General features: G+C 43.8%; 5 protein-coding genes across 11 annotated transcripts; 4 read left to right on the forward strand and 1 right to left on the reverse strand.

The window, feature by feature from the left end:
- Nucleotides 1–6,126: 6,126 nt before the first annotated feature.
- Nucleotides 6,127–8,996, forward strand: LOC133886740 (uncharacterized). Of its 2 annotated transcripts, XM_062326547.1 has the most exons (5): nucleotides 6,127–6,630; nucleotides 6,924–7,041; nucleotides 7,671–7,789; nucleotides 8,114–8,198; nucleotides 8,303–8,996. In XM_062326547.1, the coding sequence occupies exons 2-5, from the start codon at nucleotides 6,946–6,948 to the stop codon at nucleotides 8,309–8,311; spliced, it is 309 nt and encodes a 102-aa protein (XP_062182531.1). In that variant the 5' UTR covers nucleotides 6,127–6,630; nucleotides 6,924–6,945; the 3' UTR covers nucleotides 8,312–8,996. The 2 variants fall into 2 exon arrangements, with proteins under 2 accessions (XP_062182531.1, XP_062182532.1); XM_062326548.1 differs by lacking the exon at nucleotides 6,924–7,041.
- Nucleotides 8,997–20,556: 11,560 nt separating this feature from the next.
- On the forward strand, nucleotides 20,557–21,531 carry LOC133887219 (dof zinc finger protein PBF-like). Its single transcript, XM_062327168.1, has one exon. The coding sequence runs from the start codon at nucleotides 20,557–20,559 to the stop codon at nucleotides 21,529–21,531; it is 975 nt and encodes a 324-aa protein (XP_062183152.1).
- Nucleotides 21,532–25,640: 4,109 nt separating this feature from the next.
- On the forward strand, nucleotides 25,641–28,904 carry LOC133886739 (dof zinc finger protein PBF-like). Of its 2 annotated transcripts, XM_062326545.1 has the most exons (3): nucleotides 25,641–25,931; nucleotides 26,097–26,178; nucleotides 27,778–28,904. In XM_062326545.1, exons 2-3 carry the CDS (start codon nucleotides 26,113–26,115, stop codon nucleotides 28,618–28,620), a joined length of 909 nt encoding a protein of 302 aa, XP_062182529.1. In that variant the 5' UTR covers nucleotides 25,641–25,931; nucleotides 26,097–26,112; the 3' UTR covers nucleotides 28,621–28,904. The 2 variants fall into 2 exon arrangements, with proteins under 2 accessions (XP_062182529.1, XP_062182530.1); XM_062326546.1 differs by having other exon boundaries at nucleotides 25,641–26,178.
- A 2,974-nt stretch (nucleotides 28,905–31,878) lies between these two features.
- Nucleotides 31,879–32,346, reverse strand: LOC133887221 (protein LIFEGUARD 2-like). The gene is made up of 2 exons (XM_062327169.1): nucleotides 32,163–32,346; nucleotides 31,879–32,066 (listed from the first exon to the last, which is right to left on the reverse strand). Exons 1-2 carry the CDS (start codon nucleotides 32,344–32,346, stop codon nucleotides 31,879–31,881), a joined length of 372 nt encoding a protein of 123 aa, XP_062183153.1.
- Nucleotides 32,347–52,391: 20,045 nt separating this feature from the next.
- Nucleotides 52,392–59,539, forward strand: LOC133886738 (dof zinc finger protein PBF-like). 5 transcript variants are annotated; one of them, XM_062326541.1, is made up of 7 exons: nucleotides 52,392–52,510; nucleotides 52,898–53,022; nucleotides 53,671–53,789; nucleotides 54,340–54,429; nucleotides 55,515–55,644; nucleotides 57,688–57,777; nucleotides 58,348–59,539. In XM_062326541.1, the coding sequence occupies exons 5-7, from the start codon at nucleotides 55,600–55,602 to the stop codon at nucleotides 59,287–59,289; spliced, it is 1,077 nt and encodes a 358-aa protein (XP_062182525.1). In that variant the 5' UTR covers nucleotides 52,392–52,510; nucleotides 52,898–53,022; nucleotides 53,671–53,789; nucleotides 54,340–54,429; nucleotides 55,515–55,599; the 3' UTR covers nucleotides 59,290–59,539. The 5 variants fall into 5 exon arrangements, with proteins under 5 accessions (XP_062182525.1, XP_062182523.1, XP_062182524.1 ...); XM_062326540.1 differs by lacking the exon at nucleotides 52,392–52,510 and adding an exon at nucleotides 52,725–52,746; XM_062326539.1 differs by lacking the exons at nucleotides 52,392–52,510; nucleotides 53,671–53,789 and adding an exon at nucleotides 52,724–52,746.
- The last annotated feature ends 1,827 nt before the right edge of the window (nucleotides 59,540–61,366 follow it).

A 61,366-nucleotide genomic window follows, 5' to 3' on the forward strand; every position in this document is an offset into this window, starting at 1 on the left:
CGCGGGCGAGGCTGGGCTGGCAGCATGCGCGAGCAAGCTGAGCGCGGGGGAAGGGGGAAACGGCCGGCTGGGCCGCGCAATGGAGTGAGCGGGAGGAGCCGGGCTGGCTGTGCTAAGGAAGAGAGAAGAGAGGGGGAGATTGAGCCTGGGGAAAAAATGGAAGAAAAAGGAAAAAGGAAAGGAGAATGGTTTTGGGTTTAAAATCAAATGAGAGATTTGAATTTGGATTTGACTTTGGATTAGGTTCAAATCAAATAGACACATTTTGACTTTGATTTGGACTTGGATCTAGATCTTCGGGAGAGGATTTGAATTCAAGGGATTTGAATCCAATTTGATTTGAGCTGAGGGGAACGTACTAAGAGTAGATTTGAAATTGAGAGACATTCAATTTCAAATCTCCATACAAAGAACCATAAAAACTATAAACCAATACACATGAACTAATTTAATGTAGAGATTATTTTGGAAACAATTCTAGTACATTTTGGAATATTTATTCAACTTAATATATGAATGTATACATACTGATATATATACATTTATATACATGCTTCATTGATTTTAGTTAGCCTAATTAATGATAAAAAGTTTTAATTTAGAGTGAATTTTGTAATTGACTAATATACTAAACTCGGGATGTTACAAAGATGGAGTTTCCCTTGTTTTTTTTTTTACAAAATCTCCCCATTATGATCGTTGCTTTAGACCTCCCTCTGTGTCTCCCAACTTTTCCTCTAGTTGGACATCAAAAGTTGGCCTAAAGAAAAGAAATGAAAAGAAAAAGGAGACGCATCATGGTCTCTACTGCATCATGCAGCGTGTGTGTCTGTAGATCTATCTGTGCGTGCGTCAAAAAGTGAAGTGAGCGATCAATTGGAAAATTAGAAAGGAAAGCAAAGAGCAAGCGTGCTGCATGCATGCATGCGTTGCTGGATGAGGACGACGTATCAGATTCAGGAGAAGCACTACTCCATGGAGTCTTGAGGTCTAAGCATTACGTACTACTTCTTTGGCCGATCGATCGAGCAGTGAGATGGGTCCATTGCACGGCTTTGCAATTATAAATCAATGGCAATCTGGCATTGGTTGGTTCTACTAGTCCAACAGCCCTGATCGAGTAGTCCCTGATGTTTTTCTTGTGTGTGTCATGAATCAATCAATGGCAAAAAGGTAGAGTAGAGTAGGACCTAATTTGTTTGTCCGAATCGATCATCCCTGGTACCTTTGCTTGTTGGTAATCGAGTGTTCTTGCAAGCTAACCTACAAGACTGACTTTGCCACAAACAAGAATTAACGTAACCACCACTCCACTCCAGATGTCCTCCTCTATCTTTTTGACTGTTCACGCTATATAAAAGGACATTGCAAAGTTGATATAGACACATAGTATGTCACAAAATCCACAACCTGTATGATCTTTATATTAACTCAACTCAATCGATTTCCATCCATTTTCTTAGCAGATTTATGAGGTTTACTCTCCTCTAAATAACGGTTTGTGAAGGTGTATATCATACTTCAGCTTTTCAGTAAAATGTTCTTGCCTCAAAAGAATTAAAATGGTTCGAACATCCCTCAGCACTCATGCCCCGTGCCTTGCTTTGTTTTTTTTGGAAAAAAAACAACCAGCCTCCCTGCGTGCCGCCGCGGCAGCCCAGCGTGTTGCTGTCAGTGCTCGGCCTCCCCCGCCACCGCCACTACGATTTGCCTCACCGCACACTGCTGCAGCCACCCAGTGCTCCGCCGCCACGCTCCGGCCACCTCAGTCATCCGCCCTTGGTCAGGCCATGACTGAGAGAGGAAGAGGAAGGAGAAGGCGGATCGAGGAGCAGGAGATGGACACTGCTGCTATGCCCTTGGTCAGGCCATGGTTTTCTTGAGGAAGAATAAAAATTGTTGCTTTTTCGTTGTAATGTGATGTGGTAGTAAGGTGCATTGAGTTGGTACTAAAATAACAATGCTCTAATAGCAACTTTAGCGAATGTTTGGTAGCTACTCCAATGAATGATGATAAGTGTCAGAATTTGTTGGTAACAAATTCAGTTAATGTCTAGTAGCAACTTAATCGAATGTCTGGTAGCCAACTTAATTGAATGTCCGGTAACAACTTATATAGAGTGTGTAGTAATTTTATGTTGTATGTTTGGTAGTAACTAATATATAGACCGTGCAACAACTTATGTTATATATAAAAAATATATTCAAAACATATGCAATATTATGTCTCATTTTATTGTGTCAGTTGTCACGCCCCAAAATTTCAATTTTGGGATGTGAATAGTTTAAAACAATATAATAGCATTTTATTATTTATTTAAAAGTCTTTTCTAACTTTTGGCATTTTAAAAAGATTTATTTCCGGTGATAAAATATTTCATTTGGGTTCAAAGCTTTTCAAAATGCATCTCTAAAATTTTTGTGGATTTATTTGAGTGTAATTGCTATTTGTTTGGATTTTAGTTTCGCTTTTATTGTTTTCTCTGAAAATGATTTAATTCCCAAAACCTTAAAATCCTCTTGGACTGAATCTAAACCAAACTCAAGCCCAAATCCTAAGTTAAGCCTAGCCCACAACCTATCTAACCCAACCCAACACTCACTCCTCACCCCCTCTTTTTCTTTCGCATGGACCAAAGCCCATTCCTTTGTTATTGGGCTAAGCTGGTTGAAGCCCAGCCCACTCTCCCTCTCTCCTCTCTCTGTCGTGTTGGGCCCACGCATCTGCTTTTTTCTCCTCCTCCCACTCTCTCTCCCCTATCGCCACCGCTGCACGTTCTCCACCCCGTGCCCCTCTTCGCAACGTTCCTCTCCCGCCTATAAAACCCCCACTTGGCTCCCTTGTTCGGTTCCACACCCCATCCGCCGCCTTTTGCCCTCACTCCCGCATCTAGTTGTCGTCGTCTTCTTCTTCACCTCTAGTAGCCAAGCGCCATCACAGTCGTTTGTCTTCATCGAGCCGCCTCCATCTGCCCCTACCCCCTCCTCTGCACCGCAAGCCATCGAACAACATCCCTGATGGCTCCTCGTCGATGATCCGCGCCGGGAGCACCCCCTTCGACGAGCATCTTCGCCGGCGACCACATCTCATCCTCGTCCCGCCTCTCCGCACCACATATGCCCAAGTTGAGCCTGTCTACGGCTTCCTTAAGTTTGTACAGTGCCAAGGCGCTTCTTCCCCGCCAACCTCGACCACCGCAACCCCGCTATTGTCAGCCACAGTGCGTCGTAGCCCACCATCCTCGTCGGCACGACCATCTCCGAGCACCACTGCATCGATCTCCCCCTCAGTGAGCTCTCAATCTTCTCCTCTCTGTTTTGCGCCATTCCTCATCATGGTTGGTGCCCTGTAGCGCTTGCGTGCGTTACTCTGGCGAGACACAAGGCGGTGGCACCGTTTCTGTTACTGCTGGCCGCCAACACCCCCAAATCACTCCAGCCTTTAGATCTCGTACGGACGGCCCTGATTAGATTGGGGTGTACCCCTTCTTTTGATCCTAGTCAGCACTTCATAATCCGACGTGGCACGCCCAGTTAGCACCATGTGTCTGCCACCTCAGTGGTCCAATCAGCCCTTTTGCATGGTTAGCATTACCTTTTATTCTAATTCCTTTCTCTTTATTGCGTCAACCTGACCTCATCATTGCGCAATAAATCATTTTTCCAGTAGAGAAATAATTTAAATAATTCCTGAACTTAGCTCTTTTTATAGTTTAGCCCCTATATTCTACTATTTTAACAAAATACCCTTCTCAGTACTGTTGTTTACAAATAGCCCTAACTTTTTACAGAAAGACCCCTATAACTTCAAACATTTATAACTTTTTCATGTGAGCTCCATTTTAAACGATTCTTGCACTCTCACGATCGTAGTAATGTGTATTTTCTGTTAGTAGACTTTTTATAGTGCTTTGCTACTGTTTGGTATGCTATTTTTAGTGTTTATTTTTTGTTGTTTGTCAGTAGTCCCCACAATTAGTCGATAACGTTCTGGAATAGTACGAGAGACTTCAAGATCAAGATTTCAAAGATCATTGAGCAACATCCAGGCAAGTGTCCTTGATCACATTGATCCTATTATAGTAAAGTGCATATTTTACTTTCTAGATGCATACTTGTCAATATGAATCCCATGTTTAGGGTTTATTAGTACTTCTATGCGTCAGGGATAGCAATGCTTAGTCATGCTATCGAGTTGGGTGGGTTAGTGTTAATCTGATTAATGGTCTACACAACATGAACCGGGTTGGGTACTCGTACATTCCCAATGCGCACATAGCAGCCATACCAACCAAACCAACCTACCTAGATCCCTTAATCCATGTTGGGTACCGTTTGATATGTTGTTCTTAGTGTTGGGTACTGTTTTGGTATGGCTGCTGTGCGTCAGGGGTAGAAACATGGATAATAGAGATCTAGGTATGTTGGTTTGGTTGGTATGACTGTTGTGTGCCCATTGGGAATGTACGAGTACTTATTTTAGATCTTAAGGATAGGTTCTTAAAGCCTATAATCCGGCTGAACAACGCAACCACAAGGCTTATATGGTACGATCTGACCAGTTAATTAGATATTCTTCTTATTCTGTACGCACTAGTAGACGGTTGAGTGGTACAAGACAGGGCATCTACAGTGGATGGAATCTCTGTTAGCGGTGAAACTTTAGTAGGTGCATATGGATTTGGATGCGTTTTATAGAGGCCTTGTAGTGACACCTCGGCTTTATACCCTAGAAGTGTGAAGCAAAATAAGAATCACGATTCGTAGGTAAAAGTGTCTAACCTCTACAGAATATAAAACAGATCGATCAGCCGTGCTCACGGCCAAGAGCGGGCTTGAACTTCTTCATAATTAGTTGGGATCTGGGATGTTTGATTATGGTAGTTGGGTGGTGGTAACCCGATGAGTTGTTAGTCAGATATGAAATATCTGGTGAGTCTATTAGTCAAATAGAATCTGATAAGCTACTTCTCTTAATATTGGTGTCGTCACACATAGTAAATATGACTGCTACGTCTTTTAAGTCATAAATTAGGATGATATAGATGTAGTAAATCCGATTCAAACCTTTCTTGTTTTAAATTTTCATGTCATGCTTTTTCATACTTACGGATTACGATATGTACTCATACTTGCTATTTTCAATAATAAATATTGCTCAGTTGAAGAAAACTACGAGGAGATCAAGGAAGCTAAACACTACAATGAAGATAAACGTTCTAGGTCGCGTTACCCCCAATCGATTTCATGTAGTGTGTCTTGAAGCTTTCGTTGGAGTTTTCTCTTGTTCTTTCGCTGCTGTTTAAAATTTCGGTATTTGTTTCAATAAAACTGTTTTTATTATATAGATTGTTTATCACTAATAACGTCACTATATATATGATGAAACTGATCCTAATATATATGTAGTTTACATCCGATTTAATAAATAAAGCCGGTATGACATCCCCTGTTAATAATATGATTATGCAAATGAAATTAAAAAGGATACTGGATGTGGAAGTTGTGGTAATTAAAAATAAGAAAATAGACTAGTACAACAAAACCAACTCAAAGAGCTTGCTCACATTTGCATGCTTGATCTAAGTTTTGGCGCCTGTGCCACCCTCAGCCAGAGCCCTTGAGTCACCGCATAAACTTATCACGATATAAATGGTCGCAGAATTGCTCCGGTTTAGTATGGTCTGTTGGCAAAAAATCCCATCATTATTGAGACCAGCAAATTAAAAGTCTATATTTATATATTTATTTCGCCGATTCCAGACGGACGTGGTGTTTATAAGCCTAAAATAACATGTATTAATTTCACGGCAAATCCACATGTAATTGCAGCTGCCATTTTCACGGGATAAGATCACGTCCAATCGTTTTCTTCAGGACGGAAATCTTATTGTGAAAGAATTTTCGTTCATTTCAGTGTTTCAACGGTTCTTCTTCACGGCTTCTGTCACGAACAGATTTTTAAGATTATTCTCTTAAAGATAAGATTCTCTCTTTTTCTTTCATGATTTTACTCGAAAAGAAGTTATTAGAGATGAAAAAAAATAATGAGAATGAGAATGAAAAGAGAATCGGAAAAAAAATAAAATGGAGGAAATATAGCTAATAATAATTCACGCTTCCCTCGCTCGCCGTCGCCGCTGCCGCCGCATGACTTTCACTCGCGACTGCAGCGACGAGTCTCTTCCTCTTCCTCCTCATGCAGGATGGGGAATGGGACAAATAGTGCACCCATCAGATCAATCGAGCAACAAGCTCTAGCTTGCCTCTTCTGAATTTCTTTCTGAAACTCCTTGCTTCTTCTGAATTTCTTCATTGTTTCGTTTTTTTTTTTAATTTCGACTCTGACAGTGACCACCACACCAGCGAGGGCGGGGCCAACTTACTCCGGCCACGTCGCCGCCGCCTGCCGTCCTGGTCAGCAACGGCGCCATCTCGCCACACGCTCCCCTTTCTGCCGCGTCCTTCCTCGAGTCCACCCCGGGCGCCTACACCACTGCCCGCGGCCTCCTCTGGTGGCCCCGCCACCTCCTCCGCCTTTCCGACTCCGCTCGCCTCCTCTGGTGGCCCTGGTGCTCGTGCAAAGCTTCAATTTTTATGGCACTTTTGGTAGTCTGCAGGTTTCAAAAGGTGAGATTCTTCTGTGTGTAGTTCTTGTGCCCTGTATGGCTGTATCAATGTCATTACATACACAGATACAGCCTTTGTCCCTTCAATTCATTTTGATGTATCATGTATGAGTCCGTATCCATATCATGTAAGAGTCTAGGATCGAACACTGGGAGGTGATTAACAAGCTTATGTTTTTTGCCAACAAAATCCTCTGTAAAGAAAAAAAAGCTCTTGTTACCTCAGCTGGGATGTGACTACAAGTTTCCTTTTGGGTTTGTATGGCGAATTGTTTCACGTTTTGCGTGATACAGGATGAGGAAGAGCATGTAAAAGATGAGGCCTCCTGGGGTAACAGAGCTCTTGTTGACTAATGATGGGGATCGTATTCTTGAAGTCAGTGTCACAAACTTCTTTGTTGTCTGCCAAAAGGTCAGTCCGCTTAGATGACAAACAAACACATTGTCTATGACTCAGGGCTCATGAAAGCTTGTAATTTTTACAAATTGGGTAAGAAGAATTGCTGCACACTTACACTGAATGTAAATGATATCGAGTTCTTGGCACTCATACAGATCAATAGTCTCATGTTGTTGTTCATCATAACAGAGAAATGAAGAATATTAATAACCATCTATGTAATTGCAATGCTCAAGTGAAAGTCGTATGCATTTCACAAATTTTCTTTTCATTGACTGCTTGGTCGAGCTGGACTTTTGACATCTGCTGGTAGCAAGTTATCTGTTGTAGTATCAATGAACTTAAATAAATACAATGATTAGAGTTTAGGGTGAAAGGATGAACCTTGGTGTCTTTCTTTGCATGACCAAAGGCAAGGATCTTCAAACTTCTCAGAGTTTGTTATTCTGTTAGTATCTATATTGTCGCACTTGGATTTGCACTATTCATTGCTACACTACTCTTTGAACCCAAACAAGTGTACTATTGGATTGTTGTTTTTTTATTGTCTAAATTCCTATTGATAAAAATCCAAAGGACGAGTATTATTATGGAATTTAGATTGTTGTTTTTTTTGGTATAATAACTTCTACTTTCTACAGGAGGAACTTCAGAGGAACGGAGGATTCTCTAATCAATTATTGGCTATTAAGTTTGAAGTGCAAACAGCTCCACTGAGTGATGGAATCCTCCCTGGAATTATACATCAGATAGTGATAGAGTAAATATTCTTTGACTGCTTTAAATTCTATGCACTTTGGTTTTAACTTCTTAAATGAATGAGCGGATAGTGAAGCAAATTTCAGGGTACTATTAAAAATTTCTAGAACTTTAACTCATGTTTATTTTTGAGATTAACTCCATTCATCTCACAATTTTGCATGCTGTACTTACGGCACTAGGTCCAGTGGACATACACTAGTGCATACTAAAAGGACTGCATAAGTGGGGACACTTGACGCTGCGATCTTGACTGAGCTACTATGAGTTAGAGATAACCAAATTCTGAAGTTTTGTAACAGAAAATTTATTTTGTTTGGAACAGGGTATGCCATGATCTTGGAATCCCAGTAGTACGAGAGGTTTCTCCATCTCCAAGCATGAACTTTGGCAAGAGGCCTTTGTTACAAGTAAGAATATTCTCTCTCAAATAAGAAGCTCCTACTGGTACATCATGACCTTGTTTTGAGCATGACCTATTGCTACTTGATATATGATATGCTGCATATAACAGGTAGCTTAAGGCTCATCCAGCATGTGGAGTCAATTCAAGTGCCTTTGTTGTGGGAGGACATACAATCAAAAACCTGGAGTGATGTATCTTTGGGGGAGGTGAGGGGGGGGGGGGGGTGAAACAATTTCAGATATGCAATACTTATTTCTTAGTTCTTTTCGGTTATATTATAGTCTATTTGTAACCTTGTCAAAATTCAAACTAGGGTGCTTGATGCATTACCACACAGATGCAGGTTAGTTGTCTTACAAGACCATAAAATTTCTGAAACTATGGCCTGCTGATTTATTCTCCTTAGCCTTTGTGAGGTGTCTAACAATTTTATATCCAAATTATATCGAACAATACTATCTATTTTTCACAGCTATGCGTAAATTAATAATTCAGAAGCTGTTCTTTATCGCACACTTGTGACTAACTCACTCACCTTGTAGAGAGAAATATTGAAGAGAGCAAAAACAGAGGAATAAGACATAAAAAATCACCTATGAGTTCTGAATGTTATTATTAGTTCAGTAAATGGTGTTGGCTTTGTTTCTTCCCATCATTTATTATTCACAAAAGTTAAGCACAATCGTTATAGTCATTTTACTTTCGATCAGGCTTTTTAAGGTAGCATTCCTTTGTAAGGAGAACTCAGACAATTTAGTTTTAGTGATTTGTCAAAATAATTCATTGCTTTGTGCTTTCATATGTTCTCCTGCGTTACCCGGACACGCGTGTCCGAAAAAAAATCCGCGCGTCGATTCGCGTCGGACACGGCGCGACACGCATCGGACACCTGTGACCGCGTCCAAGAATGGGGAGAGAGGAGGAGGCGGCGGGGGGGGGGGGGAGGAGGCGGCTGCAGGGGTGACGGGGAGGAGGTGGCGGTGGGGGAGAGGAGGACAGCTGCGGGGGCAACGGGGAGGAGGCGGCAGCGGCGATCGAGGAGAGGGAGGAAAGGGCGGCGGAGGGGGGGGGGGGAGAGCGGAGGTGTCGGCGGCGGGGGAGGCGAGGAGGCGGTAGCTGCGGGGGGAGGCGAGGAGGAGGCCGCGGCCGGAAGAGGCGAGGTGGAGGCGGCTCGGGAGACGGGGAGAGTGACTCGGGAGAGGAAGTGAGGACTCGGCTGGTGGGCTACTGGGCTGCATTAGTGGGCTCTCTTTCTTTTTTTTTTCTTTTTTTTTCTATTTTTCTGCAGCTTTTGTGTAGTTTTTATATACATTCTTTATACTACAAAGTTACAATCAGATGTTTTGATATTTGTTAATCACAAAATAATATGTTATTTTAGAAATACTGATATTATTTAGTAATAAAAATATAAAATGATGTATTTTTAATATAATATTAATATAAATTAGCCGAATCTCCGAATACTATTTTCTAGAGTTTGCCGAATCGGACACCCGCATCCGAGTCGGACTCCGACACCTGTGTCTGTGTCCGTGTAACACAGATGTTCTCTAATCAAAACAGGGCTCACCTCTAGGAGGCAGGATTTGAAAGGCAACCATATATCTTTGAAGTCTAGATATAAACTTATAAAGACCTTTTCATCTGATCAGAGTATTAATAGTCTAAGTTGAGTGCATTAAGGAGCTAGAGTCTAGATTAGAGAGTACCGAGAGTTCTAAGGATGTGTTGGCAAACTGTTCCACCTGCATCGTCCTTAAAGACATACTCAACTGGGTTAGAGGGTAAGTTTAGAAGCTCATGGCTGAGAATAAGTATCTTCTTTCTCTTGTGGAGAAGTACTTAGAAGGCAAGGGCAAAATATATTTGATCTTTGCCAAGATCAAGATGTGTGTGGATAAAGCAAGATTAGCTCTAGGGTTAGGTTTTGAGAGAGTTGCCTACAATAGGTCAAGTAAGACTGTGTTCACCACACTCACCACCCTAGAGTTTGAAAAATCCATAAGAAATGTCACATCCCCTGTGCCAGAAAAGAAAAATCTCACACCACAAATCAAGAAGAGAGAACTTCCAAAGACACAACACAAGAGAACTTTTCACTCTAAGATGAAAACTCATATGCTAGAACCTAGAGTGATCAACATGCCAGTCCTTGAGAGATGCTATGTGTGCACCTACTGCCAGAGAGAGGGTCACCTATTTGGTTCTGTTTTCGCCATAGGATAGATGAGAGGTGTGAGTGAGAGTGGAGTTCTCGGGACATGTACCATCCATCTTGATGTACATTAGCCTTTTCCTCACTCTCTCTCATAAGTTTTTGAGACTTCTCAGCTCCCTTCTAGAGGCAGTGCCTGACGTAGACCATACCATGATACATATAGTTTTGGTCCGTGTATAAGAGGCTTTGAGTCACAACGCTTTGGTGGATCATATTTTTCTCATCGTGCTGTTCACCCTCAGCGTGCTAGGATTGATTTACATATACATGTTTTCACCCCTTCTCCTCGAGCGACTCGATGCTGGATTCCCAAGAAGTTTCTTACTTACCCTAGCATTGAGTATTTGAACTCTTCTTACATGATGTAGGTGATAGATGGAGGCCTAGAAAATAAGTGGCTTATTGACTCTGGTTATTCGCGCCATATGAACAAGTGGCTATTTTAACATATGTTACAGAAAATTACAACTTCTGATGTCCATTTAAAAAACCTACAACTATTTTAACATATGTTGCAAAAAACTACAACTTTCACCGTAGGCCCACCTGTCATCCTCTATGACATGTAAGAGGAGGATTAACCGTGGGCTATATGTTGCCAAAGGATAACAGGTAGACCCGCGGTGAGAAAGTTGTAGTTTTTTACAATATGTGTCAAAATAGTTGTAAGTTTTTTAAATAAGCACTAAAAATTATATTTTTTACAACATGTGTCAAAATAGTTATATGTTTTTAAAATTTACTCTCTTTTTTATCTTTTCATGTGCAATGCTTAATTGTTTCATCAGCTACTTTGTAGGGATTTTAGACCTACCATGGATCCTTAACTGTCATCTCTATTCAGTACACTGAATGATCCTAATTGCAGTCAGTAGTGCACCAATGCAGCCCCATGGTTGAGGATGGATTGTAGCTGGAAATCCTTTTCTGTTCTAACTGAGGTCCTATTTGAAACACTGGGATTTTCTCAGATCTTTGTAGTGATTGAACTATTTTCTACGATTTTTGCTAAATTGTCATGAATGCATATGGGACCTAAGCTAGGTTTGGCCAGTGGTTAGTGTTCTGAACAAGGAAATATATATTTTCTTGTGAGATATTCTTGAAGGAATATAATATATGGGATAGAACAATCGACCGCCAGGGTTGATGGTCAAAACTGGAGAGCTGATTATAAAACTATCAAGTTGTTCGATTATTGCTACAATCGAAAATGGAAAACAAAGTCAGAGGTGAACAGTACCATGATTTTGTTCCGCTGTGATCCGTTGGATTGGAATGGACCGTCCAGATTGGAGCTTCAGTATAACTACAGTAAAATCACCAAAATATTCTCGTAAACAACAGTAATGCTATAGTATTCTACTTTGGAGAATTGTTCACCCTATCACAAAATTACTGTTTACAATACTGTAAACAAAATCAGAGGAGCCGGTTCCATCGAAACCCCCTACCCATGCTGCGGTGTTGCTTTCATGACGATCGAGCTAGCTAGCTACCTAGCACTACTGGTTTATACTGTATATATTCATGTAGACCTTACTGATGATATGATCCATCCACACACGTTCTTCGTGCCCTTGTTATATGGTACTAGCGAGTGAAATTAATTGAGATGAACAAAAGAAAAGTTGTAATATATTGCTGTTTGGATTATAAAAGGAGAGCAGAACGTAGTCTCTTGATAGGTAAATCATAGACAAAAGGAAAACTACACATATTTTCCATACATGTAACTGGGACACACAGATTATTAAGTTGCAAAAACAAGGGCCTGTTTGAATATGCAGTTTTTTAAAACCATGGTATTGAGAAAGTATAGTTTTAGAAAACCAGAGTCATGTAATATCGTGGTTTAGAATAAAGAGGTCACAGCTGGAGTTTCCAAAGTATTAAAAAGATTATAGATTTAGCAATACTATGGTTTTTAAACTACGATATTTTTTACATCCAAACACCTCCTAGTTTTTTAAAACAAAAGTATTTTTTAAAACCATAGTATTTTTCTAAAACTCCACAAAAAAACTTTGTATCCAAACATGACTAAAAAAGGACTTGGTTTGTTCGTAACTTAAAATTTACAGCTTGTTTCATTTTTGGAGCTATTTTTTCACACAAGACATCAAATTTGACCAAGAAAAGATGGAGAGAACATAAGCAGCAAAGAACTGCTGATTGCACTGGGTAAAATGGATCAAAACCCTCATGAACAAACTTCAACTGCAGCAAGTCCCAAGAAGCAGCAGAAGTGCAAGAAGCCGCGTCCACACTGCACGATGACGTTAGTTGTCCCAAAATGTGTGACACACTCGGTTCTTTTCTAAACACTCGCTTATTTTCTTTAAAAAAATGTGCGATGCACTAGATTGAACCCACAGGGTTATACCGAAGTGTGTTGTACATTTCAGAGTAGCTTTATTGTAGCAGTAAAGACAATATGTAAGAACCGGACCCCTGACCAGTGTGGCAAACAAACAAGCAACACAAGGAAATGATGTTGAAAACCTATGCATGGGTGGTCATGAGTGTCGTTTGTTGCAGCAGCAAAGCCAACATGTCAAAACTGAACCAACATGTGACGGGGCTCTACAGACAAGCCAACGGGCACTGGTGATATGGTCCCACCATCGAGGTTTGCGCGAGCTCTCTGACAAGTGGGACATATTTGTTGTGAGTTGACTGCACAAGTCTCAAATGGTTTGGGTGTAAAACCGGCTATGATATTAAGCCATCTGAGTTGTATCATATATTCCAAACACTTCTGGTATGAACCATCTTGAAGATGAACCAACAAAAGATATTTTACGTGGAGGCTGTCTCATCTTTCGGATGTCGCTTTGTAATATCTCTAATAACTCACTCTTGCCACTGAAAAAACCCTAAGCCACACACTCTTTGACCACACCCTCTCCCTCTCTGCACAACCCTCAATCGATGACGACCATGGCTGTACCACCCCTGCCACCCTCTCTAGATCGACCATTGGTCCATGTTCTCCTCCAAGAATGAGGACACTAACTGGACGGTAGCTCTTCCAGAGTTATTACCAACGTTCCTTTTCTCCTCTAATCCCAAGAAGGAGGAGGAGGTAGAAGAAGGTGGCGAAAATGACGACAAGGAGCCCAAGGACGAGGAATAGGACGGTGGCAACAATGACGAGGAGGAGACAGAGGGAGAGGATGATGATATTGATGATGAGGAGGGTGCCGAAAGACATGATGACGATAGCAACCCATATTGGTCCCGGTTGTTGTTGACCGATGATAGTAGTGAGTGTGATGCCCCGGTCTCAAAGAGGAGGAAGCTACAGTAGATCAACAGAGTAGTATAGTAGCTAGCTAGTGTAGGATTGTAACTAGCTCAAGGATAGCCAGGTGTTGTATATTTAGCTTCGTATTTTGCATACGTGCATGATTTTTGGTTGTAAATATATATACCTAGCTCGTAAATGTCGCTTGAAGTGGTATATATTGTAGAACGCAGCTATGAAATGTGGCATTTGGCTTCTATGAATTGTGGTTTAGCTTCAGTGAATATTATATAAAAAAGAGTGAATTCAATATTACATACAAATTTTCATTAAAACCCATCTACAATTAGGATATCATAAATGTTTTTTTCTAAAACATTGTCCATATAGCATATGAATTTTTTTTCTAATAACCATATGAGATACTTGTCCCTACTTTTTGGCCCAAACAACCCACATCCCTCCAAATCCTAATATAAAAGGCCCCACCAAGTTTGTGCATAGACTCGTTGGCCACTCTCTTCCGCACGAATCCTTGTCCTTGGCAAGGATGGCCCTGGCTCCTCGTCCTCAGTAGGTGATGGCCTCCTCTTCCTCGACTGCGCTGGATCTACCTTACTCGTCTCTTTGTCCTTGTCCTCAGTGCATGACGGTGATAATGCATGGTGGCGGTGACGGTGACAGTCTCCTTGTCCTTGGTGGCGATGGTGACAACCACCTCATCCTCGATAGACAAGTCCCACTCTCCTCACCTCTTCAACCTTATCCTTGGTTTGTGAGTGCCAAGGAGGTGTTGGTGGTGGCGGTGGCTGCTACAGTGCCGGTGTTTTCTTCCCAGTTAACACTGACATAACAGAGGGTTTTTAGCTAGAGTTTTCTATGATATTAGAAATATCACAACCGATTCTTAGGATTAAACGTTTGTCATAACTAACATCACTGATGATTTTATATTAGTTGTCTAAGGTGATATGGATGGCAGTCATCACAGACGATTCCTAGGTATGAACTATCTATGACATTATATCATAAACAATTCTAGACCGGTATGTGTTTACAGGGGCCATTATAGTCACTTCGCGGCAGACGGAGTGGAAACCAGCTGTAAAATACTCGGCCCTCTGTAATAGAACTTGCAATGCAAGCTGAGTCGGGTCTGCACTGTGGACGCTTGTCTTGATTGCCTCTTCTTTCCTTTTTTTTTGTTGCATGCAAATGGAATAGAAGGCTTTCAAGGCATCTCGATGCAAGCGTGACCTGGTGACCATCTCTTGTCATGTGTCATGGGCATGGCCAGTAGTGGGTAACAACATTTTAACAATGAATGTACATAACTAAAAAATTTATTCGATAACTATAAATATTTTATAATGACAAGATCCAAAATATAAATTGTTCATAACATAACAACATCTCAAGTAATATAAAGGAACAACAAAACATATTAATTTTCTAATTTGGAAGAGCCGATGAGCTCAAACTCTATATTATTCCATCTAAAAATTTAAAAATAGGCTAAATACACTCATATCCTTTTTATCTTGATTTTCTCATAACTAAGCTATTCCAAATAATTCAATTTTATAAAATCTAATTAATTAAGAATTAAACCCATAGCAGTTGTTTGCTACAAGTAGGTACTGAGCCATTATTGTTGTTGGCATAGCAAGTAGACCTTCCCAGATCCTTTGATTCACATAATTCTTGCCATGTAAAGCTATATACGTAATAAGTCTTGTTATTTCTTTGACGCCTTCATCAATTACAACATATATTTTAAAAAGTAACACAAAAAGTATAACAACATTTGAACTTTTCATGGAATCTCTAGAAGCCCTACCCTTCAATAACTAAACATAGGGACATTCATTTAAAGGAAGCCATAATTATATTTAGAAAATAATTCCTATATGTCAACTAATTATATGATATGGAACCTTGATTCAAAGTAGGAAAAGTTGCATTAGCTCTGCAAAGACAATATATGTTCTTTTTTCTTGCCCTCTTTGTCACCAATAGCACATGCTCCCAGTAGCAAATGGGGGTTGCCTGGAATGCCACTTCCTAAGTTCAATTCTTGGGGTAGTAAGTTGGGTTAATTTTTTGCAAAAACTTTTGGGCATACTTCTGTAAAACCATGACACTACATGGACCAGCCCTTGAGGCATGCCACATGTGTCATCAGCTAGCAGCCACGCTGCGTGTTTACTTCCATAGAAAACCAGCCTGCTTTTACAATTTCACCACAAGCTACCTCCATCCAACAGCGCTCACACCATCCATCCATCGCTCTCTCTCTCTCTCTCTCTCTCTCTCTCTCTCTCTCTCTCTCTGAATTGACCCTATGTGGATCCGCCCTTGTGGCATGCTGCATGCGTCACCAGCTAGCAGCCACACTGTAAATTTGCTTTGATGGACAACCAACATGTCGTTTCCATTTGACCACTAGCTACCTCCATCCAACAACCCTCACATCATCCGTCCATCGCTCTCCCACCCTCTCTCTCTCTTAGCATAAAAAAAATTGGGCATAGTTATGTACACCCTTGACCCTACAGGGACCCGCCCCTGCGGCATGCCACATGTGTGATAAGCTAGCAACCGCGCCACGTGTTTGCTTCCACAGAAAACCGGCCTGCCATTTTTATTTCACCACTAGCTACCTCCATCCAACAGCCTTCACACCATCCGTCCATTGCTCTCCCTTCCTCTCTCTCTCTCTCTCTCTCTCTCTCTCTCTCTCTCTCTCTCTCTCTTTGCAAAAAAATTTAGGTGTACTTCTGTAAACCTTGACCATACCTGGACCCACCCCTGCGGCATGCCACATGCATCATCAGCTAGCAGTCGTGCCGCGTGTTTGCTTCCACAGAAAACTGTCATGCCATTTTTATTTCACCACTAGCTACCTCCATGCAACAACCCTCACACAACTTGTCCATCACTCTCCCTCCCTCCCTCTCTCTTTGCAAAAAAAATTAGGCATACTTTACACCCTTTACCCTATGTGGATCCGCCCCTGCAGCATTCCGTACGCATCATCAGCTAGCAGTCGTGCCACGCATTTGCTTTTATGGAAAACCGGCATGCCATTTCTATTTCACTACTAGCTACCTCCATCCAACAACCCTCACACTATCCGTCCATCGCTCTCCCTCCCTCTCTCTCTTTGCAAAAAATACTTATGTAAACCTTGACCATACCTGGACCGGCCCTGCGGCATGCCACATGCATCGTCAACTAAAAAAAAGATTTGGACACCGCCTTGATGTGCTAGTCGTTAAAAAAAAAAGAGAGAAAGGCAATGGATGATCGATCGTAGTATTGACTGAGGCCAAGACCTACATTGGCTCTGGGATGGCATGCCACATGCATCATTAGCATTTTCTTCTATGGAAAACCAGCCTGTCGTTTCCATTTCAACACTAGCTACCTCCATCCAACAGCCCTCACACCATCCATCGGTCGCTCTCCCTCTTTCTCTTACTCCCTTTTCTCTGTAGGATTAAAGTTAGCTCTCTCTCTAGATAGGTAGCATAGCACATCTTTCTCCAGTCCAAAGACGAGAGGGAGGCTAGCAGGCTAGGGATCCTGGCCAGTACTCTCTCAAGCTCTCCCTTCTCTTCTGGTGTTCCAGCGGGTCATCTCTACAGGTTTGATTGATGGATCGCCTAGCTTTTTGGTCTCTTTCCTTTACTTGTTTCGTTCGGTGGGTTGGTGCGTATATTTGTACCATGTTCATGTATATGATCGATAGATCGATTTGCCTTATTTGCTAGGTAGTCGTCGGAAAGTTTGGTGGAAAAGTTGAATTAGCTCTGCAAAGACATATGTTCTTTTTTCTTGCTTTCTTTGTCACCAATAGCACATGTTCCGAGTAGTAAATTGGGGTGGCCTGGAATGCCACTTCCTGAGTTCCATTCTTGGGGTAGCAAGTTGGGTTAATTTTTTGCAAAAAAATTTGGACATACTTCTGTACATCCTTGACCCTACGTGGACCCACCCCTGCCGCATGCATCATTAGCTATCATCCGTGCCACGTGTTTGCTTTCATAAAAAACCAGCCTGTCATTTTCATTTCATCACTAGCTACCTCCATCCAACAGCCCTTAAACTATCCGTCGATCGGTTTCCCTCCCTCTCTCTCTGCAAAAAAAATGGGCATACTTCTGTACACCCTTGATCCTACATGGAGCCCGTCCCTGTGGCATGTCGCATGCATCACCAGCTAGCAGTCGCACCACGCATTTGCTTCCATAGAAAATCATTCTTTTTTTTTCCCATTTTATCACTAGCTACCTCCATCCAACAACCCTCACACCATCCGTCCATCGCTCTCTCCCCCCCCCCCCCTCTCTCTCTTTGCAAAAAGAATCTAGGCATACTTCTGTACACCTTTGACCCTACGTGGACCCTCCTGCGGTCATAAGCTAGTAGTAGAACCACGTGTTTGCTTCCACGAAAAACCGGCCCGCCATTTCCATTTCCTCACTAGCTACCTCCATCCAACTTCCCTCACACCACCCATCCACCACTCTCTCTCTCCCTCCCCCCTCTCTCTCTGAAAAAAATTTAGGCGTACTGATGTACACCCTTGTCCCTACCTGGACCCACCCCTGCGGCATGCCACATGCGTCATCAGCTAACAACCACGCCGCACATTTGCTTCCACAGAAAACCAGCCTACCGTTTCCATTTGACCACTAGCTACCTCTATCCAACAGCCCTCACACCATCCGTTCATAGCTCTCCCTCCCCCTCCCTCTCTTTGCAAAAAAATTAGGTGTACTTCTGTACACCCTTGACCCTATGTGGACCCGCCCCAGCGGCATGCCACACGCCGCATGCGTCATCAGCTAGTAGCCACGCTGAGCGTTTGCTTCCATGAAAAGCCGGCTTGCCGTTTCCATTTCACCACTAGCTACCTCCATCCAACAGCCCTCACACCATCCGTCTATCACTCTCTCGCCCCCTCTCTCTTTGCAAAAAAATTTGGCATACTTTTATACACCCTTGGCTCTACCTAGACCTGTAGTATGTGCTGCATGCCGCATGCATCATCAGCTAGCAATTGCGCCATGTGTTTGCTTCCACGAAAAACCAGTCTACCATTTCCATTTCACAACTAACTACCTCCCTCCAACAGCCCTTACACCATGCGTCCATCACACTCCCTCTCTCTCACTCCCTCTCTCTCACTCCCTTTCCTCTGTAGGATTAAAGGCATCTCTCTCTTTAGCTAGGTAGCAAAGCACGTCTCTCTCCAGTCCAGAGACGAAAGGGAGGCTAGCAGGGAATCCTGGCCGGTACTCTCTCGAGCTCTCTCTTCTCTCCTGGTGTTCCAGTGGGTTGTCTCTATAGGTTTGATTGATGGATTGCCTAGCTTTTTGGTCTCTTTGCTTTACTTGTTTTCTTTGGTGGGTTGGTGCGTATATCTGTATCATGTTCACTCATATGATCGATCGATTTGCCTTATTTGCTAGGTAGTGGCCGGAAAGCTTGGTGGATCCATGGACATGGTGATCTCTAACGCCAGCAGCACTGCAGCATCTGCACACCACCATAACCACCAGCACCACCAGCAGCAGGTAACAATCTCGATCAACTCCGATCCTTCTTGGCTTCATTCGCCCTCCGCAGATCGATCGATGCGATGCACTAGGAAATGCAACTCTGCTAGGTGGGGTACACGCATATCTATCTCGACTGTTCATCCCTCCCACCTTGTACTCATCTATCCGTTAATTCTCTTATATACCTCATGATTTTTTTCACTTACATTTTTAACACGAATCTCAACGCTAATGAACAGTCTTGATAGACTGTGTGTGCACACCACGTTGCAGAATTCCCACTCCCCGATGCAGCATGCAGTAGTCTCCCGTCTCCAGTTTATTAACCTTTTCTTCTGCTTCTTTTGGGTGAACTCGATCGATTAATCGATGGATCTATCTCAAATAATTAGTTTCTTGATCGTGATCGCAAGTAGCAGGAGTAGCAGTCCTGCTGTACATGTTTCAATTCATGCCTGCCCGCGGTTTCGGTCGTCTGTGTGCCGTACACAAGCTGCTAGCTAGCTAGGTATATGTGTGTGCATCTTGATATGTGTGCAAATACTCATGGGCGCCGGCCGCAAGTATAAAGATCGATTATATATTCTCCGATCCATTCATGCATCAACTGGACCACCAACTCTCAAAGATGGATGGATGGATCGGCTTTTTCTTCTTTTTCTTTTCTTTGTCTAGCTAGTGTGGTATAGGCCGGCTGAGGAGGATTCCTCCGATTGCATGTTTCTTCCAGCTCTTTCTGGTTTCTCTAACTATGTAAATACGAGTACTAGGCATGGTTGCATGTTTCTCTTAATGTCTCCATGCATGCTCTTACTGTTGGCAAACTTGGATCATACAAGTTCATCGATCATAGCCCACACAGTTCTATTTGGCTTCAATTCTGGATTGGGGATGCTTTTTTTTTTTTTGCAGGAAATGGTTTGAGGAATAAATACCATTACATCCTAGTGGTTTTCACACTAATTCAGAGCATAAGTGTACATTCCATTCTTATATTATCTTATGGTTTTCACATTAGTTTAAGGAATAAGTATATATCATTCCATCCTTGTGGTTTTCACATTAATTCAGAGGATAAGTATAATTATTCCATTCTATGTTTTTCACATTAGTATCGAATTGAAACCTATACAAAGGTGTAGATCAATTGAGAAATAATGTTGGTTTTTACGCTCTTTCACACCTTTCTATTGCGAGTGTGTTTAATTCAATTCCCACAAACTTGTTATTATGTTTTGAACACAAATTCCACCCGCCCTAAGATAGCTATCTAATGTGAAGCACACACGTTGTTTGTTGTTCATCTTTGCTGCAGGATCCGATGGGCACGGCGGTAGCAACACCGCAGACGGCGGCCAGCGGCGGCGGGGAGCGTAAGCCTCGGCCGGCGCAGGATCATGTGCTCAAGTGCCCGCGGTGCGACTCCACCAACACCAAGTTCTGCTACTACAACAACCACCGTATGTCGCAGCCGCGCTACTTCTGCAAGGCCTGCCGCCGCTACTGGACTCAAGGCGGCTCCCTCCGCAACGTCCCCGTCGGTGGAGGATGCCGCAAGAACAAGCGCTCATCCGGCTCGTCCTCCTCCTCGGCATCATCCTTGCCGTCGTCCAGCTCAAGCTCCACTAAGATGACTAGCCAGCAGCTGGTGCCGGGACAACCCACGGTTCCTGTCTCGACGGACTTCCCCAACGTGCTCCCGACATTTATGTCGACCGGCTTCGAGCTCCCCAGCGACTACATGCCCTTGGCACCGCTGTCCTTGTCCAACTCCAACCCACCTCCGGCGCTGGCTACGGGTTCTGGGACGACGGCGTCATTTCTGGACATACTGAGAGGAGGGTTTCTTGATGGCAACCATCAGAGCAGCGGCTTCTACGGCCCTACGACCAACGGGATGGTGATGCCGCTGCTGCTGCCGCCGTCATTTGGACTTGGTGTGATGCAGCATCAGCATGGGGTGGGTGACGGTGGCGGCGCAACTGCTGCTACACACGGGCAGTGGCCGACACAGCATGGGACCAACACTGGTGATGTTGCTGGATCAGCTGGGCTACTGCAGGTCGTTGGTGATGATGGTGCGCATCATGATCAGCAGCAGCTGGGATTGGGAAATAGCAATGATGTGATGGCGGCGGCACAAGTAGGGACTGCTACTGGAACAACAGCAATGGCCGCTGTGCGTGTGCCAGACACTAGTGGTGCTTCTCCTGCGACTGCAAATAATTGGTTAATAATCCGTGGCAGGCAGGAGCGGGAGGCCTCATCAATATTAATAGCGGCTCCCTCTAATTAAGGCAGCTAGTGCACATCATGCAGCATATGTGCATCATGGAAGCTCAGGGAAGGGGAACAACCCAACCAATTGAGGACAACTGTGTCGTTACAGCGTTTGTGGTCATCACATTTTTGTTCATTTGCATCCATGCGTACATGAGAGTCTGTCAGCTCGTCAATCATATCGCCATTAGTTAGTTAGTTATGCCTCTTTTGGGTCATTTTATTTCCAGTGGACTTGCTTAATATATTCCTCCTATTCTTTTGTTAACCATGGTTTTTTGCTTCATATGTTAATCCTTCTTTTAGTGTAATGATTTTTCTGTGTACATATATTAGTTTGGATCAAGGGGTTGGTTTAACCCGCTGATAGCTAACTCTTAACCACCTAAATTTGAATTAGATTTCACAAAAATTAGGGGCTAGAGTTGGGGAATTTAGGATTTGGAGACGGGATTTACCTGTGCTCACACACACACGCACATATATATATATAGTGCAGTGATTGCAATGCCAGTGCATGTTTGTATTGTTGCCAAGCAACTCCCTTCCTGCTTTGCTTTGCATCGATCTAGATCCACATCGGGAAAATAAAGGTAAGAAAGGGATCTTCCAGTGTCCAGCTACCCATCGTTCTATCGGATATGTATAACGCACACAACAGTTGAGTACGGCACACTTGGTACACACGATTGCATAAGAAGGAATCTTCACTAATATGTTGATGAAAAACCCGTTGTGCGAATCTAGAGTTGCATTCGGCACATGGACAACAATATCTTATTGAAGACGAATAGAATGCTTCATTTCAGACATTAGTTGGATAGTTATGCTTCATTTGGATCATCATATTTCTAGTAGATTTCCTTAATATATTCCTCCCTTCTTTTGTTAACCACGGTTAGAGTTGGGGAATTAAGGGTCCGGGGTGGGTATTTACCTGTGCCCAGTGGGGTTACAGGGATTTCCGGGGAGGTCCATTGGCCTAATGGAGGTGGCAGCTGACGGGTGGGATGGCCAGGTGGTAAGGGCACTGCCCGTCGCGATAGCAGAGGATCGCTAGTGGGTAGTGACGGATGGTCGGGAGCACTGAAGTAATTAGTGAGGCGGTGACCTATGTCGCATACCCGGCTGTAGGAGTTGCATGAGATAGAGGAGGAGGGCGGGACAGAGGAGCTTTGCCGATGTTGAAGAAGAAGGGAGTGCCAACAAGGGATGAGGAATAAGGCGCATCGGAGTTCCAAAAGGGGAGGAAGGAGGCACGCCAAATAGGTGGAGTGAGCAGCTTCTCGGGTGGGTGTATGTAAGAAACCAGTAAAGGAGACACCACATTAGTGACGGCTACTCAACACGCGTCACTAATATCCTATTAGTGACGGGTCTAATAAGGACGCGTCACTAATATCTCTTCTGATCGGGACCAGATATAGACCTGTCACTAATAAGTGGTCATTAATAATGGGTCGTAACATGAACCGTTACTGATGATAATAGTGACGGGTCAAGTTGTGACCCGTCACTAATGATAAGGTCATCATTGATGAGTCGTACTAGGTCAGTCATTAGTGACGGGTTAAGTTGTGATCCATCACTAATAATCCACTCATTAATGATGGGTCGTCCTATGTTAGTTATTAGTGACGGGTCAACTTATAATCCATCACTAATGACCAACTTCAGTCACTAATGACGGTATTCGCAAATATTTTTTAATTTTATTTTATTTTATTTTATTTTTTCTCACCTCAGCAGCGCTAAAATAGGAACCATTGTACATTTCTGCTCAAGTTTGATGTAAGGTGTGGCGGCTATGAACACAAACGTGCGTTCCGAAAATGGTGCAGAAATTTTCGGAGGCAAGAACTCAATCTTCCAAGCCGTTTTTGACCTCAAAAAATTCTCTGAACTCGACAAAGTTGGGGAGAAACGGATGTAACTTTTTTAGATGTCCGTAGAGTAAAAAAACATCGAAATCGGAGTCTGTATGCAAAAATTATACACGTTTTACCGAAGACACTCCAAGTCACCTATCAGATTATAATCCTCGATGAAATTTGGTAAAATTAGTTATTAGTGACGGGTCATGATTATGACGCATCACTAATGATCTTCAGAAAAGAAGGTTAAAAGGATAAAATATCTTGTTTCTATCACAACTATGTAATAGCAAAGGTGGTAAGGTGGCTACACGTATGAGTAGGAGGTCGTTAGTTCGATTCTCATGGAACGTCAATTTGAAAATAATGTGAAAAAAGCATGGCTTGTGAAGCATATAGGATGGGCCTACGTTGGGATGGCTCAGGTGAATTTGTTTTGACTTTTTTGTGCCAAAAAATACGAAAAAGACGAAGCTATCTCTAGACGTTCAAAGTTATCTCCAGATGTTCAAAGTTAGATAGCGTGTGTGTTTGTGGATTAACATGTTGTAATAAAAGAAATGCACTTTATGATTTCGACATAAATGAATAAAGTTTACAGTTTCTGTTTACATCGATCTCCTGTCTTTTGTATACTTTATGTATACTAGCACGTCCGCATATTGTTATGTTCAGAGTTATATACATATTCGACGCAAGTTTCGAATGAGCGAACACATAGCATACTTTACGAAGATGTCTTCCTCTTTTGTATGCTTATACTCCCGCCGATCATAAATACATACCATTTTGGAAAACGTTTGGTCAAATTTGTATAACTTTGACTAACAATAGTTTTCAAACTATTCAGTTTAAAAATAAATCATATGTGTAGATTTGTCTTGAAAAATACTTTTATAATATCACAAATTCAGTGGATTTCATAAATATATATTTTAATAAAAAATAGTGATCAAAACTATACATTGAAGACCGTACCTTATCCAAAACGACATATCTTGTTTTCCAGTTCCATGTATACGATATTCTGACAACCCAGGGTTTGAGGACTTTAGCACATCTGTGAATATTTCTGTGTAATGATATTGTGGAACAGCATATTTTGTCAGGAATACTAAGATCCAGAGATTCTTGTCCCTTTTTTTCTCCTTATCTTGTCACGTGATATAAATATGAATGTAATCAAAATCCTCTTCAACTTCAATTGAACTAAACTTCCTTTGAATTTGTTTTCACTGGTATGATTAGGAGCGGTTCTGAAGGTTTTTTTGGGGTATTGGTTGGGCCCAGCTGCACTGTCAACACCTGTCTTGATTGTCTCCTCTCCTTTTTTCTGTTGCATGCAAACAGAATAGTAGGCTTGCAAGGCATCGATGGGCGCCGTCCATGCATGACGATCTCTTGTCATGTGTGCTGGGCATGTATGCCGCATGCGTTATTAGGTAGCTAGCAGCCGCGTCGCGCATTTGCTTCCACGGAAAAACGACCTGTTATTTCCATTTCACAACTAGCTACCTCCATTCAACAGCTCTCACACCATCCGTCCATCACTCTTCTTCTCTCTTTGCAAAAAAATATTGGATGTACTTCTGTACACCCTTAACCCTACGTGAACCCACCCCTACGGTATTCCGCATGCATCAGCTTGCAGCCGCGCCACGCGTTTGCTTTCACGAAAAACTGACCTGCCGTTTCCATTTCATCACTAGCACCTCCATCCAACAGCCCACCATACGTCCATCGCTCTCCCTCTCTCTCTTTGCAAAAAATTGGGCATACTTCTGTACACCCTTGACCCTACGTGAACCCACCCCTACGGCATGCCGCATGCATCATCATCTAGCAGCCGCATGCACCTCACATTTGCTTTTCACGGAAAACCGGCTTGCCGTTTCCATTTCACCACTAGCTACCTCCATCCAACAGCCCTCACATCATTTGTTCATAGCTCTCCCTCTCTCTCAAAAAAAATTAGGTGTACTTCTGCACACCCTTGACCCTATGTGGACCCGCCCCCCTACAGCATGCCTCATGCGTCATCAACTAGTAGCCGACGGAAAACCGGCATGCCGTTTCCATTTCACCACTAGCTATACCTCCATCCAATAGACCTCACACCATCTATCCATCGCTCTCCCCCTCTCTCTTTACAAAAAATAAAATAAAATTGGATATACTTTTGTACACCTTTGACCCTACGTGAACCCACCCCTATGGCATGCCGCATACGCATACGTCATTAGCTAGCAGCCGCGCTGCGCGTTTGCTTTTACGGAAAACCGGCCTGCCGTTTCCATTTCACCACTAGCTACCTCCATCCAATAGCTAGCTCTCACTCCCTCCTTCCATCGCTCTCTCTCCCTCCCTTTCCTCTCTCTAGAATTGAAGGCATCTCTCACAGCATCTCTCTCTAGCTAGGTAGCATAGTCTCTCTCCAGTTCAGAGATGAAAGAGGGCCGGAGGCTAGGGGATCCTGGCCAGTAGAAGTACTCGATCGATCGAGCTCTCGTTCCTGGTGTTGCGGCTATCTCTACAGCTACAGGTTTGATTGATGGATCGCCTACCTTTTTTTGGTCTCTTTGCTTTGCTTCGTCTGGTGGGTTGGTGCCATATATATATGTATCATTTTTTCAATAATGAAAACTTTATTAACTCACATCATTGCATCATGTTCATGTATACGATGGATGTGCCTTATTTGCTATAGGTAGTTTGGTGGATCCATGGACATGATGATCTCCAGCGCCAGCAACACTGATGCTCACCACCACAACCACCAGCATCAGCAGGTAACAATCTCGATCGATCAACTCCTTCCTCACTTGCCCGGCCCTTCACATATCGATGCGATTCAGCATGCAGTACTCTCCAGTTTATTAACTTCTGCTTCGATATGTTGGGTGAACCCGTTCGATCGATGGATCATCCCAAATAATTTGTGATGAGTTTCTGGATCTACGCAGGCATGAGTAGGAGTAGCAGTAGATGCAGGCAGGATATGGTAGCTGTCTTTCATATTTGACACACCTGCGGTTGGGTCGTCGTCTGTTTATACCATACCCTAGCTAGGAATTAAGTTAGGCGTCGAGTATGTATGCGCACATCTTGATGTGTGTGCAAATACTCTCGATTATGCATGGGCGCTAGTCGATTGAGCCTATTAATTCTACGTGCATGCATCAACTGGACCACCGATATAATTGAAAGACGGATGGATGTATGCGGTGGTGGACCCAGGAATTTTAAAAAATATGGGCGAACATTTTACTTAAGAATAAAAAAACACGATGCAATCAATGTTCAATACAACTGTAGAAGTAATAGCTAAAATCACTCAATGCTCAATGAGACAATGACAGAGGATTGTGATTTGAGGGAACTTACCGATTCCGGGAGAGGGTGGGACATTAGGCTTGGAGATGGGCGCCACCGCCCGCCGGGGATTGGTGCTGCTCGGGTGCTCGTCGGACCTCAGGGAGACGTGCTCGCCGCTCGCGGCTCACTCAAGATGGGCGCTGCCGGCCGCCGCCACCTAGAGGCAAATTGGCCCAGGGATCAGGTGGACTGGGCTAGAGAGTACGTAGGCAGGTACCCCTGGATGTATGGATCGGCTTTTCTTTTCTTGTCTATATATAGCTATAGCTAGTGCTTTAAAGGCCCGAGGAAAGATTCCTCCAATTATTTCTTCCAGATTGTGCAAATACTCTTCCAGATTCCTGAGATGAAAGTTAGCACTTGAGATTGAGATGATGAAGGCTTGATTAGGAACCCGCCGTTACCATGCATCTACCTCGCGGTGGCACCGTACTGGATCCCGGCGGCGTGATTATATTAGGAACCCGCCGTGTGTTCAGGATCCCGCGGCGCGCGTACCGATATCGAACGGCGGCAGCATGATCAGGAACCCGGATCTTGCGGCGTCCTCAGATTAACGGTGTTTGCTCGGTTAGTGTTATGGCGAGGTTCTTCATCTCGGCGCCACCGATCGCCGCCACCGTGTCACCGGACTCGGCGATGGAGAGCGTCATGAAGTGCAACGCCGTGCAGGGAAGGGGCGAGGAGGGAGGCCGCCAGCGTTGTGATTGATCGGGACACTTCCATCGGGTGGCCTGGCTACAGAATAGCCTATCTTGTGTGCTTAGCACATCGATCGATCACATGCATGCAGCCTGAAGAGATGATCGATGCAACGTTATTACTATTGTGCACTTAATTTACTCATGTCCCACCTTCATCGATCATATCATCGCGTGCCTCTCCATCTTTACTTGCACCTCTAAAATCATCTAAGTATATATGGTTATTCCGTGCTTATGGTTTGAACATAAATTGCACCCTAGCTAGCTAATGGCAACGAACCACACATTATATATGTTAATTTGCTGCAGGATCCGATGGGCACTGCGGCGGCATCACTGCAGACAGAGGAAGGGAGGAATGCCAAGCAGGCGGCGGCCGGCGGCGGTTGCGGGGAGCGTAAGCCTCGGCCGGCGCAGGATCATGCGCTCCAGTGTCCGCGGTGCGAGTCCAGCAACACCAAGTTCTGCTACTACAACAACTACAACATGTTGCAGCCGCGCTACTTCTGCAAGGCCTGCCGCCGCTATTGGACCCAAGGCGGCTCCCTCCGCGACGTCCCCGTTGGTGGAAGATGCCGCAAGAGCAAGCGCTCCTCCTCGGCATCATCCTTGCAGTCATCCAGCTCAAGCTCCATTAAGATGAACAACCAGCAGCTGGTGCCGCGGCAACCCATGGTTCCTGTCTCGATGGACTTCCCCAACGTGCTCCCGACGTTTATGTCGACCGGCTTCGAGCTCCCCAGCGACTACATGCCCTTGGCGCCGCTGTCCTTGTCCAACCCACCTCCGGAGCTGTCTACGGGTTCCGGGACGACGGCCTCATTTCTGGACATAATGGGAGGAGGGTTTCTTGATGGCAACCATCAGAGCATCTGCTTCTACGGCCCTACGACCAACGGGATGGTGATGCCGCTCCCGCAGTCATTTGGACTTGCAGTGATGCAGCATCAGTATGGGCCTAACAATGGTGATGTTGCTGGATCAGCTGATGGGCTACTGCAGATTGGTAATGATGGTGCACATCAGCAGCAGCTGGGATTGGCAAATAACAATGATGCGATTATGGATAGCAACAACGGCAGCGGCTCAAGCAGGGACTGCTACTGGAAGAACAGCAACGGTGCGGGTGTGCCGGCCGGGCAGTACCAGTAGTGCTTCTACTGCGACTGCAACTATTAATAATAATCCGTGGCAAGCAGGAGCAGGAGGCCTCATATGATTCCGACCTAATTAAGCTAGCTAGTGCAATCATCATGCATCATTCAGCAAATATGCTTCATCCGTAATGGAAGCTCAAGGGAACTATGTAGTTAGAGCGTTTGTGCTCATGCATGGCGGCAAGTCATCATGCATCACATTTTTATTCATTTGCATGCGTACATGAGAGTTTGTCATATCGCCATTACTTAGTTATGCTTCCTTTGGATAATTTTATCTCCAGTGAACTTACTTAATATATTCCTCCTCTTCTTTTGTTAACCATGGTTTTTTTTTTTTTGCTTCATATGTTAATCTTTCTTTTAGTGTAATGATTTTTCTTTGTACATATATTAGTTTGGATCAAGGGCTCGGTTTAACCCGCTGGTAGCTATCTCTCAACCACCTAAATTTGAATTAGATTTCACAAAAATTAGGTGCTAGAGTTTGGGAATTTAGGATTTGGGGTGGGGATTTACCTTGCCCGACAGGGTTAGAGGGATCACCGGGGAGGTCTGTTGGCCTGATGGAGGTGGCTGGTGGGAGGCAGGATGGCGACGCGGCGGGGGTACCTCCCACCGTAGTAGCGAAAAATTACCAGTGACGGTTGGTGGGGAGATGTAAAGTGGTTAGGGAGGCAGCGGCCTGTGTCAACAAATTTGGCAGCGGGAGCCACTAGATACGGAGGAGCTTTGCTGGTGTTGAAGAAGGGGGCACGTTGGGGAGGGAGGAGGGAGATCGAAGGCGCACTAGAGATGCTGAAGGGGAGGGCACACTGGCAAGGCGGAGGGAGGCAGCTCCTCGGGTGGGTGTATGTGGCGGCAGCATCGGGAGGACTCAGACATAAATAAATGAGAGATAGGGAACTAATAGGGTTAAAAGAAAGGCTTGATGTATAGAATTGGATCTAGATCTAATGGTCTAAAAATGACTTATTAGTCAAATTAGAAGGAGACATAACCAATATGGTATACTTATGAAAGATTAAGATCATTGGTGATAATAATCGGTTGTTGTTGATGTCCATCCTTCCAAGTGTTCTTTTTTTACTAGATTTGAAAGGATTGAACATGAATGTCTATCTATGTGGGGACCTAACTTGTACCTGTGCATGGTGCATTGCAGTACAGTGCTCCTTTATCACTCTTTAATTTTCTTATTTTATATCTACATACTAGTTAAATGACTGTGTGTTGTAACGGGAACCAAAAATTTTAACGAGGTATTTATTAAGTGCCACATGACGAGATGCAACGAAAGTCTATCTTGCAAATTCCTGTGAACAAAGAAAACATCAATTATAATGTTAAAAATTGAGCAAATGGTTCAAAAGAAACAATTCAAAATCTTTATGAAACAATTCAAAAGAACAAAATTGAAAGAGACCATCAACTACACAAGCCAGTAGCATCTTCCAGAACAAAGAAACCGAGACAGAATTTCAGCTTTCCCAAAAGTAGTATCCAAGTTTTCCCATACTAACATTGCAAGGCTCAATGTCATATTTAGAACATTTTCAAGGTTCAGATAACGCTAAAGTTTGACTTTTGGACAATTTAATTTGAATGCACTGTATACTATATTTGAACTTCCAATTGACTTTAACATATACATGTCAAAGAAGGTATGGAGCTTGGCATCAAAGCCTGGATCAGAGAGCTGCTCCCGTAACTCACAGACCTGATCCTTGGTCAGCATTGAGCTGCGCGCAATCCCCCCTTCACCGTGCAAGCGCGCTGAAGATCTGTGCCATGAACTCCTCGGATCCAATCATTCCTACAGCATTAGGTGTAGAAATTCAGATAGTTTTTTTTTTACCAAATGGTTCAGAGTTTGAGTGAAATGAAGGGCTCACGGATGCACTGGTTGAACCATGACCGGAGGAGGTTGCCGACAATGGCCAGCCGCTCAAACCGCTTCCCCACCTTGGACCAACCCTACATCACCGCGGTCTGGTTCAGGAACTGAAGGCCCCTAAGCGCGCATGCGGTGGTTACGATCCTGTATAGCTGGCGCATTATATGGGATTATCATAATACTCTGAATAGAGCATTGTTTATTATAAATGAGTATAATGGACCAACTATTATCACATTGCTTAAATTGTTTGCTGAACGATCTGAAGTGCTGGCACAATCATAACATACTGGAGAACATTAGGCAACAGCCATGAGAAAATGCAACGCTTACTGCCAATTCACATATAGGATCATGTTATCCAAGCAACATTGATCTGGAAGGCGTGGATGCCATCGAAGGTTCAATTCTTCGGCAGGTTGATGCTTCATGGTCGTCTCTAGACTGCTGCCCAGCGGAATAAACACGGTCTGTAGCCCCTGATGACTCATGTTCTCATTGCTCCTAGTTACCGGAGACCATCGATCACTTGCTACTGCACTGCGTGCTGTCCCAGGAAATTTTGTGGCGCGCTTTGGGTGTTCATGCACCGTCGGGCGACATCTCTTTCAACAGATGGTGGTTAGATCTTCGTGGACAAGTGGCCAGGGAGTTCCAACAAGGTCTTGACTCCATGATCCTCCTTACATCATGGCGCATCTGGCTTTCATGCAATGCTATCGTCTTCAACAAGCGTCGTTCCTCAACAGATGCTCTCACAGCTCTTATTAGAGAGGATGTGGAGCAATGGCATGAAGCCAGAGCCAAGAAGATGGCCCTTTGTTGCAGAGGCTACATAACTTCGAATCTGTTCTCTAGGTTTGTCGTTACCTGCTCTATTTTGTTGTTTATCACTAGCCTGTAATTGCTATTAGCAATCCGTGATTACGTTCTGACCTACCAAGGTCGCTGTAAAAGACTATTGGTCCTTTTCTTCTAAAACAAAGATATACACCTCTCCGGCGTATTCGAGAAAAAAAAATACAAGCAACATAGGCATGCTTTTGGCCAAAAGCTTCATCCTATGGTGTTTAACTTAATAGAACACCACATCAGCTATATGTTTGTGGAACAGTTTCCCAATGTTAAGAGTGGATTCTGTTCATTGGACCAATAATTCAGAATTGACTTGCCTCACCGTTTTGAATGCTGAAGTACATCAAACGGAAGAATCCAATTATTCAGTTACAAGATCATGAAAGATGGGGATTCCTAATGCTAACAGCAACTCCCATTCGTTAGAAAAGAAATACCAATCAACTCAAACAAATATTTTAGATGAAAAGATGCTCAATTGGAACAACTACATAATTTCATTCAAGCAGTCACATCTAAACATGATGTAGAAGTTAGAACAAGTAGAAACCGAACAAGGAAAGCTAAGTTGTTACCGCTGGTGAAGGTGCATGTCATGCCGACGGCGAAGCTGTTGGCGACGGTGAAGAGGTCAAGCAGCAGCAGATTGATCGGATGCTTCTGGTGGTAGTAATGCAGAGGACACAGCACTGCACGCAAAACGGATCAAGGCACAATCACTCAAATTTCAGTTCAGAAAAAAAAACAATGGAGACAGAGAGAAGGGGGAGCTAAGGTGAACTGACCGATGAGAGGCAGGATGATGAGGAAGATGTATAGCACGATCCCGGCGTTGGATGAGAGGAAGAACTCGGAGATGGCGCGCACCTTGACGACGAAGGCGGCAATGGTGGTGGTCATGGTGAGCTGGACGGTGAGGATGACGTAGATCTTGTGGACAAGCGCCCACCGTAGGTTGGGGCTCTCCATCATACTCGGGTACAGCAACGCCGACCCCCACCGGCCTTGAGGTCTGGCGCCTTCTGGTACCCGAATATCGCCGCTAGCCTCTCTCGCTCGCATCTATAGGGTTTCATGGGTCGACAGAGACGATGACGCGGATAGGGAGGAAGCAATCGAATGCTTGGTTGGATATTTTGATCAGGAAGAAGACAATCAACTAGTGTGATGCGAATTTCCCTTTTTATTTTTGAGAGGATTATGGCCATGGAGAACACTTGCCCTCCTCCCAGCCTCGCTCGTAGTTGCCCCGCGGCGCCGCGTCCTGCTCGAACAACCTCGTGAAGAATCCCGCCATCGCGGCCTCATCCTTGCCCTCCGACTCGGACCCCTCGTCGTCATCCGAGCAGAGGTTGGAGAAGAATTCCTCCGCGGTGCGAGCGAGCCAGGCGGCTGTGGTGGCGATGGCTTCACGGGGGAGGAGGCGGAGGCGTCGGGCCAGGCTTTGGGGGAGGCGGGTGGAGACGGCGCGAGAGGCCACTCGAACCCAGCGTCCTTGGACTCAGCTGCGTCGCTCTCCAGCCTGCGGCGCTGGCGCCTACTGTCCTTGCGGCAGGCGGAGCGGGACGGGATGGGGGCTGTGGCGGGGACCAGGACGTGTGCAGGTGCAGGTGTGGGTGCGGGGGCGGGAGGGCCGCGGTGCCAAAGCAAGTGGAGGTAGAGGACAGGAGGGAAGGGAGAGGAGATGGGATGCGACGGTGGTGGGGAGCAACGGGTGAGGAGAAAGGCGAGCGGCATGGGGATGCAGACAGGTGAGGCCCACATGTCGGCACTGAGTGGGAGGAGCAGGACATCCTATCTGTTTTGGAATGATGAACACTACGTATTTTTAAATGGTAGAGATAGAGATAGAGATAATATAGCACTGGTTATGTGTCAACTGTTGTGCTTAAGTTAGCTAGTTAGATTAGATCGACCATGAATTGCCAAACTGCCAATGCTGGAAAAGAAGAAAAGAGATAACGTAGGTAAGTTGCAAGTGGAGTGGTGGCCTGTGCATGCATGCTTCCCAAGAAAACACACACATACAGGAAGCATTTTTTTACTCGTACATACTTCCCCTCTAATAGATGCTTAGAAAAAGTATATACATTATAAAAAGTAATATATATATATATATATATATCAATATATATATATATCAAAGAAAATAATATATACATATCATAAAGTAGTATATATATCTCAGAAAGTAATATATACTTCAGTTATAATAGAATTAACTATAGATCTAGCTAAGAGTATGTACTCTCGAAAATACATATTAGTTTATATATGATCCATGCCGTGATTGCAATGTCAGTGCGTGATTATATTGTTGCATGCCAACCAACTCCCTCCCTGCCTTGCTTCGCATCGATCTAGATCTACATCGGGAAAATAAAGGCAAGAAAGGGATCTTCTAAGATGTTGATGAAAAAACCCATTGTGGGAACCTAGAGTTGCATTATCCACCAGGACAACAATATCTTATCGAAAATCTCACTACTACAAAATGCTTCATTTCAAATGACTCCAAACCCTCTTGCCAGATAGTTAGTTTTTCTTATGTTTCATGTAAAGCGTATGTGAAGACCCTGTCTTTATCCAATAACATCATTTTCTAATATATGGTCTCGTATCATCGGCCTTTTTCGTAATAAGGGTGGAGAAACAAATTGCATAATAAAAATATCACCAATAGCAAAAATCTAAACAAATGTTTTTTAATTGTGTCTCAGTTGTTTGTCCCAAAATTTGAATGTTATATTATGGCTATCGGGGTTTCGGCAATTCGCCTGATCTAAACCCGTATACTATAGGATATGGGCGTTTGTGGTCATGCATGATGTCTAGTCATCGTGCATCACATTTTTGTTCATTTGCATGCGAACATGAGAGTCTGTCAGCTCATCAATCATATAGCCATTAGTTGGTTAGTTATGCTTCATTTGGATCATTTTTTGCTTCATATGTTAATCCTTCTTTTAGTGTAATGATATTTCTGTGTACATATATTAGTTTGGATCAAGAGGTCGGTTTAACCCGCTGATAGCTAGAACCATATATAGTATGAGAAGTGCTATCTCTCAGCCTCCTATATTTGAATGAGATTTCACAAAATGTAGGTGTCATAGTTGGGGAATTAAGGGTCTGGGTGGGGATTTATCTGTGCCCAGTGGGGTTAGAGGGATTGCAGGGTGGTCCGTTGGCCCGATGGAGGTGGCGACCGGCGGGTGGGATGGTAAGTGGTAAGGGCACTGCCTGCAATGGTAGCGGAGGATCACTAGTTGGCAGTGACAAACGGCAGGGAGTACTGAAGTAGTTAGTGAGGCGACGGTCTATGTCACGAATCCGGCGGTAGGAGTCACAGGAGACAGGGGAAGAGGGTAGGACAGGGGAGCTTTGCTGGTGTTGAAGAAGAAGGGGGCACCAGCGAGGGAGGAGGAAGGTGTGCTAGAGTTCCAGAAGGGGAGAAAGGAGGCAACTTCTCTGGTGGGTGTGGCGCTCGCGCCAGGAGGTGTTTGGCAGAAAGAAATGAGAGAGATGGGAAAGGGATAGGGTTAAGATAAGGGATTAATCTGTACGATTGGATCTAGATTCAACAGTCTAAAAAATAACTCAATCAATTTAGAAGGAGACCCAATATAGTATACTTAAGAAAGATTGATATCATTAGTGATAATGATCGGTTGGTGCTGATGTCCATCCTTTAAAGTTTTCTTCCTTTTTTACCAAATTTGAAGGGATTGAACATGAATGCTATCTATGTGGGACCTTACTTTTACGTGCATGGTGCAGTGCAGTACGATGCTCCTTTATCACTGTTTCCTTCTTTTGTATCTATAATCTATTACTATTGCATGTGAGAAACCAAGCTGACATATATTTTAGTTTATTTATGATAAGTAATTCACAAGTTTATTGAGTTGGTTTGATAATATTTGGTATTGCATAATCATGGTTGTGTTTGTCTATGTTTGAGACTAACCAAAGATATTAGAGTTGGAGTTTTGTCTCTGAGTCACGAATACACTGGCTGGATAATCCGACGCTGGAGAATTACAAGTGCCGGATGGTCCGGTGTACAGAAGAAATTTACGCCGGAGGGTTTTGAGTCAGAAGAGAAAACTCAATACTACACGTTGGATGGTCCGGCGATTGGATCTCTGCACGTCGGATTAATTTTTCCAGTTTGGTTGCAAATGGTGTGCCTGGTGAGGATGTACACGCCGGATAATCTAGCAATTGGATTTGTGAACGCCGGAGAATTCACCGGAGCATATGTTCCAAAGAGGTTGCAAAATGGCTTGTCTAATGGTTTGCATTCATTGGATGGTCCGGTGTTGAAGAGTTTGCAACACCGGATCATCCAACGTTCATGTCTGAGATGATCATTTCGACTGAAGATTTTGATTTTGACTAATCCATAATAGAGTTGGAGATACGTGTTTACTTGTCTTATGATGTATAGGTGATGGATACAACTTGGTGATCGACGACGGGATGATCGGGGCTAAGCGGGGTGCTTGGTACCGGACGATTAAGGTGGCCAGGCGGACTTAAGGGTGATGCTAGCTGTACACGTGGTATGCAAGCAGAACGTGAAAAGATGGATGAAGACGGTGTGTTGACAAAGTCAAGCGAAAAATACTAATGCAAGTGACAAGGCAGCCCGAGAAAACAAGAGAGAGAGAGACTTGCCGGCGGTCGAGATCGCAAGATGAAGTACACGCGTTGACATCGTGTGGCTTGGTTAAGGTGTAAGTAAGTGATAGTGAGTCACGCTTTGAGAAGCGTGCAAGACGGTTTCGTGGTTTGGCCTCAAAATCGTGGAAAAGTGTGAAGTGCATATGGTATTATGGCGAAGCTTACGTCAATATGAAGCTAAGTCATGAAGGCGCACCGGCCGTTCGATGGACGAGGAAAAAGATGGATGAAAATGTCATTGGTAGTAGGTAGGAGTGTATTGGAAGAGAGAGATATTTTGGGAACAATCTAGGAAATTTAAGGGTCAAGAAACTTAGGCTATAAATAGAGGGAGAGAGCTGGTTGAGCCCTTTGAGCCATCTATTTGAGAGTTATGTGATAGGGTTCTAAGAGAGGGAGAGAGGAGTGCTTAGCCTATATATTAGGTGATAGCTTTTGTATGCAAAAACACTTTGTAATTCATCGAAAATAGGGTTTTTCTCTACAAGAAATGAAGTTTATATTTTCTCTTGTGCTCATATTCATCTTCTTCTATTTTTTCTCTATTGGCTCTCTTGCTTGGTTGCAAGTTTCTTAGTTTTCGTTGTAATTTTTATTTTTTTTAAACTGAAAATTTTCACCTTGTTGAAGTTGTTCTTTTTGTTGCTAGAGTGATAAGAATCACATATGAGTTGGTCTTGAATCATCCTTATCTTCTAGATCTATTAACTTGGAGAATTTCTTCCTCCAGTTCTCATTTCTTTGGATCTAAATATTTTTCATTCAAGTTGTAAGAGTTTGTGAGCGATGACACTTGGATTGGTTTCTCATAGAACCTAGTGTTTAGATCCATCTAGTGGAGCCATAGTATTTTCATGATTATTGTGATTTTCTCTTGTTTCTCCAAGTTTCTTGCTTCTGCTCTTTGTTTTGAGGTGCGTTGAGTGTGAGAAAATAGGAAAATACTATTCAAGAATTTAGTGAGGCACCTATTCACCTCTTTCTAATCGTCGTTCTTGGTCTTACAGTCTTTCTTGCTTCCCATCACTCTATCACATATGTGTATAACACACACAACCGTTGTGTATGGCACACACAGAGCATATCCACTGAGATGTATGACACACACAACATATTCACTAAGATGTTTATTAAAAAACCTTTCTATGGGAATCTTAGCAAACATCTCACTATTACAGGATGCTTCATTTCAGACAACTATAAATCCTCACACCAAACGGTTTTTTGTTATGTTTGCCATAAAGTGTCTATGAAGACCCATATGTGATAACAGATATTATAGACAATTCTTATGAAAAGGACCATCTGAAATATGTGATGTCCAAGTGATCATAGACAATAAAAACCGACTGTCATGTCAAAGACCACATACGGTTTATTTCATAAATTATCTACTTTGTATTCATGTCACATACTATTCTATGTAGAAATTATCTGCTTTACGTCTCATATAACAAAGTGTATATTATGGCTCATTTTCATAGTCGGTTTAAGCATAAAACTTATTGTATTATGTTTAATAGGCATTATTAAAATACACATGCATTCATCATGCGCAACATATATACACTTTGCTATTTATTGCATATCATAGTCAAGTCCGAAATGATACAAGCTAGAAAAATATTCATTCGGTGTGCAATCTCCATTTTGGATCAATTCATACCTAAGACAGAGCATTACAATGGTATTACTTTTACAATCAGTTAGTATGACTCCCCCTCTCTACTACTACAAAAACTCTTGTCACCTAGGGAGAGATCAGTTGAATTAAGAAGGGTTGAGTTAGAACATTTCTAAAGCATCCGCATGGTTTACATACCTTATATAGCAAGCACCTAGGTAACCATAAACCTATTCATGACATATGTTTTGCAGGGTTATATTTCCAACTCCATTACATTGTTATTTATCTAGATTGTGAATGACATTACCTATTTTATCTATTATTGCTTCCGTTTCTTCTACATTGTCTCTAATTGCACTATTATTTGCATCTCAAAGTGACATATTTTAAAGCATATAAATTTCAGTGAGGTTAATTCTTCTCATAGTTTAATGTCTAAATTTGCAGTGATATTCCATCTTATGCTCAATTTTTCATGAATTGATGGTTTCTGCATCTTGAAGCGTTATGGTGACTGAAAAAACACTAGTCTCAGGTGTCAAGGAGGCCCACATTGAGCAGCAATCCACCCGGGTTGGGTGATATGTTCTCCTGCATGTTTTCATCATGCATATTTACATGCCTTCGGTTCATGATTGATGTTTCTTCTTATGCCTACCCTTATGTTTGACATTCAAACCTGTAGATGAAGAAATTGCATATTATGGCATTCAGGATTTGTAGAGATGCACCTTAGAAAAATAAAAAAAATGTTGTTTAGATTATTTTGTGATTTTGATGTTGCGTTACTTATTCAATGCATTGTATCAGATTAATTGGAATAGGGAAACTTGGTTTCAGTATTCAGGTTACTAAAGGTTAGCTACAAGGAGGTTTGAGGCAATATAAATGCCAATAGTGTCTCCTGATATTGGATACCTATTTGGATGATCTTGTAAGAGTAAGATTGGTATATTCAGATATACATTTCCAATAAGATACATTACTAGGCTTGTTGTTATTAGTAACTATCTTGTTGTAGACTTTCGTTATATATGTTTAATAATGTTTAGAACACTCCCCCACATTGACCTTTTTATTTGCTTGTTAAAACCACTTGATGTCATGAACCAATGTCAGTTTGTCTTCTTTCATTCATATCCAAAGTTGGTATGTCTTCCTTTGGTTAATGTGACAATTTCAAGTTTATTTATGAATTGTAATTTTTTTCTATAAATTCTCTGGTCATTTTTTTGGGCCAACTGAACTAGAATCCCAAATTATAGCCTGATCGCATACGGCTCTCACTGTTCAGTTTGTTGTCAAGTGTAAATTGTCCAATATGCATTTTTCAATATATAGATAATTGATTAAAACATCTATACCTAATCGGTTAAATCATGTTTGCGAATTTTACCTATCTTGGAAGTTCACTTAGCAATATAATGTCTATTCTTATATACAACATATTCTTATCGTTAGCATAGCCCAACTATACTAAAATCACTACTACATAATGAGTCATCAAAAATGGTTCATGACACCCCATCTACCACGGTTGTGCACCCGTTTCCACTATAGCATTTATGATAAACATAATTAATAGAAATGGGTGCATAACTGTTTCGGATAGGGATATTATTGGACACGGTTCAGAGATGGAGCCGTTTCGGATAGGGATATTATCGGACACGGTTCTAATATGGAGCCATTTGTGATAAGTACATTATCAGACACTGTTCTGAGATGAAACTATTTCTGAGAAGGACATTATCGAACATGGTTCTGAGATGAAGCCATTTTTGTAGTTCATTATCGAAAACGGTTGTACCTAAGAACTGTATCTGATAATCCCCCCACCCCCCAATGACCAATTGTTGGGACTGCATATCCCCTGCACACATTCAAAACAGCAGCAATATATCACATATTTTCCACAACATGACATTAATATACCACGAGTTCGACATAACAAGTCCAGAAGCACAAATCCGACAAGTTCAACAACATTAGTCCACAAGCACAAATCCACAAGCACAAGACCATATGCACATGACATAAACTGCAGACTAAATCAAGTTTCAACTATGGGCTTCCGGCAAATAATACTTTCCTTCTTTGTTGAGGACCTCTTGGTTGATGAAGCTGCAAAGTTGTCCTCGAATCCATTGCAAGTCCTTTTCCTGCAAGGCAGTAGTGGGAATACACCACTGCGGTTTGTCCCCCTCGGCTTGAAAAAAGAAGATATGAAATTTCATACAGCATGTGTGTGTGTGTGTGTGTGTGTGTGTGTGTGTGTGTGTGTGTGTGTGTGTGTGTGTGTGTGTGTGTATAATGTGTGTGTGTGTGTATGTATGTATGTATATGGAAAACAGAAATAAAGAAAACAAACCAGAATATTCGGAGGCATGGTGGAAAGTAATGCTTGCATGTACCAGCAAGTATAGAAGCCACATTGGTTGTTTCCTTGGTCCAGCTTGTTGCACTACAAGAAAATAATTGACAATCATAACTAACCTAAATGTCTGTGAATAATATGTTACCACTGTAATAAAAGTTGAATAGGTTCATAAGGTAAATTAAGAATGACTTCATGACATCCATAAAATTGTTCCCATCCATTTTAGCTTGCATCAACTCTATACTGGTATAGCATACCGGAAAACTGAATGGTGTGACCAATGATTATTTAGTAATTAGCTATTACATATCGAAAAACTGAAACAATGGTAAAGCTTTGCCTTGGCATTCTGGCATTTGCATGTTCCTTCTTCTAGTTGGACAAACATTTCCCAGGCCCTATCAATTGCAGTTGTAATAGACTTCATGGATTCTCGAGGATAGTCCTTGAAGTCTATGTAAACCACCGAGCTTGTAGTTAGATACATAAGAACCATTAGCCAGTGCCATTTAATCTGGGAGTTGTAGGCTCCTACAGTGTAATCTTTTTCTCGGCTAGTGACTAGAACCTTGAAGATGTAATCCACTACTGCTTGCATGTTATCATTTGCCGCGTTCTCATTGATGAGGCCAGGGTCCAAGAATCCCACCTTTTCTGTGTCAAGCCGGGCTTCTTCGATCATGTACAATGTCCACAATCTCATTAACCCAACGTTGAGCTCCTTGTATTGGTAGAGTAGGTGGAGGTCATCGAATGTTATCATGAAATAGTTGTCCTTGCCAAGAAGCTCCTCATGCGAGATGAAGCCAATGATACATTGCGACAAGTCCTTGCTTTCGTTACTCCTCTTCATGTACCACCCATGCAGTTGGTAGGCAAAAGTCATCAACTTTAGAGAGGCGTTGTTGCCAAAAGGTTTACCCCCAACTTGTGTGGATATACTTGAGGTTAGTCCTTCTCCTTCTCCTTCTCCTTCTCCTTCACCTTTTTTGTGGGCTTCACAAGACTTGCAATGCTTGGTTCAGAGAAAGATTGACGATGCTTCTTCAGTAAAGGTGGTTGCATGGCCACCATAGGAGAAGAGATCTGAGGTAACTGGTAACACTGGAGAGAGTGGAGCTTGTGGTGATGGTGGGTCAAAGGCGATGTCACTCTTGGGCCATTGGATGAAATACCGAATAGCCTTCCCAAGTGTTGTAGTTTCATCGTCTGGTAGAGACTTAAGTTTCACAATTCTGAAAAATGGCTCCACCCAATCCACTGAGACCTTTGCATTTCCTGGATATATCATCACAGTGTGGATCACATTGCCTTCGATGCGTGGGTAGGCCATCCTTTTTGCTGCATCCATGGGTTGATCACTAACAATGGCCTGCAGCGTGCAGGGCGTAGGCCCCTATAGAACAAATGCATGCAGGTTACATACTATCATGGGCCAAAACCATCCATCGTGTAGTAAAACATATCTTCACTGCAAACCTGGATGTCATCGACAGGATAAGTGCCCACAAGTTGAGTGGACACACAATTGCTCTGAAGCTCATGTATGGGGTGGCGTGCTCCAAAAGAGGCAGGCCCACCCTGGTGTGACTGGGTCAGGCAGTCTATCTTTTCCTCCAAGTTCAATATGTGCTCTCGGAACTCAGCACAAACCACCTCGATCAATTTATTCTCATGATCTTCCATTTTCCTCTTCCTGCTCCTATAGGAATCGGCATCCAGAAACCCTGTCTTCCAGGTGGCGTACACGCTAACACTGCACATGCGGCCTAGGTGCTCCGAGCAACCAAGTGCTTTGGTTAGCACGTTCTTCCCTGTCCAATCGAATGGAGCCTTGTGAAGATTCGGCAGTCAACCGGCACTGCAAGGGTGAAGCACTTGTTTAAGTAATATGTGGAGAAGACATGGTCACAAAACGACATGTATGTAACACAGATTTATTACCATTTCTTGGGACACCTCATGGTCCCCGAGGTTCTTGAGGATGAGCTCACCCGTAGGAATTTTGGAGGTCCTCCCTCGCACCCAGTTCTAAGCACGCTCGGTCGCTATGTCGGAAAATGGCAATTCTTGTCCTTTGCAGATTTCCTGCTCGTCCTCCCTTCACCATTCCTCAGCCTTACTATCGTACCCAGCGGCACCAAGTATGTGGAAGTTTGTATTATGTGACTGGATTTCCTTGTGAACTTGGCTGATCTTTGAAAATTCATCCGTCGACCTTGATTGCACTAAGATATACCAGTCATGTCGTTGGATGAAGTTGTACTTCTCACGAGGCGACTATCCAACTAGAGCATAAAACTTGGTAAACTTATGCTTAAATGCCTTAAAGGACTGGTCAATTGACTTCATTGCCTTGGACCGTACTAAGTCCTTATATTGTTCGTGGATCTCAAACTTTTGCAAAAGGTCCTACCAAAACACCTCCTCCTCAGAATCTGCAACTGTCTTCCATGTCAAAATATTGATGTTGATCCTCTCCTTAGCAATTACCCCACATGTTGTACGAAAATGCTTGGCCGATGAGGGAGGTTGGATTGGGTTCTCGGTTTGTGTCACTTCAGTGATACAAAATAGGCCCTCGGGCATCTTGTTACGGCCACAGCCACGCCTTTGTTGTACCTTCACCACAGATGGCAAAGGAACATACAACTGCATTGACACATGTCGTGCCACATCTTCACTTTCATCAGATGAGTTCCCTTCACCGGCAGGGTCAAAGTCCTCATCCTCAAGGTCCGTTCTCTGGCTTGGCACTATCTTGTATTGATTGACTCGTGTCTTCTTGTTTTTCTTGGGTGACTCATCCAAATACTTGGACAAGCCAGCTGTGGCATTCGGGATGCCTAGTTGTCACATCCTCTCAATATTGCTCACGATATTCCTACGCTGACCCTCTTTGAAAATGTCTGACAAGATCAAGAAAAAAAATTATGGATTACAAATGCATATATGGTCAGAGTATTCTTTTGTAGGATTTTTAGTCTAATCAAGCTAAATCTGAGAGGATAATCTATACATATTAGTTCTTGATATCTTTGGTTAAGCTAGATAGATATGTACTTAGGTATATATTGACACTATTATGAAATGCCCTATAAATTTCTGCCCAATGTATTGCATAATAAAATCTGTTTGATTAGATATGGAAATCAAAACTATATCTTGGTCCATGGCTTCTCTTGTAGGATTGTTAGTTTAATCTTTCTTGTTCATTTTCTAAATTTTGCATTGTCTGATTTAAAGTCTAGAATTAAACACAGTTGGTTAGAGTATTCCTTTGCACCTAATGATGGAAGCTAAAAAAACTTAAACACATTACTAAGTGGTTCCAAACAGATAACTAAGTTGTTAACTACTATGTATTCATTTGATTAGATATGGCAATCAAAACTGTACCAGCGTCATCAGCAGTAGCGGTCAGCAGCGTGGTCGTGGCCGTTGGGGCACCGGTAGCAGTGGTCAGCAGCATGGCCATGGCTGTTGGGGCATCCGCAGCAGTGGTCGATGGTGTGGCCGTGGTTGTCGGGGCACATGCAACAGCGGTCGGTGGTATGGACTTCGAGCCCTTCCTCAGCCCCGTCATGGAGCCGAGAAGGAGGATAGCGAGGGGACAGTGATGAGGATGGCATGTGCAGAGTGGAGGAGGCAGCATTGACTGGAGGGCGCAGAGGGGCGAAGGAGGCAGCATGGAGTAGAGGGCGCGGAGGGGTGGAGGAGGCAGTGTGGAACGACAGTGCGTAGGGGAGGAGGAGGTGGCAGCGTGGAGGGGCGTGGAGTGGAGGGCGTGAAGGGGCGGAGGAGGCGGCGTGGAATGGCAGTGCGTAGGGGAGGAGGAGGAGGTGGCATGGAGGGGCATGGAGTGGAGGGCGCGGAGGGGAAGAGGTGTCAACGACGAGGAGGGGGAGGGAAAGTAGATGGCGTCGGTGAGGAGGAGGGGGAGAGCGAGGTGGAGGGGGAGGGCGAGGAGGAGGAGGAGGAGGGCGAGGACTTAAGCAAATTCAGGCTAGGGTTCTGGCACATTAGTGATCCAGATATGACAGGTGGGTCCGATAAAATTTTTGAATGTCGGATGATCCGTTGATGACAAGAAAGAACGTCGAATTGAACACCGTAATAAAGCCTAGGAGGATGTGAAAAAGGGCCAATTTGAAGATATGAGCATCGGATGATCTGGTGATTGCTAGAGATGAACGCCGAACTATTTTTGGAAGAACATTGAGATATGCACGCCAGATAATCTGATGATGAGAAAAACGAACTCGCCGGAGGATTGCACAGAGACAAGAGAAAGGCTGAAGGATATATGAGCACTGGATGTTCCGCTGAAGAAAAGATTGGGAATGACGGGCTATCCTGTGAGAAGAAAAAGATTTTGCTGAACTAGAATCTCTCACTGAGTCCAAACTTCAAATAAAATACACAACAAAAGCACATGTTTGGACCAGATTAGAGTGAATAAGTTACCCTCTCAAACACTCATTTGAAAGTCAAATCTAATGCATTGTTTCTATTGAACAATAAACCCCTCTTTATGATCATTACAAACACATGTAGCTTCATCCCTTTCATTGTTAATTCCTCATCTGGGCTCCTCCTTCATCACTTCTGGCTAAGCCAATATTCTGAGGTCGTCTCCTGTAGGAGGTAACTCATCATATTGGTTGTAGTCTTCCTCATCCACTACGTTCTACATTCCTACAATCGATCTTTTACTTGGGAGAACAACATGGAGCTTTCTGTTAGCTTGGTCGGTGACATAGAAGACTTGAATGGCTAGGTTAGCAAGTATGAATGGACAATCTTTATATCCCACACATGACAGTTCCACAAGGGTTACAACATACTTGTCTACTTGCACGCCCTGTGTTGCTACCCAACGACACTTAAATAAGGGAACCTTGAATGCCCCGAGTTCCCAGATTTCCTCAATTAAATCGTAGTAGGGGCTCTTGTGTCTATTGTTGTCGTATGCATCTACACGGACCCTACTGTTTTGATACGTGCTCTTTTGGTCCTAGGATTTCGTGTAAAATGTGTAGCTGTTGATGTCGTACCCTTGCCACTTCACAATAGAAGAGTTCGGCCCTCTTGCCAACCTATTCAATGTTGTACTTGAACTTTTTGTCAACTCGGTGTTGTTTTCGAACCGCATCCTTATCCATCGGTTGAACCACCGCTTGTGCTCTTTTGCAATCCAAGCCTTCGACCGATTTCAATTCTCTAGGTGTAGAACATCCTTGTGCTCATTGATAAATGGTTCCACTTCAATCATGTGTTCCAACACTACAAAGTGTGCCAAACTAAATTCTTCTTCACCGAGATCTAGTATTACTTTCTTTCCAATGGTCCCGATACCCTGGAGTTTTCCCTCATGGCGAGACACATGCACACCTATTGGTGAAGCATCTTCATGGTAATCAATGCACCACTCAATAACCTCCTCGGATGTAAAACCTTCCACCATGCTTCCCTTTGGTCTGTACCGGTTCCGTACATATCCCTTGAGAGCACCCATGAACCGCTCAAAGGGGTACATCTGATATAGATACATAGGGCCCAACATCTGTATCTCATATACTATGTGAACAATGAGATGGACCACGATGTCAAAAAATGTTGGAGGGAAGTGCATCTCAAGTAGACATAGAGTCTCAACTACTTCAACTTGCAGTTTATCTAGCTGCTCAGGATCCATGGCCTTCTGCGCAATCTTGTTGAAGAAGGAGCAAAGCCTAATGACCGTGTCTCAGACCATGTCAGGCAAAATATTCCTAATTCCAACACGAAGCAACTCCGTCATCCTGACATGTCAATCATGAGGCTTCATGCCAGATACCTTCAAATTTGGCATCGAAACAAGCTTCTTTATATTGGATGAATATCCATATGGAACTTTCACCCCATGCAAGAACTCTCATAGACTATTTTTCTCCTCCTTCTTTAGAGTGTACGAAGCTGGGGGGCAATACAAGCTGCCATTCTTTCTCTCTCTTGGGGATGTAGCTCTTTCCTTATGCCCATTATTTGCAGGTCTTTTCGGTAGTTCACTCCGTCTTTTGTTTTGCCAGAAATTTGAAGAAATAAAACAAATAAAGTCTCACATACATTCTTCTCCAAGTGCATAACATCAATGGTGTGCTGAACGTCTAAGTGCTTCCAACAAGGTAAGTCCTAAAATAAAGATTTCTTCTTAAAGATGGGCTTTGTCTTCCCACACGTAGTGGATGTGCCACCACTCTTTTTTCCCAAAACAACATTGATATCCCTAACCATTTCATACACCTCCATACCAGAACGTGGCCCTACAGCTGATCCTTTCTCCACCTTCCCGGTAAATTGTTTCTTCAGTTTGCTATATGGGTGATCCCTGCATAGGAATCTGCAATGACGCATGTACACATGCTTGTGAGAATGCTTGAGGCTAAGGCTCGTTGTGTCATCTAGGCACGTGACACATGCATCTCTTCCTCTTATTGTCTATCCTGACACATTGCCAAGCGCAGGATAATCATTTACTATTACGAATAGCATTGCATGTAGAGTGAAGTACCCACGCTTGTACCCATCCCATACCTGTACTCCTTCATACCACAACTTTGCAAGATCATCCTTTAGTGGTTGTAGGAACACAACGATATCGATCCCGGGTTGGCTCGGGCCGAGGATAACTAGTGGCATCGTAATGTAATTTCTCTTGAAACAAAGCCAGAGAGGCAGGTTATACATCCAGAGAAGCACAGGCCAAGTGCTATGTTTGCTACTCATGTTTCCAAAAGGATTCATTCCATCCGTACTCATCCCAAACCTTATATTCCGCACTTCATTCCCAAAATCTAGAAAGTGACGATTGATATTCTACCACTGAATAGCATCTGCGGGGTGTCTTAGCTTCCCATCTCTCTTACGCCTCTCACTATGCCAACGCACTTGTTTGGCCTCCTTTGCTTTTGCAAACAAACGTTCCAAACGGGGTATCACTAGGAGATACCATATCACCTTACATGGTATTCCTTTATTCTTCTTCTTCTTATTCACAGAAATTTCCCTGCACGCGTCATTGTCCAATCCATCCTTATGTTTGTACCGGGGAGCTTTGCACACCAGACATGCAGTCAAGTCTCCATACTCTCTCCAATACAGAATGCAGTTGTTTTGACATGTGTGAATCTTCTGTACTTCCAGTCCCAAGGGACAAAGTACTTTCTTCGCTAAGTACGTGTTCTCAGGTAAGACGTTGTAGTCAGGAAGCATTTCTTCAAGAGATGTAATAGTTCTGAGAAACTATAATCTGTCCAATGATGTTTTGCCTTCAATTTCAAATTTTCAAGCATAGAAGACAATTTTGAGTATTTCTCATACCCAGGGTAAAGCTGTGTTTTCTAGTCCTCCTTAATATGAAAAAATTTGTCAAACTGTCTCTCAATAAAGTTGACCTCAGCATCTCATAGCATCTGCTCCATATTACAGTCTTCATCAAACATGTCGACATTGTCGGACAACTCAGCACCGACGTCGTCAGCCAACTCATCTTCTCCATCGTCGACGACATTCACACCTTCCTCTCCATGCTCTGTCCAAACTGCGTAATTACCCATGAAGCCCCTCTAGATTAAGTGTTCTTGGATCTGCCCTGAGCTTCTCCACATCTTCTTATTCTCACTGTTGATGCATGGACAATACATATATTCCTTGTTGCTACTCTTCATATGATCTTTGGTAGCAATTAAAAATCCATTCACGCCATCTTGAAACTCCTTTACATATCTTGTCTCAATGTACATCTAGTTTCGATCCATCTACATGATACGAAGTCATCATTGGTAAGTGAGCATTAATCAATAAATACATATCTAACAATTTCCTCATAATTTTAATTTCAAATAAATAACCTTTCCCTATGAACCCTAGGTTTATGTCTCCTCTAATTCCACTCACAAACTACATACTTGCATCAATTGGAAGCTCAAATATATCCCTTCAATCCATGAATCAATAAATAGCATGGAAATTAGAAGTAAAATGAGAAAGTATTGCTAACCTTGCCACACCAAAAGCAAGTAGAACCACCGACTCCTAGCTCAATTTGAGTTCCTCTTCAAGCCATTTGGGCAAAATAGCCCCCACCCGAACAGAGCAGTCCCGCCGGCCTCCACTACTCTGTTCAAACAGTGGTGGTTGGGGTGGGGCTGGGCCTTGGGTTATCCGAAATGGTTCCTAACATGAGCCATTTCAGATAGTATTAGAAACGATTCCTAACATGAGCTGTTTCTGACAGTATCAGAAATGGTTCATTTATGGAGCCGTTTCGGATAATTCCACCCGAAACAGTTCATTCTCTTTCTACCTTTTGAGAAACAGCTCATTCTCTTTCTACCTTTTGAGAAACGGCACTTTTTAGTAACCATTTTAGATATTTAGATCTGAAACAGCTCTATCTGAACCGTTTCTGAGAGGCCGTTCATTATGTATGTTTCTATAGTAGTGAATGTTAACAATTCATTTAACTAATGGAATAACAATTCATTTGCATATATCCTAGAAGTTAAATTTCTTTTTTTATATCATTATACATTAACTTCCCGACAACATAACACATAAGATACAACACTATTGGTTTCTGCAGGTGAAGTATTTCTAATGTTCACATTAGGGTATCTTTTTTCTAGAAGAAAATATTGAGGTATCTAACTTTTATTGTGTTTCCTGGAAGTTTGTATTCTCATGTCTTTGATGTTTAAGTGGTGGTCCTTTATATGTTTAGCTTAATAAATAAATGTTTTGAATCAGATAACTAGAATTTGGTCGTCTGTATGTGCACAATTAAGAGTGGCAATGGGTCAGGTCGGGGCCGGGTGGAGCAATAACGCATCTGACCTGAAATCTAACTTGGACCTGAAAATTAAATTGGTTGTAAATCAACCCCTGGCCCTGGCAGGACCTGAGACCCGACGAGAGCCGAGAGGCGCACGAGCGCACAGCAGGCAAAGCGGTGCGGCCGAGAGGCGCGCGGCTCATGCGTCGCCACAGGTCACCGAGCTACTGCGTGCCATCGAGCAACTCCAACCTCTGCATTGAGCAGTTGGAGTCGTGGGAGCTAGCAGCGCTGCAGTGGAGGAACGCATGCCAACGACGGCGCACTCGTGCGAGAGTTGACAACATCAGTGCTGAGCAGATCTGTGCAGTGGATCTACGGATGGTGGAATCATGCGGCAAACCCTTTCTCCCGGCCAGTGATGTGGAGGCTAGGACGATTGGCCTACAGCTGTCGAGCCGATCCCGTTCGGGAAGACTGGAGACATCGAGTAAGGCCAAGCCAATAATGGGCCACGAGATTTCGGGGTACCCATGGGTGTAAAAACAAACTTGAACCGATAGCCTCATGGGGCGGTTTTTACACCCAAACCCGCTCCCGCCAGGTCTGAAATCCACGGGCCCCAACCTGTTGCCACCCTTATGCACAATCCTTCTCTCTGAATTTTGACCCAATTTCGTCATACGAGAGCGGGAGCCCAGCTCCCAAACCCACAACGATGCCTAAAAAATAATGGAAAAAGTCAATTTTGCCTCCCTCAACTATTGCTCAAGTCTATTTTTCCCCTTCAACCGCAAAACCAGATATTGTTGCTCGCTCAACTATCTAAACCAGATTTTTTTTCCTCCCCACGTGGTTTTGACCCTGGATTTGTCCTACGTGGCTCACATGTGGCAGTGGCCACCCACATGTCAGAAGACACGTGGCATGAGTACGGGAGCGATGGGCACTGGCCCGGGAGCACCGTGGACCGGGTGTGCGTGCCTGCATACTAGCGACTCGACTCATATGCACCACATGCACGATGAGTTGAGTAATGGCTCAGATGGGCACGTGAGCGGCCGACGGAGATCGGCAGTGGTGCTGCACTTGTTTCAGCCACCAGCACCCATTCGGCGGGGAAGGCACTCGGGCTCAATTGCTCCGGTTAGGGCATCTCTAGGGCAAGGCAACGCGCATGGAGGTGGGAAGAGCACGCGTGGTTGCCGGAGATGGGCCAACGATGGTGCACAGAGGCGAAGAGAGAGGCGGCTCGGCGTGGGAGATATTCGGTGAGCTAGGGCTCAAACTGAAGATACGGGGAGTGAGTTAGAGTCTACTAGATGGTGTATTCAGAGTGGATTGGAAAAAGAAAGGCCAACGGTGGCTAGCGGCGGCGATGAAGCTTGTCGGGTGTCCGATGTGGCCGTGGAAAAGGAAAGGGATCGGGTTCAATTGGGTTCAGTTCGAGCTAAATCTAGATGTTGTGGTGCATGAGTTAGTGGCTTGGGGATCAATGCTTGCCAGGGTTGAGCTCGCGGCGGCTCATGGTTGGCAGCGGAGGTGGCGACACGGTGCCGACATAGCTTGATGAACGAGGGCGTAAATTGGAGATACGACAAGCTAGATAGAGCCTAGGAGATGCTGGAGAAGAGGGGAATTGGATGGAGCCCTTACCAACGAGAAGAAATCAGGCTCGGCGGCAGCAGTGGTCCGATTAGGGCATCTCGGCTCAGCCAAAATTGGACCCAGGGAAGGGCAAAAACGGGATCGGTGTGTTACCAGGAGCACAATGGTGTGCTCAGTTGGGGCAACGGAGCATCGGGGAGGGAGTGGAAATGGTAGTCGGAGGTGGAGAAGAAGAAGTAGGGGTGGAGGTTGTGGCAGGTGGTGGCGAGCTTTGCGTCGACGGAGGTGTTGAGTGGGCTCACGAGGTGCGCACCACCCTGGCGGAGGAAGGGGAAGTTGAGGCAGACAGAGGCGTATGGCGAGGAGGAGGGCGGTAGAGGCGGGAACTGCAAGAAGGAGGTGGCAGTGCCTCTGTGGATCCACGTCGCCTCTGCTCTGCCTGCCATGCCGATTCTGTGCCGCATTGCCGCTATCAAGTCACCCTAGAGCTCCGTCGTCGCCTGTTCACCCTCGCTCCCCAGCTGCCGAAGCATCATCGTCGTTGAAGTCCTGAGGTCGCCACCACCCTCACTCGTCGAGAGCTGCCTCACCCCCTCTCCGACCTCCCTGTTGCTCGAGGTGAGATCCTCGTCCGGCCCTGATGCTCCCTGTCACTCGCTGTCGAGTTCCGAGGCCGGCGAAGAGGTCTCCACCCAACTCTGACGACGTTGCGTGCCCAAGCCCCTATGCCGTCTCAGTGGTCGACGTAGGTCACCATCAATCCGAGCCATTAGATCAAAAATCTGTGGTCAAGATTAGATCTAGAACTCACCCTTTCACCAACCAATCAGGAACCATCACGTATCCTTCATAATTCCAGTCAGTCAGTTGCCCAGTCATTATCCACCTTGATCCCACGTGGCTGCCACGTGTCAGCCACCTCAGCCTCAGAACCCAGTCGGAATCATATAGTTGTCGCCACTTAGGATGAAATCACCATAAAAGCCAGTTAATGAGGTAAATTGCACCGGTTTAAATAATTGGAGGAGGTAAAATATATGGTTTTATTGTTTGAGAGGGATAAATAGACTCAAGGAATAGTTAAAGAAGGCTATATGAACTTTTTCCAAAAATAACCTGCTCCTCTCCGCCTCTTGCTCGTCTACTCTGAAGCTCGCACAACGGACGGGTGCCTCCCGGACTCCACTAAGGGCGGACGGCCCACCTCCCTAGAGCATCGTTTATGTCGGGTGCTGCGGCTCGTATCCTTCCCGGGTTGCTACGGGTGTTGGACCGGCGGCAAAGACCTTGCCAAGGGCGGAACCAGCCCTATGCCAAGACCCAGGCTGACTTATTCAAATATAGGTTGGATCTAAAAATTTCTGCTATTTTTACAGTAATTTTAATAAATATTTAGACCCATGCCCCGGACTGAAGCCCAGCTTGCCATGTGCCTGGTCCGCCCCTGCGGCCCTGCAACGGCCGGTTTGCGCGAGGAATCACCACAGCAGGCGCCCACCAGCGCAGGCAGTTAGCAACTCACTCCGGCCATGACTCCGCCGGCGCCGTCCTGGTTAGCAATGGCGCCATCTCCCCGCACGCTCCCCCTTCTGCGGCTTCCTTCCTCAAGTCCACCCCGGGCGCCTACACCACCGCCCGCGGCCTCCTCTGGTGGCCCCGCCTCCTCGTCCGCCTCTCCGACTCCGCGTGCCTCCTCGCCCAATCCCACCCTCACCTTCTCGGCCTCCCGGAGCCCCGCCCCCTCAACTTATTATCGGGAACGGCTGTTCATTCTCTCGTCAACCCCTCCGCGCGGGTCGCCATTCACGAGATGCAGCGCAGGCTGCCGGTGATGGAGGAGGATTTGGCGCTCACAGCGCTGGTTAGGGGAGGCGATTCCGGGGACGGGCTGGACGTGTTCGTGCATGTGGGAGCGTATACGCCGCCGGTCTTCGAAGAGGCCGGGGCCAGAGTTGCCGTGGCCGGCAGGGGAAGGGAGGCCGCCTCCGCAAAGTACGCGCCCTGGGTCAGGTCGGTGGGTGCCCTTTCTGCTCTTTCTTCTCTTGCTCGTGCAAAGCTTCAATTTTTATGGCACTTTTTGGTCTCCAGGTTTCAAAAGGTGAGATTTTTATGTGTATTTATGTGCCCTGTATGGCTGTATCAATGTCTTTACATACACAGATACAGCCTTTGTCCCTTCGATTCATTTTGATGGATCATTTATGAGTCCGTTTCCATATCATAGAAGAGTCTAGGATCGAACACTGAGAGGTGATTAACAAGCAACCTTATGTTTTCTCGCAACAGAATCCTCTGTAAAGAAAAACAAAGCTCTTATTACCTCTGGGTTGTGGATACTACAAGTTGGTGTCTTCTTTTTGGGTTCGTATGACGGCTTATTTCACATTTTGGGGTGATGCAGGTTGCAGGATGAGGAAGAGCATGGAAAAGATAAGGCCTCCTGGTGTAACTGCGCTCTTGTTGACTAATGATGGGGATCACATTCTTGAAGGCAGTGTCACTAACTTCTTTGTTGTCTGCGAAAAGGTGAGTCCCTAAAGCCATGTCTTTTCACTTGAACGATAAATGGACACATTGTCTATGACTTAGGGCTCCTGAAAGCTTGTGATTTTTACAAATTAGGTTAAGAAGAATTGTTGCGCATTTACACTTACACTTATACTGAATGTGAATGATATAGAGTTCTTGGTACTCATACAGATCAATAGTCTCACGTTATTGTTGATCAGAACAGAGAATGAAGAATATTAGTAACCATCTGTGTAATTGCAATGCACAATTGAAAGTTATATGCATTTCACAAATTTTCTTTTCATTGGTTCTGCTTGGTCCATGTGAACTTTTGACATCTGCTAATAGCAAGTTATTTGTTGCAGTATCAATGCCACATAAATACATTTATTAGAGTTTAGGTTGAAAGGATGAACCTTGGTGTCTTTCTTTGCATTAATTTTAGTATGGTCCAAGGAATGACCAAAGGCAAGGATCTTCACACTTCTCAGATTTTGTTATTGTGTTAGTGTCTGTTTTGCTTTGATCTGTCTAACAGCACCTGCAACATATTGTCACGCATGGATTTGCTTTATGCATTGTTGCACTACTTTTTGAACCCAAACAAGTGTTTTTCTTTACAGAGGATTTTTTTTTTTGTATAATAACTTTTACTTTCTGTAGGAGAAACATCAGAGAAACGGATGTTTTTCTAATGAAACATTGGCTACCAAGTTTGAAATGTAAACAGCTCCACTGAGTGATGGAATCCTCCCTGGAATTATACGTCAGATAGTGATAGAGTATTATTCTTTGACTGCTTTTACTTCTACGTACTGTAGTTTTAACTTCTCAAATGAATGAGCAGATAGTGAAGCAAATTTCAGGGTACTGATAAAAATAGCCCCTAACTCATGTCTAGATTTGAGATTAGCTTCCTCCGTCTCACAATTTTGCACGCTGTACTTACTTCCCTTGGTCCAGTGGACATGCACTAGCTAAAGGATTTTGCATACCTGAAATTGTGCAAAAAGCTCCACTAAGTGATGGAATTCTCCCTGGAATTGTACGTCAGATAGTGATAAGATTAATATTCTTTGACTGCATTAAATTTTATGTACTTTGGTTTTAACTTCTCAAATGAATGAGTCGATACCGAAGCAAATTTCAGGGTTCTCACAATTTTGCACGCTGTACTTTCTTCCCTTAGTCCAATGGATGTACACTAGTGCAGACTAAGGGGATTGCGTAAGTGGGAACAATTGACACTGGGATTTTGACTGAGCTACTATGAGCTAGAGATAACCAGATTCTGAAGTCCTGTAACAGAAAATTTAATTTTGTTTGGAGCAGGGTATGCCATGATCTTGGTTGGGATCCCAGTACGAGAGGTCTCTCCATCATGGTCCAAGCATGAACTCTGGCAAGAGGCTTTTGTTACAAGTAAGAATATTCTCTCTTGGTTAAGAAGCTCCTGCTGGTACATCATGTTATGTGCGGCATTACCTACAGCAGGAGGAGATGCAACAGAGGCCCTAACAAAGACAGAATTGATGGCGGCTGAATAGGAGATAAGTTAGTTTAAAAATTCAGATTAGTAGAGATAAGTTAGAGAGTCGGATTAGGATAAGTTAAATAGCTAGAGTCGGTTTAGGATTTGAATTCGGTCAGGAGAGATGGATTCGGTTAGGAGAGATAAAGGAGTTGTAACCCAGTAGGACATGTAACACAGTAGGATTCAGTCAAGGCTGGGCTCTATATATAAAGAGCAGCCGGCTCCCCTTTAGGGATTAAGCAATAAATCAATCTAGTTTCTAACCTTGATTCTCTATTATCTCATCTCCCTGCTGTGCTGATTTCCCCACCTCTGATCGACGCCAATCCGGCGTCTGCACCTCCACCACAGGCAGAAAACCGGCCACAGATCGGCCAGTGACCTCCCACTCATACCCAATTCAGTCACTCCCCCACGGACGTGACACACCATGACCTTGTTTTGAGCTTTGAGCATGACCTGTTGCTACTTGATATATGATATGCTGCATAACTATAACAGGTAGCTTAAGGCTTATCCGGCATGTTGAGTCAGTTCAAGTGCCTTTATTGTGGGAGGACATACCTGGAGCGATGTATCTTTTTTTTGGGGGGGGGGGGGGGGGCGTGAAACAATTTCTGGTATACAATACTTATTTCTTCATTCCTTTTGGTAATATTATAGTCTGTTTGTAACCTTGTCAAAATCCAAACTAAGGTGCTGGATGCATTACCACACAGATACAGGTTAGTTGTCTTAAAAGACCATAAAATTTCTTAAACTACGGCCAGCTGATTTATTCTCCTTAGCCTGTGTGACGTGTCCACCAATTTTATATCCAAATTACACGAAACCACTTTTTTTAATAATATGAGGATTGCACAAGAATAGAGAACGTTGTTTTCTTACTATCTATTTTCATAGCTATATGTAAATAAATAATTTAGAAGCTCTTCTTTGTTGCACTTTTGTGACTAACTCTCTCACCTTGTAGAGGGAAATATTGAAGAGAGCAAGAACAGAGGAATATGACATAAAAGATCTCCTATGAGTTCTGAATGTTATGATTAGTTCATTAAATGGTGCTGGCTTTGTTTCTTCCAATCATTTGTTATTCAAAAAAGGTAAGCACTATCGTTATAGTCATTTTACTTTTGATGAGGTTTTTTGAGATCGCATTCCTTTATAAGAAGAATTCAGACAATTTAGGTTTAGTGGTTTCTCAAAATAATTCATTGCTTTTGTGCTTTCATATGTTCTCTAACCAAAACATGTAGGAGGTAGGATATGGAAGGCAACTAAACTTATAAAGACTTTGCCATTTGATCAGAGTATGAATAGTCTAATGCATATGATAAAACTGGATGGAACTGAGCACTTGCTTGGCTGGCTAGGCATGCCATCGAGCTCCACTCTTACCCGGGCTTGAAACCGGTGCCCACCTCTTAAGTGCAAGCCAGAGTTCCTGGCATAATTTACAAAAAAAAAAGGGACTAACAGAAGGTGTGACTTGCCACACTTTTGGGAAAAGAAGTGTGGCAAAATGTGGGTAAGCAACCATGCACACCATAAATATTAAACATTTCGTGGCTAACTTGGACTAGATCAATTGCATCTGCTCTGAGCCCATGGACTCAAAAGCCAACCAGTTGTGCTACTCTTGATGTATTTTTCATGGCAGGATTGAGGGTGGAGTTGCATAGCATACTTTACGAAGATGTCTTCCTCTTTTGTATGCTCATACTCCCTCCGATCATAAATACATGTTATTTTGGAAAAGGCTTGGTCAAACTTTTAAAACTTTGACTAACAATAGCTTTCAAAATATTTAGTTTGGAAAACTTAAAATCATGTGTAGATTTGTCTTGAAAAATATTTTCATAATATCACAAATTAATGATTTTATAAATATATTTTAATAGAAAATAGTGGTCAAAGCTATGCATTGAAGACCGTGTCTTATCCAAAACGACATGTATTTATGACTGGATGGAGTAATTTTTTTCCAAGGGAGTATGAGACATCTTGTTTTCCAGTTTCATTTATGCGATGTTCTGACAACCCAGGGTTTGAGGACTTTAGCACACCTGTGAATATTTCTGTGTGATGACATTGCAGAACAACATATTTTGCCAGGAATACTAAGATCCAGATATTCTTGTCCCTTTTTTCTCCTTATTTTGTCACGTGATATAAATATGAATGTGATCAAAATCTTCTTCAACTTCAATTGAACTAAATTTCCTTCGAATTTGTATTCACTGGTATGATTAGGAGCGGTTCTGAAGGGGTTTTTTTTGGGGTGTTGGTTGGGGCCAGCTGGACTGTCAATACTTGTCTTGATTATCTCCTCTCTTTTTTCTATTGCATCCAAACAGAATAGTTGGCTTGCAAGGCATCGATGGGTGCCGTCCATGCATGACCATCTCTTGTCATGTGTGCTGGGCATGTATGCCGCATGCATTATCAGGTAGCTAGCAGCCACGCCGCGTGTTTGCTTCCACGGAAAACCGGCCTGCCGTTTCCATTTCACCACTAGCTACCTCCATCCAACAGCCCTCACACCATCTGTCCATCGCTCTCCCTCTCTATCTCTCTCTTTGCAAAACAAAAAAATTGGGTGTACTTCTGTACACCCTTGACCCTACGTGGACCCGCCCCTACGGCATGCTGCATGCGTCGCTAGCAGCCGCGCCGCGCGTTTGCTTTCACGGAAAACCGGCCTGCCGTTTCCATTTCACCACTAGCTATCTCCATCCAACAGCCTTCACACCCTCCGTCCATCGCTCTCTCTCTCTCTCCCTCTCCCTCTCCCTCTCCCTTTCCTCTCTCTAGAATTGAAGGCATCCCTCACAGCATCTCTCTCTCTAGCTAGGTAGCAGTCTTTCTCCAGTCCAGAGACGAAAGAGGGCCAGAGGCTAGGGGATCCTGGCCAGTAGAAGTACTCTATCGATCGAGCTCTCCTTCCTGGTGTTCCATCTGTCTCTACAGCTACAGGTTTGATTGATGGATCGCCTACCTTTTTGGTCTCTTTGCTTTGGTTCGTTTGGTGGGTTGGTGCCCGTATATATATGTATCATTTTTTCAATAATGGAAGCTTTATTAACTCACATCGTTGCATCATGTTCATGCATGTATATGATGGATGTGCCTTATTTGCTAGGTAGTTTGGTGGATTCATGGACATGATGATCTCCAGCGCCAGCAGCACTGCAGCATCTGCTGATGCTCACCACCACAACCACCAGCACCAGCAGGTAACAATCTTGATCAACTCCTTCCTCACTTGCCCTCCGCATATCGATGCGATGCAGCATGCAGTACTCTCCAGTTTATTGACTTCTGTTTCGATCTGTTGGGTGAACCCGATCAATCGATAGATCCCAAAGATGTTAGCATTTAATTTCTTTAATGGCTGGAGTGTGGAGAGAGGCGCGCAGGCCGGTTCTGATCTGTCGTGTTCTTGTGTGCTTAGCACAGATTAGGCCATTAAAAGGTCTTGAACATTGAGTTATTGTTGCTAATTAGGCCTCGTATTTTAACTTTAACCCTAGATTAGCTAGCACATCGATCGATCACATGCATGCAGCCTGCAAGTGATGATCATGCAACATTGTTACTATTGTGCACTTTACTCATCTCCAACCCCGGCCCTGGCCCCGGCCACCTTCATCATATCATAGCATGGCTTTCAATCTTTACTTACACCTTTAAAATCAGCTAAGTATGGTTATTCTGTGCTTATGGTTTGAACATAAATTGCACCCTAGCTAGCTAATGGCAACCACACATTATATATGTTAATTTGTTGTTCATCTTTGCTGCAGGATCCGATGGGCACTGCAGCGGCATCACTGCAGACAGAGGAAGGGAGGACTGCAAAGCAGGCACGGCAGGTGGCGGCCAGCGGCGGTGGCAGGGAGCGGAAGCCTCGGCCTGCGCATGATCATGCGCTCAAGTGCCCGCGTTGTGAGTCCACCAACACAAAGTTCTGCTACTACAACAACAACAGCATGTTGCAGCCGCGCTACTTCTGCAAGGCCTGCCGCCGCTTTTGGACCCAAGGTGGCTCCCTCCGCAACGTCCCCATTGGTGGAGGATGCCGCAAGAGCAAGCCCTCCTCCGGCTCGTCCTCCTCCTCGGCATCATCCTTGCTGTCATCCGGCTCAAGCTCCATTAAGATGAACAACCAGCAGCTGGTGCCGGGACAACCCATGGTTCCTGTCTCGACGGACTTCCCCAACGTGCTCCCGACGTTTATGTCGACCGGCTTCGAGCTCCCCAGCTACTACATGCCCTCCGCGCCGTTGTCCTTGTCCAACCCACCTCCGGCGCTGGCTACGGGTTCTGGGACAACGGCCTCATTTCTGGACATGCTGGGGGGAGGGTTTCTTGATGGCAACCATCAGAACAGCGGCTTCTACGGCCCTACGATCAACGGGATGGCGATGCCGCTGCCACCGTCATTTGGACTTGGTGTGATGCAGCATCAGCATGGGCCTAACAATGGTGATGTTGCTGGATCAGCTGGAATACTGCAGGTTGGTGATGATGGTGGTGCACATCAGCAGCAGCTGGGATTGGCACATAACATAGATGTGATGATGGATAGCAACAACGGCGGCGGCACAAGCAAGGACTGCTACTGGAAGAACAGCAATGGTGCGGGTGTGCCGGGCAGTACCAGTGGTGCTTCTCCTGTGACTGCAACTATTAATAATAATCAGTGGCAAGCAGGAGCAGGAGCAGGAGCGGGAGGCCTCATCTGATTCCGACCTAATTAAGCTAGCTAGTGCAATCATCATGCAGCATATATGCTTCATCCGTCATGGAAGCTCAAGGGAATGTGTAGTTAGAGCGTTTGTGGTCATGCATGATGTCAAGTCATCATGCATCGCATTTTTCTTCATTTGCATGCGTACATGAGGTTTGTCATATCGCCATTACTTAGTTATGCTTGTTTTGGATAATTTTATCTCCAGTGGACTTAATATATTCCTCTTGTTTTGTTAATTATAGTTTTTTTGCTTCATATGTTATTCCTTCTTTTAGTGTAATGATTTTTCTGTGTACATATATTAGTTTGGATCAAGGGGTCGGTTTAACCCGCTGATAGCTACTCTCAACCACCGAAATTTGAATTAGATTTCACAAAAATTAGGGGCTAGAGTTAGGGAATTTAGGATTTGCAATGGGGATTTACCTGTGCCCGACAGAGTTAGAGGGGTCACCGAGGAGGTCCGTCGGCTTGATGGAGGTGGCTGGCGGGAAGCAGGATGGTGAAGCCACCGCTGTAGCGAAAACTTACCGGTGGCCGTGACGGTTGACGGGAAGTCTAAAGTGGTTAGGAAGGTGCGCTAGAGGTGGCGGCAGCATCGGGAGGACTCGGGCATAAATAAATGAGATGGGGAATATTGAAGAGATTGGTAATGTCTTAAAAGAGGTGAATTATGATAATTATTTTGGCTCTAAAAATAATACAAGATAAATCTATATCAAATTTTATATATATATGCTCTAAATTTATCTAGTGTGTCTACTCTACCGATCAAAGCGCTTGTAACTTATCTAAAAAGGTAAATTGCAAAAATGTAAATGCGGAAACGTAAATAAAATAGAGAGAGCAAACTCAGTATAAGGATTTTTTTTCTCATGGTATCGATAGCATGAATGTCACCCCTAGTCTACGTTAGAGCTCCACAAAGAATATGCTCTCGATCAGCACCCAATCATGACTCTTGAACCACCAAGTCACAAAGACAAGACCTCCACCCGGACGAGCCACTAAGGTAAGATCTCATCACTAACCTCTCTTCTAGTTCCTTGCCGACTTTATCACTTCGGAGCTTGAGCCACCAAGATAAGGGTCTCCGCATCCTTGTGCACGCTTCTTGTTGCCGCTCCACACCAAATCAGAGGGTTAACAAGTTTGCCAACGAGTCACTAAGATTCCAAGATGCCGGCGTACCACTTGGTGTAAGGTTGGATCACCCCTTAATCCACTCTCTAAGCAGTAATCATCTAGCAACACTCTCTCTAGGCCTATAAGTACTAATCACTCACTAATTTTGTGCTTAATCGTCTTAGATAATCACATTAAATACTTTGGTGGCTTGAATATCTTTTTTAAGTGTGTATGAGCTTCCTCTAGACTCTAGCATCATACCACATCTTCAAATGATTGAGTGGAGAGGTATTTATAGCCTCAAACCCGCACACTAGCCGTTAACCCAACAACTCAGAAAAGTTGTTAACACCGAATGATCCGGTGAGAACAATAGTATTAACACCGGATCATCCGATGAGTACACTCTCACAAACTAGTCGTTGGAACCCCACTCAAGCATCTGTGAACACCGGACACTCTGGTGTATACTTCATCTCCATTACCGAACTTTCAGGTTAGTTATCCTAAACCATCCGAGTATTTCCTTCTTCTCTGTGTAAATTGCTCTGATGTTAGTATCCGATGCACATCACTTCATCACTGGACTATCCGGTAAGTTGACTTCGGCTAACCGAGCCAATGCAACCCTCTCTGAAAATAATGCTCCAGTGTGCATAGCCTTCATCACCAGACTATCCGATGAGTTGAACTTCGTTCTGTCTCTTTGCACTGTTTTATTGTCTAGTGTGTGTAATATATTGATAATCGGATCATCCGGTGCTTTGATCTTCAATTTCTATGGCTGTAACCTTCTCTGGACAAAATGCTCCAGTGTGTATCTTCTCTGATCGTCAGACTTTCAGGTGAGATCTTCAGGCCTATCTCACCTTTATCAAATATGCTCCGGTGAGTTCAACACCTAGAGCACCGGACCATCCGGTGAGGCAAATCTTTCTAGT

This window comes from Phragmites australis, chromosome 12, assembly GCF_958298935.1.
Source record: "Phragmites australis chromosome 12, lpPhrAust1.1, whole genome shotgun sequence".
In the NCBI taxonomy this organism is placed as follows: Eukaryota; Viridiplantae; Streptophyta; class Magnoliopsida; order Poales; family Poaceae; genus Phragmites; species Phragmites australis.

Coding starts and splice junctions, on each gene's coding strand:
- LOC133886740 (XM_062326547.1), top strand. CDS start 6,946: ATGAGGCCTCCTGGGGTAACAGAGCTCTTGTTGACTAATGATGGGGAT. Junction 7,042..7,670: donor TCTTTGTTGTCTGCCAAAAG/GTCAGTCCGCTT, acceptor TACTTTCTACAG/GAGGAACTTCAGAGGAACGG. Junction 7,790..8,113: donor ATACATCAGATAGTGATAGA/GTAAATATTCTT, acceptor TGTTTGGAACAG/GGTATGCCATGATCTTGGAA.
- LOC133887219 (XM_062327168.1), top strand. CDS start 20,557: ATGGGCACGGCGGTAGCAACACCGCAGACGGCGGCCAGCGGCGGCGGG.
- LOC133886739 (XM_062326546.1), top strand. CDS start 26,113: ATGGACATGATGATCTCCAGCGCCAGCAACACTGATGCTCACCACCAC. Junction 26,179..27,777: donor ACAACCACCAGCATCAGCAG/GTAACAATCTCG, acceptor AATTTGCTGCAG/GATCCGATGGGCACTGCGGC.
- LOC133887221 (XM_062327169.1), bottom strand. CDS start 32,346: ATGGAGAGCCCCAACCTACGGTGGGCGCTTGTCCACAAGATCTACGTC. Junction 32,067..32,162: donor CATCATCCTGCCTCTCATCG/GTCAGTTCACCT, acceptor TTTTGCGTGCAG/TGCTGTGTCCTCTGCATTAC.
- LOC133886738 (XM_062326541.1), top strand. CDS start 55,600: ATGGTGCTGGCTTTGTTTCTTCCAATCATTTGTTATTCAAAAAAG. Junction 55,645..57,687: donor TCATTTGTTATTCAAAAAAG/GTAAGCACTATC, acceptor TTTGCTAGGTAG/TTTGGTGGATTCATGGACAT. Junction 57,778..58,347: donor ACAACCACCAGCACCAGCAG/GTAACAATCTTG, acceptor TCTTTGCTGCAG/GATCCGATGGGCACTGCAGC.